Below are 72,089 nucleotides of genomic sequence, written 5' to 3'. Positions count from 1 at the left end.
GCATCTAAAGTTTTTTTAAGAAAAATGTTTTATTATTGAACAACTGAACCTTTAGAACCAATAATGTAAACAACAGAAACTTTGAGAGTATAATTAAGTATATATTTTATTGTTAATGAAATGTTAATATATAGTTAAATTATATGTTTTAATAAATATTTATTTGTACTACAAAACATGGCATTTTGTGCAAGCTATGTCTTATTTAGTCTCCTGATGAGGGAAGACGATTCCTGTTAGGGGCTGAGTAGCATATGGGGCATATAGGAATCAGGCTGAAATGGTTATTACTTTTATTATTATATCCCATCATAATTTCTCCTTTCTGTTCCTCAGTGTGAACAATCAACATATATAATGAAGTTCTAAGACAGTAACTCTAATATTTCTAAACTTCACCAAAAGAAACTTATTTGAAGTAAAGAATAAAACTGGTATGGATATATTGAATAAAGAGTTCAAATATTTTTCATTCAGTTTAAACTTCCTTATATATTAAATGTTTCAATGTTTCTACAAATATACAAATAAAAATAATAATGAGAACTTCTATTTCCAGCAATGTGAGTTAAGATTAAAAAATTAATTTTTTGGAGAGAAACTCTCTGAGGCCAGAGATGAAGCAGGGCCCCAGAGCCGCTTGAATGAGCACTGGTTACCCATACCTACCCTGCCTGGAGGAATTCTGCAGTCAGGTGTCCCAGGATTTCAGAGTCCAGGTAGGAAAGTACAGTGGATAGACGCAGTCATATCCCCAATTTGTTCATCTTCATTTTCTTTCTCATTTTATAAGACTTTGTGACGTATAACCTCATTTTAATGATTCCCCAGTTACTAAACAACATGCATTTATTGAACAAATGAACATTTAAAAATTTCTGTTTTCTCCAACTCGTTTTGCATGTGTTAACTGAACAAACAATTAGCACTGCATTTTTACAAATCTAATTTCCATGGCTTTAGTGTAACCTCCAAATCAGCTAGGACCTTAAATTTAAGTAAAATGTTTTACTTTTATTTTGTGTATTGTGTGAAAATTAACACAGTTGTGGATTGTAATTAGCTATAAAAGAGGATGCTGGAGTAGAAACAGAAAACCTAAGCTCTAGTTTTAATTCCATCACTTACAAGCTGTATTATCTTCAGCAAACTAGTTACGCTCTATAAAACTGTATTTCCTTACCCCTCCCCAATGGGGATATAGAGATCCACCCTGCCTACATCACACATTTACTTTATAGATCAAATAAGATGATGCATGAGTCAGTGTTATTAATAGAGAACACCTATTGACCAATTGTTGTGATACCTATTCAAAAAAAACGGATTGGAGCAGGACAGAAGCAGGACACAGGTGTGCAGAGAATGTCACATTGTCACAACAGCCCACAAAAAGTAATCACAATTACATCGAATGTGCTGAAGGACACTGGCAGGTTGGAGGGCAGAGAAAAATGATGTTTTGTTTGTTCCCCAGATATAGGAGGCGTAAATTAGTTTGCTTAATCCTGAGACTATAAGAAATTGTCCAGGTGCCCGTTTCACTCACAATATAGAAGAGTGGACTGAGATGTGACCCCAGTGGAAAATGCTGTCCTAATGATTGTGTAACATGTTCTGAGTTAGCCATCAGATACGATTACTTGTTACGGAGGGAAAACAGAATGAGCTATGGGAAGGAATGTTCAAAATGTAGAACAGACATATATGAAATGCTTTCTACAATAATTCGTATTCTCTGGATAATTTCTATCTTCTTTATGTTCTGTGAAAATTATATTGCTCCTTTTTCCCCCCCAATACCAAAGACAATAAGTCGTGTCTGTTCTGACTGGTACCTTGTATACCTATGGCTACCAAGAAAGAGAATCCTTTGGGAAACATATAGGAATCTTCTGTGATTTGCTTAAGTTTCCTTCCTGTGAAGTTGAAGTGACTAGTCGTAAAACTGCTGAGCTAGAGTCACCCATTTTACACAAGTACTCTGCCCTGAGATAAAACAGTACTATCGTCCAGGGAATGTGGTGGATGTTTCTTGCAGACCCATTATTATAGCATCAGAGCCTTTTCCAAAGAAAAAACTCTTCAAAGCTCCATCACTTTTAGTGCTATTTTTTTTAATTTGCTACTGCCAAACATGTTGCTAATTACTGTTTCTGTGCCCCGCTCCTCATGTTCTAGGCCAGGCCTGACCCCATTCCTGACTTATGAGTGATTGACAAGGACTCTTCTGCTTTTGGAACTTTTTGCTTTAACTTTAGCTAATGTACATATCGCTTATACACCCTCTGTTAAGTGACGCCATATTTTCTGTTTACTGTTCTGCTATAGCGGCTGTACCATATAAGAGTTAAGTCCCTATCTAGACATGGCAAATAAGCATGGACATCTCTTTTCTTCTATACCTTTCTTTGAAATCATACTGGGAAACCTTGACCTGCTAAATTTGGGCCTTTTTCACTCTGATAAATCTCTCTCACTGCCCTTTCATATTACTATGCCAACTGCACATTTTCGAATCCGTAGAAATACTCCTTAGGATGCCCCGAAGGTGTTGGCACTGCAGGTATAAATCTGTGCTTTGTCTCCGCCCCATCTCTCTGTTCCTCCTGCTGCAACCCACTTTGCAAATGAGCTTGTTTACAGAACTGGAACATTTGGACAGCTTTTCACTGGGCATGACTAGAAAAAGAGCAGGTGATATGCAAGGTATGTGGCAAGGGCAATACAAGGTCACATCAAAGGAATTAATGGAACAGTTAATGGAACAAAGGAATTAATCCTAGAAAGTGATATCAAAATATGATCTACTTATGATACTCTTGATAAAATAATAATCACTGCTTTATTATGACTACCATACGTCGTTTACCTGACATCTAATAGGCATTGTAGGTAGGTTCTTACATATTTTTTGAGCATTCACAACACTGTGGGTCGGCATTATTGCCTTAGCTGTATAAATAGTAAACTGAGGCTTAGTCCTGTTTACTCAGCAGGAATTATGCTACCAGCTGTGAGGCAGGGTCTGGTATTTAGCCCAGAGTTCTCTGACTCCAATACTTTTGCTGCTCTTTTTTTCTAAGCAGAAATAAATATGCTCTAGGAGTAAGTAAATAAATGATATATGTATGTGTGTATATATGTGTATTCATATATATTTAGAAAGAGAGTAAGAAATAGAGAGTGTGTGTGTGTGTGTGTGTAAATTGTCATAACCTGAAGATGAGATTGTGATACTGGTTAGTAGGGACAGCAAAATGTAGTTGGAATGAGAGATTATGGATTACTTCTTTTATATATGTGTTGACTTCTGTGCATATTGTATTTAACCCAGATGTTGGAGTTAATATACAACGAGAATTAAGGAATATGTCCTCATAATGTATTTCAGTGTTTCAGCAACTATATTAGATGCAAGGGTAGGACCATAAGGCTCTCCAAATAATGACTTTCATGCTTACAAGTGCTCTCAAATGTAGAGCCCTCTAATAAATGGCAATCACTTCAGTACAATGCTGACATTTCTAGGGAAAAAACTTTACAAACATGCTACTGATATGTTGGAAACATCTGATTGAAGAAAGTTTTGTGAAATTGAACTTTACAGTAGAAAAGTAGTACAACATTTGAACTGTACCATTTTCAATTGTGGCAGGATGAAGTGAGTACTCCCCTCAGAATGTGAAAACCTGAGTTTTAAGTCTTGACTTGGAGCAAGCTGCCTTCATTATTAGCACCACAGTGATTTCACTCATAAAATAGCATAATACTTAGTTCTCAGTATGATTGTGAGGATTAAATGAAATAATGTTTATATTGCACTCTACTGATATTTCTATACTATTATGATCATTATGCCATTTAAAATATATTACATTGTAATTTTCTCATTGGTTCTATACACAGTTTTAAAATATAACTTATTGTGAATTATAATGAACAAAGTTGAGTAATTGCAAGTATAAATATGAATAATACATTTTTCAGAGAAATACTGGAAACATAGTTCAAATTTCTGTGAAAGCTCACTGATACTTTAATTATAGGGAGTGTTTAACCAATGTTGTTATTTGGCCTTTGTATATATTAAATAACCAAAAACTGAAGTAGAAAATTCCATTTCACGAAAAAGTCGCTTCATAAGTTATCCACTTTGAATGGTTTAAGCTGACTTAAGATTGGCACGCAGGGTGTCTCATTTGTGACTCCAGGTTAAGGATAGGTTCAGTGTAGGGACCAAAATACGAACAGTTTTGTCACTTGTGGCGGGCAAGATTCTGAAACTGACTTTTGGAAAAGCAAATAAAATTATGCAAAAAACTGGCAGAGCTAACTTGATATCAGTTTTTACTCATTTGCATTTTCTAATGTGCCTGATTTCTAACACACAAGCAAAAATTTACGTGAAAGAAAGAGCTGGCTAAGTAATTATTGGTATTGAAATGCTGATTAATAGAGACCAAAATCTTATTAATATTAGTCTAGGATGAATTTATATTTAGGATAAATGGGAACGATATTCTCAAAAATAAACTGTGTGAGGGGAGTTTACGAGAGGAGAATTTTTCATTGAATACTAATAAAGGATTAAAAATTGACTTAATAACTAAAGCCTCTCATATTAAGTATGCATTCTTTTATCTGTAAAGAAAATAATAAAAACAAATTCCCTGTTTTTTAATTTGGATGTAAAAGAAAATCTTTTTGTCTACCACTGCTGCCTCATGCTATGATTTACTATTTTGATTTGTAATCTCCAACAATCAAGATTGACCATATTTGGATATTATAAACAGCTGCAAAACAACAACTATATCATGTAGAAAATCATTTCAGGAATTGTATTCTTCAGAATAATCTTGGTAAGAATATATTGTATTAACTGTATAAAACACTGCCTCAAGTTCTACCTCACTAGTTTGAATAAAGTCTACATAGTTTTTAAATTACAGATAAATTCTTTAAATTATATTGTTAATACATAAACATTTTGGGAAAAGTTTCAGTTTATACTCATTTGTTCTTTGTATTTTTCTCATAAAAAGATAAGCAGTGCCAGCAATATAAGCATTTCATTGCATTTAAGCAATAGCTTCCTACCATGGAGCTCAAGTTGAATATTCATTTGAGCCATATTCAGAGGAATGGACCTTTAAAATAAAATAAGGCTAAAATAATCTGAAGATGATAACGTCATTTTGCGCTACCACCATATTTGTCCCTTTGAAACCTCAAATGTAGTTATGTGACACCCACTGGTAAAATCATTCAGTGGCACCTTGTGGCAAACAGAATTAAGCCCCATTTCAGATAATGCTTGATTTTATGCTTGATTTTATAATGCTTAAACTTGATTTAATGCTTGATTTTATAATGCTTAAACTTTAGCGCATGTCAGAATTCCCGGGGGGCTTGTTCAAACGCAGATTGCTAACACCTACTCGGTAGGAGTGAGATATGGCCTAAGAATTTGTGTTTCTAGCAATTTCTCAGGATGCTGACTGCGCAGGTCCGGAGACCATGTTTTAAGAATTGTTCTCGCTACTCGTAGTTACTTGCAAGCTGCGTTATGTTACTTGTCTCTCCGATCATTGCTTATGCCATTCTCTCTGCCTGGAACAAACAAATACCATTTTGTTTTCCACATGCTTAATTCTGAATTTGTTATTCAAAACAGAACTCAGGAAAACCTTTTTTTTTTTTAAACTTAGTCCTTCAGGCTGAGTTAGAGGCCTTTCTTCTGTGCTTTCACAGAATCCTGTGAGCGTCTATTAATTCATATGGCACAATGTACTGAAGTCACATTTTTGGTAGCTCTTCCATCAGCTTGTGAGTTTCTCGAGGGCAAGGACCATGTATAATTAATATTTGCAGCCCCAAATCTACCATGCTATGGGGCACCCCACGAACATCCACTCATTTGTAGTGTTCTTTCTGTGTTTCTATATACAAACTTTGAAAATGACCAACAACTATACAAATAGTCATAAAGGATTGAGAGTAAAGACTATCCCAGGAAAAATCAGTAGCAAGAGGATAGTAGAGATGGAATGTAAAGTGCAAGCTCAAGTCTGCTGACGGGTGCTACCTAGAGGAAGGTTAGTTTAAAAGAAGGTTAATGATTCACTGGAATTAGCTGAAGATGATTGCTTTGTCTAGGAATTGATTTGTAGGTATGGCTGTCAAGGTCAGGTTCTGAAGTACATCTTTTTTTGAGAATATAAACTTCTGTACAGAGTGTAATAAATTCAAATGAACTTAACTGCAAAAATAAGTTTTTACCCTTCATCTCATTCAAGGTTTGGATATTGTTGTAGTTTAATAGTCTCTAATTGTATTTGAAACAGACAAAAGACTCTTTGTTCCTAGATTGATGTTATTTGTCTCATACCTGGATTAATGTTAAGTGCTCCCAGACTTCAGAAGTGCTCAGATTAACATGATTTCATTTCTGGAATAATGGAAAGATCACAATCTTACATTATTTATATTTTAAACTGCAGTTTTATCGTTCCACATTGGAGGGGGTGGCAGGAGGTTGCAGAGAATGCTGTAGGCAATTCTGCACAACTCATACTTCTGTAAGAAAAAAATATATCATAGAAGGCCACAGAGACAGGAAAAAGGGTCAGGAAAATAAAAAGCTAGGGACTTATTAAGATTGGTCATGTTCAATTTATGAGACATAAGTAGTAACTGCTGAACAAATAGAAGGTAGGAAAATCATATTTCAATTAAGTATCCTTGAAGCTTCAGATTCAAAAATACCACCCAATCTCTCTGGGGAATTTGATTGCCAGACTGCACTTTTATCAGAGATAATTAGGGCTCACAAGAAAGCAATGTGATGATCAATAAGACTTTATGGGTCGTACTTACTCTATAATGATATCTTGTGAAATCTTAGGGCAAAATAATGGTCCTCAGCTCTGATGGGGTTCATGAGCCCTTTAGCATCTCACTGCATCCTTCTCTGCATTTATTTCTAGCGACTGTCTTCAGGCTATGGTATGCATGATCCATATCACCCAGGACGTCTGCTTCTCACAGAGAATCAGGACAGCAGTCAGAGGGACTGCTGCAGAAACGTGGACATGAAGAAGCAATGCACACCAGACACTTTGTTCCTTCTGTCAGAGGATTAAAAATGTACAGATGGATCCTGAGGCCAAAGGTATCAATGCATGTGGATAAGGACTTGTTCTTAGTTGTGCCTCATCTGCAGTCACAGATCCTGAAGAAAGGGACTGTTGCTTTCAAATATACTTTTCAAGCTGAGAAAGCAAGTGGTGGGAACTAGGCAATGAGGGGTGTGTGTGTGTGTGTGTGTGTGTGTTTAGGGGGTTGGTTTTAGAAAATTAGGAAGAGTATACAAAGGAGAAGGGATGCAAACATCATAGCAGAAAAAAGCAAGGTCTTTTGGCTTCCTTATGCCTTCAGATAGGAGGGTTCTTTGTGCTGCCCATCATTAAAATGGTACCATATTAATAATTCAGAAAGATCACAACTTTACATTTTTAGAAATACAGTTCTACTTTTATTGAAACAAATCTGCTATTTTTAGTCAGCTGCTAATATATTCCTTTAATATTTCACCCTACAATTTGAAACTAATTTCAATTCATTCAACCAGAATGAATCAAAGGAAAGGGAAAAACACGTTTAAAAAGATTAAATCGTTGTAACTGAAAAAGGACATTATGATTGAAAATGTCAGAGTAGATGGGAATATTTTAAATGTGTCATATTGAAACATGTTTTTAGTCATATACATAATTATATACATATGTTTATATACATATATGTATGTATGGTGTCCTGGTTACTCTTAGTATCTGTCCCTTTTTTAATTTTTTTTGAGCAGCAGGCTATTAGAAGGACTGTTTTTAAAATGCAGTGTTTTATTTCTTTGTTAATGGAAACATAGTTTTTAATCAAACTACCTAATGTTCCTTTCATGAGCTATAGGACAAAAAGGTGAGAGAAAGGTGGAAAAGGATTATATGTCAAAAAATAGAACATATTCACATAAAACTCAGAGAAAAATTTTTCCTCGAGTCTTAATTCTAGAAAGTTCTAAGTTTAACATTTAGTTCAACCTTTGAGAGGATGTCTGCCTTATTCCTCATTTGTGCTGAATTTATACCAATGCCTTTGCTAGTAACAGACAGATAGATTGATGACATCCTCGCTACTAACTTCAATTCAGAAATTGGTCCAAGAAACCCACTATACCATTACTGACAAAAAATCAGGGTCAAACTTTAAAAGCAAAAGCCATGCCTCCATAATCTTTTCTATTTCTTCCCTTAAGGTCAGAAAATTTGACTCCCTTCTATCACCATTTATTGCTTCTTCAAGCTAAAAATCTGTTGATTGACAAGAAATGATGATATAAGCTAAATGGTCTATTTTGGTTTTCCATCTTATTTTTTTGTTGTTCTATGCTCACTCATCTTCCCCCTCCCTCTGCAGCTTTTACATGTCTCATCTTTCTGCCATAATTGTCTAATGCCTCAATTTAGTTACTGCTTTTCATACTGTGCTCAAAAGCTGACATGGCTCATTTTGAAAAAGCAGCAGTTATTGTGCAGAACACAGTTGCATAGCCTGGAACATTTTCAGTTCAAATCAAATAAAAATATTTATGAGCACACATAATAGGAAAGCCACTGTGGTGGGTGCATTTGAAGATACAAAGAAACATAAGCAATTCCTGCTCTTAAAATGCTTAAGATCTATCCATTTGGAATTCAAGACATTAGTACAAAACCTAAATATCAATAATAGATTGAAATGAGAATGAAGGCACCATTAAGAGAGGAAGCAACCAGAGGTAAGTGATTAATTGCTGAAAATGTGGTAAGCACATTAGGCATTCAGAAGACAGAAACATCACTTTATATTGGGATGCTGAGAGCAGAATTCAGGTCTTCAGTGGTCTGAAATTATGTAACAGATTTGGGTGGGTGGTGACTGGTAAGCCACAGAGAGGGTAAAGGCTAAGGATGAGGTTAGCAAGAATATTGGAAGGTAACTCAAGCAAGACACATGGTGAGAGAAAATCTCCAGAGAGAGCAGATCAGTTGCAGTGTTTTGTGGATAGTGACTCTTCCGTCTGGTGAGAGAGGAGAGGTTACACACCAACATATCAAGAAACGGAACTGTCTTCTAGTCAATGGGGAGTCATTGATTCAGAGACATGGTATTTGAGCAAGAAAGTGGCATGATCCCAGCAGTGTCTTCTGAAGATTAACAAAATTCTGCTATGTGTTGGACTATTTGGATGAGGAAGTTAGAGCAGATCAAGATAGGAGTCTCACACAATTAACGTCAGGTTGAAATAGAAATGGGGAAGTCAGTTCTTCCACACACTATCTGTCTCACAACAGAAGCAATGGGAGAGCTGTGTGATGTCGACTAAGTGACTGCCGTGTGCCATACCCTGGAAGTACAGCCCAGAGCAAATGTAGACATGGCTTTCGCTCTTCTTGAAGGGAAGAGCAGAATCGAAAAATATAATAACTAATTACACAATCCGGAAGGGAAAAATATAATAATTAACTAATTACACAAATAAGTGTGTAATTTAAGATAAGATAAACGGTATAAAGAAAATAAAAGGCAGCCTTAACAATGTGTATATATGTGTGCACATAAACCATGAAAGAGTGATATGTCTGGAAAATTTCCCTGAAAATGGACATTTTGGTGAGATTTAAGAATGAGTAGGTATTATCTAGGTAAAAGGGACTGGAGAAGAGACTTTTAGGAATAGTAGAGAAACATATGCAAAATTAAATGGGAAATAGCACTGATATATTTCGATACAGAAAGAAAGCAGATTTGACCAGAAAAAATAAGAACAGAAAAATGGAATGAGATGAGGCTAACAAGATAGGCGTTTCAAAGGATTGAAGGATATCAAAGGATTCATATATTTTATCTTTTATAAAAATTGGTAGCCAGTGAAGGATTTTTAAGAGGAAGCATTTAGAAAAGATTACCATAACTAGTACTTGGGTCAGAGACTAGAGGTAAGCAAGTTGTCCCTGCAGGCAGATCAGTTAAGAAGCTACTGCAGAGAGAAGATTCTGGGAAGATGGCAGAGTAGAAAGCACAAAGAATCTGTCTCCCCACGTAGACAACAATTGCACTAGCATAATCTATCTGATTTAATTATTTTGGAACTCTGAAGTCTGTTGAAGGCTTGTAACTTCCAGGGCAAGGCTTGGACAGTCAAATGTGGTTATTTTTGGTCAATTTCAGCTTGTAACACAGTAGCAGCTGACCATCCCCCATCCCCAGCCCCATGGCAGGCAGCTGTGTGTCTGTCCCTAGATCAGCCTGCACATAGCTTGTGGGAGCAAGGTGGATAAGAAGATTCAGCCTTCCACATATTGGGTCTGGGCGCTCCGATTGTCGATTGTTGCTTCCACATATTGGGTCTGGGCGCTCCGATTGTTGATTGTTGCTTCCACATATTGGGTCTGGGCGCTCCGATTGTTGATTGTTGCTTCCACATATTGGGTCTGGGCGCTCCGGTTGTTGATTGTTGCTTCCACATATTGGGTCTGGGCGCTCCGGTTGTTGATTGTTGCTTCCACATATTGGGTCTGGGCGCTCCGGTTGTTGATTGTTGCTTCCACATATTGGGTCTGGGCGCTCCGATTGTTGATTGTTGCTTCCACATATTGGGTCTGGGCGCTCCGGTTGTTGATTGTTGCTTCCACATATTGGGTCTGGGCGCCCCGATTGTTGATTGTTGCTTCCAAATATTGGGTCTGGGCGCTCTGATTGTTGATTGTTGCTTCCAAATATTGGGTCTGGGTGCTCCGATTGTTGATTGTTGCTTCTACATATTGGGTCTGGGCGCTCTGATTGTTGATTGTTGCTTCCAAATATTGGGTCTGGGCGCTCTGATTGTTGATTGTTGCTTCCAAATATTGGGTCTGGGTGCTCCGATTGTTGATTGTTGCTTCCAAATATTGGGTCTGGGTACTCTGATTGTTGATTGTTGCTTCTGGCTACAGAGGTGCAGACAAAGAGGTGGGCAGCCATTATTGTTGTGCCTCCCCACACCGTGGCAAGCCCCTCTCCCCCAACTGCAGTGATTTCCAGGGGGTTTAAAGGGCAGTGCTCTTCCTCCTCCCTTCACTTTCTCTTTTTCCCCATTTGGGAAGTAGACATTAAAGACTAGGATATTAAAATGCATGTGTATATATATGGGAAAAATTAGAAAGTGACCACATATGTTCAAGGAAGGTGCAGGCAGGATCAGAAAAGATCTGAGAATACAAGTAAATCAAATTCAGCAACTTATTATTTATACACAATGACAAAGTAGGATCATGCTTGGAATGAAAGGATGGTTCAACATATCAAAATAGATCAATGTAATACACCAAATTAACAGAATGAAGGAAAAAATGATCATCTCAATTGATACAGAAAAAGCATTTGAAAAATTCAGTATTCTTTCATGACAAAAAATGACTCCATGTTCATGGATTGGTAGACCTGATATTGTTAAGATGTCAGTACTACCCAAAGTGATCTACAGATTTAATGCAATCCCTGTTAAAATCCCAGTGGTGGTTTATTGTAGAAATAGAAAACCCTACCATAAAAAAAAAAAAAAAGGGGGGGGTGGGCACAGTGAGAAATCACACCTATTGGAATGGCAAAAATAAAAAATCTGACTGTATACCAAGTATTGATAGAATGTGGAGGATCTGGAACTCTCATATACTGTTGGTGGGAATGTAAAATCATACAAGTACTCTGGAAAACAGTTTTGTAGTTTCTTAAAAATTGAAATATATTTACAAGACAGAAACAGACTCACAGACTTAGAAAACAAACTTATGGTTACCAAAGGGGAAAGGCGGGTGAGAGGGATAAATTAGGAGAGATAAATTAGGAGGTTGGGATTAACATATATATACTACTATATATAAAATAGATAATCAGCAAGGTCCTACTGTATAGCACAGGAAAATCTACTCAGTACTCTGAAATAACCTATATGGGAAAAGAATCTGAAAAAGAATAGATATATGTATATGTATAACTAAATCACTTTGCTGTACACCTGAAAGTAACACAACATTGTAAATCAACTATACTCCAACATAAAATTTTTTAAAATATGAAGTTGCACAGATCCTGGATTATCCCCCCAATATATCAATTTTTTATTTGAAAAAAATTTTTAATGTAAACCTGCATATGATCCAGCCATTATTCCATTGTGGGCTTTTACTCACGTTAAATGGAGGCATATGTCTGTACAAAGACTTGTACATTAATGTTCAAAGTAGCTTTATTTGTAATAGCCCCAAACTGTAAATAACCTATGTGTCCATCAACAGGTGAATGGATAAACAAACTGTGGTATAAATAATGCTAAGCAATAAGAAGGAATCAACAATTTGCACATGCTGGAAGAAGAAGGAGAAGCAGGGGGAGGGGGAAGAGGAGGAGAAGCAGCTTACTGAATTTGTCTAGGTGACAGATGATGGTGTTGCTGGAGATAAGTGGAGGCTCTCAGAAGCTATTTAGGAAAGATATTCAGCAGTACTTATTGGTTCATTAGATATGAGAGGTAAGGTAAAAAGAGATTGCAAGGCTGAATCCTAAATTCTGACTTGCACAACAGAATTGGAAGGATGATTCATTGAGATAGGAAATCATGGAATAGAAAGAATAAGATTTTTGAAGAAAGAGTTGAGGGAATTTATGATTTCCGTTTGAACATGCTATATGTAATCGTTCCTGTGAAACAACCCAATAGTTGAATAGGTATGTAAAGCATGGAGGATCTGTCTGGGCTTAAAATACAAAATTGAAAATACTGTTATTTTTGATAGTATACAAAGGCATAGGTGGTTATGGTATCATGTAGTGAAAGGAAAATAAAAATAGTACTGAACCCTGAAAAACTCTGGCATTTAATGTGGTGGAAGTGAATCATGGATCTACAAAGTATGTTAGAGAAAAGATGAGAGGGAAACCAGAACAGTGTGATGTAACCCATGGGAATAGAAAGTGTGAAGATGGAAGGACTAGTCATAAAGGCAACTTTAGCTGAAAAAACCAGATAAAAGAAGAAATGAGAAGGGAATTAGGGAATTAGTCCAAATAATATTTTGTGACTTTTTTTTTATGATTACAATAAAACTGACAGTTTAGTATCAATAGTATAAAGTTTTATGCATTTGAGTACATGTATAAATTCATATAACCACCTCCACAGTCAGGATACAGAACAATTTTATTATCCCCCAAAATGTTCTTTATTCTATCTCTCTATAGTCATACCCTCCCCTCAAACCCAAACACCAGCAAACACTGATCTTTTCTCCATTACTATAGTTTTGTCTTTGAGAGAATGTCATAAATAGAATCATAGAGTATGGAAGCTTTTGAAACTTGCTCCTTACACTCAGCATAAGGCATTTTAGAGTAATCCAAGCTTTTTTGTTGTTTATATTAACTGCATCTTTTCATTACTGATTAGTGTTCTATTGTATGATATACCACAGTTATTTTATCCATTCATCTGTTGAAAGACAGCTTGTTTCTAGTTTTTAGTGATTATAAAAAGAGCTGCTATAAACGTTCATATATAGGTTTTTGTGCCAACAAAATATTTTACTTCTCTCAGGTAATGCCAAGAATGTGATTACAGTGTAATAATGCAAGTACTAGCTTAACCACACAAGAAACAGCAAACGTTTTCTTGAGTGGCTGTACCATTTTGCCTTCCACCACCAACATATGAGAATACCAGTCGCTCCACATCCTTGCCTGCACTTTGTAGTATCAGCATTTTTTAAATTTTATTCTTTCTTATAGGTGTATAGTGATTTGTTATCATGGATTTAATTTGTACTTCTCTAATGACTAACAATATGGAACATATTTTCACCATCTTATTTACCAACTATATATACTCTTTGGTGAAGTATCTGTTCAATTATTTGACCTTTTTTTAATTGGGACTTGTTTTCTTAATATTGAGTTTTGAGGATTCTTTATATATTAGGGATGCAATTCATTGTAATATATGTGATTTGCAAATATTTCTACCAGTTTTTATCTTGTCTTTTCATGTTTGTAGCAGGATTTTTAGCAGAGCTAAAGTTTTAATTTTGATGATTTATCCTTTTCTTTTGTGAATTGTGATTTTGGTGACAATTCTAAGAACTCTTTGCCTAATTCCGGGTCACAAAGATTTTCTGTTATGTTTTCTTCTAAAGTTTTATAATTTCATAGTTTACATTTAATATATGATCCATTTTGAGTTAATTTTCATATAAGGTGTGAGCTTTAGGTTGAGGTATATTTTTTTATTTTGTCTATGGTCGTTCAAATGTAATTTATAATATTGTTGAAAATATTATCCTTTCTCCATTGAATCTTGAAAATAAGTACCAATAAGTACTATTATTTTGCATTAGAATAGCATCATATATTATGTTTTGCAATACCCAATTTTATATTTAAATGAATTTTACAATTATTGATAATATGTTTCAAAAGGCAAAACTTTGTTTTCCTTTGTTTCATTTTAAATAATTTTACTAAATATTGAATACACATAAAATGATATTTATAGTATGGGTAATATATCAAGAATAAATGTAAAATGAGGCAAAACCTAGAAACATTCCAAATTGTTCTTTACCTGGGAGGCAGATAAAACAGCAGTGGTACATACATATATTGGAATACTATTTTTTTTTTTAACATCTTTATTGAAGTATAATTGCTTTACAATGGTGTGTTAGTTTCTGCTTTATAACAAAGTGAATCAGTTATACATATACATATGTTCCCATATCTCTTTCCTCTTGCATCTCCCTCCCTCCCACCCTCCCTATCCCACCCCTCTAGGTGGTCACAAAGGACTGAGCTGATCTCCCTGTGCTATGCGGCTGCTTCCCACTAGCTATCTATTTTACATTTGGTAGTGTATATATGTCCATGCCACTCTCTCACCCTGTCACATCTCACCCCTCCCCCTTGCCATATCCCCAAGTCCATTCTCTAGTAGGTCTGTGTCTTTATTCCCGTCTTGCCACTAGGTTCTTCATGACCTTTTTTTTTTTCCCTTAGATTCCATATATATGTGTTAGCATACTGTATTTGTTTTTCTCTTTCTGACTTACTTCACTGTGTATGACAGACTCTAACTCCATCCACCTCATTACAAATACCTCCATTTCATTTCTTTTTATGGCTGAGTAATATTCCATTGTATATATGTGCCACATCTTCTTTATCCATTCATCCGATGATGGACACTTAGGTTGCTTCCATGTCCTGGCTATTGTAAATAGAGCTGCAATGAACATTTTGGTACATGACTCTTTTTGAATTATGGTTTTCTCAGGGTATATGCCCAGTAGTGGGATTGCTGAGTTGTATGGTAGTTCTATTTGTAGTTTCTTAGGGAACCTCCATACTGTTCTCCATAGTGGCTGTATCAATTTACATTCCCACCAACAGTGCAAGAGTGTTCCCTTTTCTCCACACCCTCTCCAGCATTTATTGTTTCTAGATTTTTTGATGATGGCCATTCTGACCGGTGTGAGATGATACCTCATTGTAGTTTTCATTTGCATTTCTCTAATGATTAAGGATGTTGAGCATTCTTTCATGTGTCTGTTGGCCATCTGTATATCTTCTTTGGAGAAATGTCTACTTAGGTCTTCTGCCCATTTTTGGATTGGGTTGTTTGTTTTTTTATTATTGAGCTGCATGAGCTGCTTGTAAATCTTGGAGATTAATCCTTTGTCAGTTGCTTCATTTGCAAATATTTTCTCCCATTCTGAGGGTTGTCTTTTGGCCTTGTTTATGGTTTCCTTTGCTGTGCAAAAGCTTTTAAGTTTCATTAGGTCCCATTTGTTTATTTGTGTTCTTATTTCCATTTCTCTAGGAGCTGGGTCAAAAAGAATCTTGCTGCGATTTATGTCATAGAGTGTTCTGCCTATGTTTTCCTCTAAGAGTTTGATAGTGTCTGGCTTTACACTTAGGTCTTTAATCCATTTTGAGTTTATTTTTGTGTATGGTGTCAGGGAGTGTTCTAATTTCATACTTTTACATGTATCTGTCCAATTTTCCCAGCACCACTTATTGAAGAGGCTGTCTTTTCTCCACTGTATATGCTTGCCTCCTTTATCAAAGATAAGGTGACCATATGTGCGTGGGTTTATCTCTGGGTTTTCTATCCTGTTCCATTGATCTATATTTCTGGTTTTGTGCCAGTACCAAACTGCCTTGATTACTGTAGCTTTGTAATATAGTCTGAAGTCAGGGAGCCTGATTCCTCCAGCTCCATTTTTCGTTCTCAAGAGTGCTTTGGCTATTCAGAGTCTTTTGTGTCTCCATACAAATTGTGAAATTTTTTGTTCTAGTTCTGTGAAAAATGCCTGTGGTAGTTTGATAGGGATTGCATTGAATCTGTAGATTGCTTTGGGTAGTAGAGTCATTTTCACAATGTTGATTCTTCCAATCCAAGAACATGGTATATCTCTCCATCTATTTGTATCATCTTTAATTTCTTTCATCAGTGTCCTATAATTTTCTGCATGCAGGTCTTTTGTCTCCTTAGGTAGGTTTATTCCTAGATATTTTATTCTTTTTGTTTCAATGGTAAACGGGAGTGTTTTCTTAATTTCACTTTAAGATTTTTCATCATTAGTATATAGGAATGCAAGAGATTTCTGTGCATTAATTTTGTATCCTGCTACTTTACCAAATTCATTGATTAGCTCTAATAGTTTTCTGGTGGCAGGTTTAGGATTCTCTATGTATAGTATCATGTCATCTGCAAACAGTGACAGCTTTACTTCTTCTTTTCCGATTTGGATTCCTTTTATTTCTTTGTCTTCTCTGATTGCTGTGGCTAACACTTCCAAAACTATGTTGAATAATAGTGGTGAGAGTGGGCAACCTTGTCTTGTTCCTGATCTTAGTGGGAATGGTTTCAGTTTTTCACCATTGAGGACAATGTTGGCTGTGGGTTTGTCATATATGGCCTTTATTATGTTGAGGAAAGTTCCCTCTATGCCTACTTTCTGCAGGGCTTTTATCATAAATGGGTGTTGAATTTTGTTAAAAGCTTTCTCTGCATCTATTGAGATGATCATATGGTTTTTTTCCTTCAATTTGATAATATGATGTATCACTTTGATTGATTTGCGTATATTGAAGAATCCTTGCATTCTTGGAATAAACCCCACTTGATCATGGTGTATGATCCTTTTAATGTGCTATTGGATTCTGTTTGCTAGTATTTTGTTGAGGATTTTTGCATCTATGTTCATCAGTGATATTGGCCTGTAGTTTTCTTTCTTTGTGACATCTTTGTCTGGTTTTGGTATCAGGGTGATGGTGGCCTCATAGAATGAGTTGGGGTGTGTTCCTCCCTCTGCAATATTTTGGAAGAGTTTGAGAAGGATAGGTGTTAGCTCTTCTCTAAATGTTTGATAGAATTCACCAGTGAAGCGATCTGGTCCTGGGCTTTTGTTTGTTGGAAGATTTTTAATCACAGTTTCTATTTCAGTGCTTGTGATTGGTCTGTTCATATTTTCTATTTCTTCCTGGTTCAGTCTCGGTAGGTTGTGCATTTCTAAGAATCTGTCCATTTCTTCCAAGTTGTCCATTTTATTGGCATAGAGTTGCTTGTAGTAATCTCTCATGATCGTTTGTATTTCTGCAGTGTCAGTGGTTACTTCTCCTTTTTCATTTCTAATTCTATTGATTTGAGTCTTCTCTCTTTTTCTCTTGATGAGTCTGGCTAATGGTTCATCAATTTTGTTTATCTTCTCAAAGAACCAGCTTTTAGTTTCATTGATTTTTGCTATTGTTTCCTTCATTTCTTTTTCATTTATTTCTGATCTGATCTTTATGATTTCTTTCCTTGTGCTAGCTTTGGGGTTTTTTTGCTCTTCTTTCTCTAATTGCTTTAGGTGCAAGGTTAGGTTGTTTATTCGAGATGTTTCCTGTTTCTTGATGTAGGCTTGTATTGCTATAAACTTCCCTCTTAGAACTGCTTTTGCTGCATCCCATAGGTTTTGGGTTGTCGTGTCTTGCTTATCTTACTGTGTTTGGGGTCTCCTTTTTACAGGCTGCAGGTTCGTAGTTCCCGTTGTTTTTCGTATCTGTCCCCAGTGGCTAAGGTTGGTTCAGTGGGTTGTGTAGGCTTCCTGGTGGAGGGGACTAGTGCCTGTGTTCTGGTGGATGAGGTTGGATCTTGTCTTTCTGGTGGGCACGTCCACGTCTGGTGGTGTGTTTTGGGGTGTCTGTGGACTTATTATGATTTTAGGCAGCCTCTCTGCTAATGGATGGGGCTGCGTTCCTGTCTTGCTAGTTGTTTGGCATAGGGTGTCCAGCACTGTAGCTTGCTGGTCGTTGAGTGAAGCTGGGTCTTGATGTTGAGATGGAGATCTCTGAGAGATTTTCGCCATTTGGTATTACGTGGAGCTGGGAGGTCTCTTGTGGACCAGTGTCCTGAAGTTGGCTCTCCCACCTCAGAGGCACAGCCCTGATGCCTGGCTGGAGCACCAAGAGCCTTTCATCCACATGGCTCAGAATAAAAGGGAGAAAAAAATAGAAAGAAAGAAAGAAAGAAAGAAAGAGGATAAAATAAAATAAAATAAAGCTATTATAATAAAAAATAAGAAAAAAAATTATTAAGAATAAATGTATTCAGAAAAAAATTTTTTTTAAATTTTTAACAATAGATTTATTAATTTTTTCTAATAAAAAATAGGAAAAAAATTATTAAGAAAAGACTATATTAAGAAAAATTTTTTTTAAATTTTTTAAAATAAAAAATATGAAACGAATTATTAAATTTTTTTTTAATTTCTAAAAATAGAATATAAGGACAAAATTATTAAGAAAACATTTATTAGGGAAAAAAATTTTTTTAAGTAGAAAAAAAAAACAAAACGGACGGACCTAACCCTATGACTAATGGTGAAAGCAAAGCTATACAGACAAAATCTCACCCAGAAGCATACACATACACACTCACAAAAAAAGGAAAAGGGGAAAAATTAATATATCCTGCTCCCAAAGTCCACCTCTTGAATTTGGGATAATTCGTTGTCTCTTCAGGTATTCAACAGAAACAGGCACATCAGGTTGTTTGTGGAGCTTTAATCCGCTGCTTCTGAGGCTGCTGGGAGAGATTTCCCTTTCTCTTCTTTGTTCGCACAGCTCCCGGGGTTCAGCTTTGGATTTGGACCCGCCTCTGCGTGTAGGTCGCCTGAGGGCGTCTGTTCCCCGCCCAGACAGGACGGGGTTAAAGGAGCAGCTGATTCGGGGGCTCTGGCTCACTCAGGCCCGGGGGAGGGAGCGGTACGGAGGAGGCGGGGCGAGCCTGTGGCGTCAGAGGCGTCGTGACGTTGCAGCAGCCCGAGGCGCGCCGTGCGTTCTCCCGGGGAACTTGTCCCAGGATCATGGGAGCCTGGCCGTGGCGGGCTGCACGGGCTCCCGGGAGGGGCGGTGTGGAGAGTGACCTGGGCTCGCACACAGGCTTCTTGGTGGCGGCAGCAGCAGCCCCAGCGTCTCAGGCCCGTCTCTGGGGTCCGTGCTGATCGCCGCGGCTCACGCCTGTCTCTGGAGCTCCTTTAAGCGGCGCTCTGAATCCCCTCTCCTCGCGAGCCACCAAACAAAGAGGCAAGAAAAAGTCTCTTGCCTCTTTGGCAGCTGCAGACTTTTTCCCGGACTCCCTCCCGGCTAGCCGTGGCGCACTAGCCCCTTCAGGCTGTGTTCACGCCGCCAACCCCAGTCCTCTCCCTGCGATCCGACCAAAGCCCAAGCCTTGGCTACCAGCCCCCGCCCGCCCCGGCGGGGGAGCAGACAAGCCTCTCGGGCTGGTGAGTGCTGCTCGGCGCCGAGCCTCTGTGCGGGAATCTCTCCGTTTTTCCCTGTGCGCCCCTGTTGCTGTGGGATCCGCACTGACAGCCGCGGCTCGCACCCGCCTCTGGGGTCCACGCTGATGGCCGTGGCTCGCGCCCGTCTCTGGAGTTTGTTTAGGCAGTGCTCTGAATCCCCTCTCCTTGCGCGCCGCGAAACAAAGAGGCAAGAAAAAGTCTCTTGCCTCTTCAGCAGCTGCAGACTTTTTCCCGGACTCCCTCCCAGCTAATACGGAATCCCGAGCCTCAGCTCCCAGTCCCCGCCCGCCCCGGCGGGGGAGCAGACAAGCCTCTCGGGCTGGTGAGTGCTGCTCGGCGCTGATCCTCCGTGCGGGAATCTCTCCGCTTTGCCCTCCGCACCCCTGTGGCTGCGCTCTCCTCCGTGGCTCCGAAGCTCCCCCCATCCGCCACCCTCAGTCTCTGCCCACGAAGGGGCTTCCTAGTGTGTGGAAACCTTTCCTCCTTCACAGCTCCCTCCCACTGGTGCAGGTCCTGTCCCTCTTCTTTTGTGTCTGTTTTTTCTTTTTTCTTTTGCCCTACCCAGGTACGTGGGGAGTTTCTTGCCTTTTGGGAGGTCTGACGTCTTCTGCCAGCGTTCAGTGGGTGTTCTGTAGGAGCAGTTCCACGTGTAGATGTATTTCTACTGTATCTGTGGGAAGGAAGGTGATCTCTGCGTCTTACTCTTCCACCATCTTGCCCCCCCCGATCTGGAATACTATTTAACAATTAAAAGGAACACATTATTGATCCATGCAAAAATATGGGTAATTCCCAAATACATTATGCTAACTGAAGGAAGTCAGAATCAAAAGGATACAAACATTATGACTCTACTTACAATTTATTTTATAAAAGGCAAAACGCTAGGGATGGATTATAAATCAGTAGGTACCAAAGGTTAATGGTTGGGGGATTCTCTGGCTCCAAAGGAGGTAGCATGGAGGAATTGGCAGGGCCAAGCAGGGGAGGGGTGTGTGTTGAACTGTACTGTATCTTGATTTTCTTATTGGTTACATAACTCTATGCCTTTTTCAAAACAAAATAGAATTTTACACCAAAAAGAGTAAATTTTACTATATATAAAATCAAAATGCATTTTTAAATAATAAAATAAGCACTAGTGTACTTTCTCCCAAATTTAAATAATAGCATGCTGCTAGTGTATTGAAAGAACACTATGTACTCTTCCATATTCTAAACACTATCCTGACTTCTGAGATTAGGATTTCCTTACTTTTCCTTAGTGTTTCTTCTCTTATGAGGATATCCCTAGACAATATAGTGTTTGGATTTGTATATCTTTAAACTTCATATAAGTATAAACATATTTTATATTCTTTAACTTATTTTTTGTTCAGTGTTGTTTGTGAATTTAATCCAATTTATGTGGACAGTTGTAGCCCATTAATGTTTTCACCGCTATATAGTATTCCAATTCAATGAATATAGCACAGTTGATTTGCCTATCCTCTTTTGTACAGACAGTGGTTTATTTTATTTTTTTCTAGTTAAATGATGCTTCTGGAATAAATATTACATATATATGTATGTATGCATATGATATATATATATATATCACCTGATAAACACTTGCAAGTATTTCTCCAGGATATATACTAAAGAGTTGAACTACAGTAGAGTTATAGAGTATGCATATTCTCTACTAGATAACTTCTTCCAATTTTTCAAAGTAGTGGTAAAATTATATATTCCCATATTCCCATTAGCAGTGCATGGAATACACAATTGTTCTTTCTGGATAGCACTTTATCTTATAAGATTTAAACATTTTGCAAATATAGTCGTTATGATGGAATCTCACATCTGGCAAAGAAATTGTCTAAAAAGATACGCAAACTGTTGAAAATTCTCTCACTTTATACATTCTATAATTCTGTATAGCTTGAAATCTTTATCCAATGAGCTGATACTGATTTTTAAATAACAACAAAAGTAAAGACAAAAATATAGATAAAAGACAGTAATAAAATTCAGCTATTTTAAAAAAACTTGTTTATCACATAATTAGCAAATACTCTGACAAATTGGGGAACGAAGAGTGCACAGCAAAATCTTGTCCTGGGGACAAAAGTAGATAAAGATATGTATTACTTTTCACTTAAGCAGCATAGACAAAACAATGAAGTTTTTTAATAATTGGCAATCTTCCAAATACTGGGTTCCTTGTAAGTAGCAATATGTAGTAGTGAACAATGCCCAAGTAAACTAACAAAATTCTGTGACTTAGGACTTTATGGTAATTTTATCCATTTGTGGAATGTCTTGCTGTCTGCGATGATTCTATGATCTTTTGTTCAGCTGTTTCTAGGGGTTCTAACCTACACTGAATTTTAATTTATCAATGTATGTGCATGTCTACCTTCCCCACTGGATGTTTTTGCAAGAACACTGGCTTTGAAATCATACAGAGTGAGTTTAAATCCCAATTCTGTAACATATTAGTGGTTTACATGTGGATGCTTAGTCCTTGAGCTAAAACAACGTTTTCTCTGAAATGCTACTTTTGTAAGAGGGGGAAGGGTACAATATTTATAATGAAAAAGTAGCTGTTCTGTAGACTTTTAGCAAAAGGAACATACATATGTAAACATGAGAAGTCATGGAGTCTGTCTTCAGCTCCCGCCTAATTATTGCAACAACCTCTTGAGAGACATTTCTTCCCTCTCTTGCCTCCACACACTGTGAAGCCAGTGATTTTTCTAAAACACGGTATTGTTCATGGATTAACCCAACTGAAAAACTTCAATAGTGGCCCTTAAGGTTAAGTTTAAAATCCTTTAACATGACTTACAAGGCTGTTCATGACTGACTTTTCTTCCTCTCTCCAGTCTCGTCTCTTGTTACTACCTGCTCACACTGTTCCTTCCAGCCATCCTATTTTTCTTGCAGTTTCTCTATTTCTAGAGAAATATACTTGTTTTCCTCTACTTTGCTGTCTTTTAAAGAGAACTTTATTTTTTTGCTATTTATTTATTTATTTATTTATTTAGGCTGCACCAGGTTGTAGTTGCGGCATTCAGGATCTTTAGTTGCGGCATGCAGGCTTTTAGTTGCATCATGCGAATTCTTAGTTGCGGCATGCGGGATCCAGTTCCCCAACCAAGGATCAAACCCGGGCCCCCTGCATTGGGACCACTTAGTCTTACCCACTAGACCACCAGGGCAGTCCCACCTCTACTTTGCTTTGAAGCCATAGGTATGAGCTGGCGGTTGGCATCAGTGCACTGGGAGTGGGTGTCTTTGGAATCTGGACCACCTCTGTGCAGTTTACTTTGGCCTTCCAGCCTGATCCCTGATACATCACTTCTGTTTTATAATGTATTCCTGCTGGGCCCGTCACACTTTTCAAGTTGGTGAGTTGTACGCAAAGTAGCTCACGATGAGCAGTTTTACCAGAGTCGCTACTGATGTCCCGTTGTTAAAGCCTGGGTCCTAAGATCTAATAACTAGCGAAGAGCTACTTTTCAAATAATAATCTGTGCTACACACAGACTGAGCTTCTCTAGAACCCTAAGGATCTATTCTGTGAATCTCTTAATGGTGACTTTTCACAGGCTCAGCAAAATATGTTTTTCTACACAGATACTCAAGTTCCCTGCTATCTGCTCGGTCCATGGCCCAAGTTGGATGACTGTTTATACTACTTCCTGGCAAAGTTAAAGTAATGGTACATTCAATTAGAAGGTAAGACTGCCCCCTGACCATTCTAAAGACCTTATGTCACTCAACCAACAAGGAACAGAAGAAAAAAAGTCTCCTAGTTGGAGTGTTTTCAGTTATCAAGGGGAAATTATGTTGCTGTTACACAAATTTAGGCAAAGAAAACTGTATCTGAAACCCAAGGGATTCCCTGAGGGTGGGAGCCACGCTTAGTACTTCACTGACCGCTGAGGTTCTGAGTGAGGGCAAGGGAAATGCATTATGCAGAGCAGAAGAAGGAAGCCATAAACGCTACAGCTTTGTGACCCGCTGCGGAAAGGACGATAGCATGTTTGCATATTTTTTCTCTGCTTGTTATAGGTGTATGTTTGATTGTACATACAACCATGTTATTTTTCTCTTTCCTTCTACCCTTTCCTTTTTATTTTATATAAAATTTGTAGGAGAATAATTTAACATGTGGTGTTTAGCTAATGAAATTTTCAGAGATTCTGTGGTAAAATTTTATGGTCATAGCGAATGTGCATATTTCTGTTTCGGGAAATGGTGAAAACTTCTAAGAAGGACAGCTGTATCTTGTTAAGTGGAAAAGCAGAGTTGTCTCACTGTCATACGGAAGTTCAAATGTGTGTAACAGAAGTATATGGAAGTGTCCAAAGGAGTGAACTTTCCCAGTTATCAGTGTATGTCCTGTCAGCTCCTAATCCACCCTCAATACCCGTACAGTGATAATGGGGCTTGTGCTTGTATGAATTTCTTTTTTGCTCCAAATACGACTTTAAATTTTGATTGTAGGAGGCACCAGAGGAACATTACAAGAGGAAAGAGTTTTTCTTCCTGGTTACTGTGTCCTTCCTTTTGCTTCCTTTTGTTCCCGTTGCATGGTTTACAGTAGCGTGGGAGAGGAACATCCAGTGATGGTCAGTGCTGGCTGTGCACCTAGAGAATACAGTCAGTGTCGCAGCCAGCTTGAGTCCTCAGCCTCAGTAGATGGGTGGCCAGCTCACAGTGGTCCACTCTTGCAGACAGTGTACAGCCTAGACCTTGTACTATCCAGCCACAGAGAAGGCTGCTAGAACCCTGAATAAATCTGTACCTTAGTCTGCTGTTCTCAGACCCTCTGCACCCTGGAAAGTTGTTTCCTGCTTGCCAGTCCCAGCTCCTATTTCCCACATATCTGTACCCCTCTTAGCTGTGCCAGTCTCAGCCCCTTCGTACTCTGGAGAGGTGTACCTGACTTGCCACCTTTAGCCCACATACCATAAAAGGTACCTCCTGTTTGCCCAGGGACTCTGGGCAACACAGGGAGCCTCTCCACCATCCAGGGTGCTGCACCCACACCTTCTCCAGCGAGATCTAAATTCCAGCCTTGGGATGGGAGCTCCCTTCCAAATTTGTTCTTTCCTTGGTTATGTGCCTTTCAGCCTTAGGACATTCTTTAGAGTTCTTGTTACCCTTTGTATTTGCTCCCTAGTCATAGTTAATAATTCTTTATATTAAACTCTCCCTGTTCAAATTGTGGTTTTTGTCTCCTGATGTATCTCTACAGTTATAGGATCAACTGAATTTGAAAATTGTGGATTTGTAGTGTTCTTAATACAATGATATCTCTTTTTTAAAAATAAATTTATTTATTTATTTATTTTTGGCTGCATTGGGTCTTCGTTGCTGCACACAGGCTTTCTCTAGTTGTGGCGAGCGGGGGCTACTCTTCGTAGTGGTGCGCAGGCTTCTCATTGCGGTGGCTTCTCTTGTTGTGGAGCACTGGGCCCTAGGCGCACGGGCTTCAGTAGTTGCAGCATTCAGGCTCAGTAGTTGTGGCTCGCAGGCTCTAGAGCACAGGCTCAGTGGTTTTGATGCACAGGCTTAGTTGCTCCGCGGCATGTGGGATCTTCCTGGACCAGAGATCGAACCCGTGTCCCCTGCATTGGCAGGCAAATTCTTAACCACTGCGCCACCAGGGAAGTACCTATACGATGATCTCTTGAAACATACAATACCCTGGGAAGACGAAAGAGTATGATGGAAAATCAGGGAGTGAATAGTGATAAAAGTGCTGGTGGAAAAATATTTCTGTTGTAATACAGTAGAGTTTAGTCTTTGGCATTTTCTTTCATATGTAACATCCAGATCATCGTTAGGTCCTGTCAATTCTATCCGCAACATATATTTTGAATTCTTGTTACTTCTTTCAATCTCCATTGCTTCCAGCTTAATTCATCCAGTTGTCATCTTTCATTTATATGCCAATTAAGCCTTCTAACTAATCAAACCACTTCCCTCGTGCACTTCTTCAACCTCTTCTTTACATAGGAAGTTATTTAGTTTCCATAACGCATTTCAAGCATTAAAAAATTTTACTGAAATTTTTATGTATCTGTATTTTGTTTGTCTTGTCAGTGTTTGTAGTTTGTTTTTTCATTTCTAAAATCTGTGAAACATTGAGTCAATGTCGTTCATCATTATATCTGTAGCTCTAAGCAGAATGTTGGTATACACACTTGGATGTCAGCACATACTTGCTGAATGAGTGAATGAATGGCAAGAATTAGAAATCTATTTTTTTTCAGGTGTATAACAGGATTCCATATTTGTATATATTGCAAATTGATCACCACAATGATCTAGTTAACATCCATCGCCACACAAGTTACAATTTTTTTCCTCATGATGAGAACTTTGAAGATCTACTTTCTTAGCAACTTTCAAATAATACGATACATTATTATTAACTATAGTCACCATGCTGTACTTTACATCCCCATGACTTATTTATTTTATAACTGGAAGTTTGTACCTCTTGACCACCTTCATCCATTTCACCCACCCCCCAACTCCTGCCTCTGGAAACCAACAATCTGTTGTCTGTATCTATGAGTTTGGTTTTTCAGCCATTTTTTTTTTTTTTTTTAGATTCTACATGTAAGTGAGATCATATGGTGTTTGTCTTTCTCTGTCTGATTTATTTCACTTAGCATAATGCTCTCAAGGTTCATCCATGTTGTTGCAAATGGCAAGATTCTTTTTACAGCTGAATAATATGCCATTTTATATATACCACATTTCTTTATTCATTCATCTGTCAGTGGACACTTTGGTTGCTTCCATATCTTGGCAATTGTAAATAATGCTGCAGTGAACATAGGGGTGCATTTATCTTTTTGAATCAGTGTTTTAATTTCTTTCTGATAAATACCCAGAAGTGAAATTGCTGGTGCATATGGTAGTTCTATTTTTAATTTTTTGAGAAACCTTTATACTATTTTCCAAAGTGCCTGCACCAATTTACATTCCCACCAACACTGCCAAAGGGTTCCCTTTTCTCCACATCTTTGACAACACTTGTTATTTCTTGCCTTTTTGATAATAGCCATTCTAGAAGGTATGAGGTGATATTGTGGTTTTGATTTGCATTTCCCTGATGATTAGTAATGTTGAGCACCTTTTCATGTACCTGTTGGCCATCTGTATGTCTTCTTTGGAAAATACCTATTCAGATCCTCTGCCCATTTTTCAACTGGATTGTTTGTGGGTTTTTTTGCTGTTGAATTTTATGAGTTCTTTATATATTTTGATTATTAACTTCTTTCCAGATATATGACTTGCAGAGATTTAGGTTGCCTTTTCATTTTGTTTCCTGCGCTGTGCAGAAGCTTTTTAGTTTGATATAGACCCACTTGTTTATTTTTGCTTTTGTTGCCTTTGCTTTTGGTTTCAAATCCAAAAAAAATCATTGGAAAGACCAATGTCAAATAGTTTACTGCATATGTTTTCTTCTAGGGGTTTTATGGTTTTAGATCTTACACTCAAGTCGTTAATCCATTTTGAGTTAATTTTTATATTGATATATTGTGTAAGACAGTGGTCCAGTTTCAGTCTTTTGCATGTGACTGTCTTTTTCCCACCACCACTACTTGAAGAGATTGTCCTTTCTCCATCATATATTCTTGGTGCCTTTGTCATAAATTAATTGACCTAGAAATCTATTTTTGATGAGTTCTTTAAATTGATATCTAAGTCTTCAGAATATTTTAATGCATTGAGAAACAAAATGGCATTGTCCTTATAAAATTGGTGCTTACAGAGTAATAGGATAAGATGACACATATTAGAACAATTTCTGGACAAGGCAAAATGCAATGGGTATTATTGTTTGGTGGAATCAAATTGTATGACAGTTGAGAGAAGAGGAATTCATAGGGGAGGATCAAAGGCAAGATGTTTGAAGTAGAACATTTTTAAATGGGTTAGGAATGCCAAAAAGATAAACAGACCAGGCAGAAAGCATGAAATAAGCAAAAAGGAGGGATGCAAAAAATTCAAGGTTTATATTAGCAATGACACGTCTAGATGGGCTGACCGTAGGCTATATTAAGAATAAAACAAATAGCTTTGTAAAAAGTGAGGGAATATTAGAAACGGGATTAATAGCAACTTTAGTAGATCTCTGTCATTATTCATGGTGTTCAGCTTTTGAAACCCTTCCTGTGTGTGGGGAATCCACTGACTTGTGAAGCAAAACTCACATCCAACTATACAAGTGAAAAGTGCTAGAGAATTTTTTTCTTTGTTTCTCTTGAATGTAGGGCTCAGGTGCAGGATGTAGGGCAATCAGATGGGCACGTCTCAGTTTTTTAGTCTGAAGTAAATGACCAGCTAGGTATGGTAAGAGGGGTCAGCTAACACTTATTTTCCCAAGTTGTCCATGGGTGTGGCTCCATTGACAGCATCCATCTTTTCAGTATTGATGCTATCAGAGCAACATCACTGGTATCTTTGATGAGAGATTTTAGTAGCATAATTTCAAATACTTTTTTTCCCAAAATGCATGACATCCAAATACGGTTCTCAAGCCCTGCCATAGATGGCGAGTTTCTCAGTATCCTCCTAAGGAAATGCACTGCAGCTAAAACCATTCAGATTTCTGCTTCTTAATGCTTGTACGTAAGAACGTCGGTAAACTGGTTTAGGAGATTTGAATTTTAAACAGTTGAAAAACCTATAATAATTTGAAGTATTTTAACTGAGAATTATTCTGGAAATGTGAATTAGTTAAGATTAATCTAGAAACAATTTGTAATCATCATAGAAGCCAAAAGAGGCTTGCGGCAGTGATCCAAGAAGGAAAAAAAAAAAAAGACAATATGTACAGGCATTTCACAGAAAAAGCGATACAAATTACTTATAAGCATATGAATAGATGTTCAATCTTATTCATAAATAATAAAATGCAAATTAAAACAACAATAAGAGAACAGATTGGCAAATATTAAGGAATGATAACGCAAGGGTGAGAAGGGTGTGGGGAAATCTCATCTTCATACATTGCTAGTTAAAGAGCACATTGTTTCAGCTACTTTGGAGATGATTTGGAAATATATTTGCGTGCATGAATGATAATTTTTTGGACTGATACACATAAAACTGTGGTAATAGAAGGAATGGAGTATTTGTGCCAGAAGAGAACTTCAAATTTAATTTCATTATAGTTTTATTGTTTTTATTGTGAATAACAATTATTTTAATAACCAGACAAACTGAAAAAGAAAAAAGGAAAGAGTTAAGGCCAAACATGAAGAGAAAAACAACTTGAATAGGGAAAAAGCCTATTGAAAGAAAAGGACAAAATCAAAATATAATTCAAAGAGAAAAAACTTCCCTGGAAAATGATTAGATATAGGAAGTGAAGAGCAGAGAGAAATGAAATGTTATTTAAGTATGTGGAGACTAGGCAATTGAGAAAAATGGGATTATCATAAACCTAATAGGAGAAATTAGAAAAAAATAATTGTTTTAATGAATAAAATGAATATCATTTAAAAAATGTGTTGAAGAGTCTTTCAGGATATTCAGCTAGATATCACAACAGATAGTTATAGATTGTAGACTAGATCAGTTAAGAGATATCAAGGTTCAGAGATTTAGGAAGTACTCACAAAGGTGGGATGGCAATAACTGCAGGAGTGCCAAAGAAGAGAGACCAATAAAGATGAAAAGAAGCATGACCTTGAATCTTGTAACACAACTACATTCGGGCAGTAGTAAAACAGGAAGAGTCAGTAAAGAATAAAAGAGAGTAACAGGCTCTATGTCAAGAGAAGCAGCAGAATGGTATATGTTCATTGGACCCAAGGGATAATACAATTTTAAGAAGATAGTCAGCTGTGTGGATAGTTATAGAGATAGAGGTTCAGACTGAGAAAGGGTCACTTGATTTTGTGATTAGATGGTCGGTTTCAAGTTAAGCACTGGTAGATACCTGACTGCAAGCATCCCAATGCACAAGACAGTGGAAACAGCAAGAAAAATAGTAGTTTCAAAACTACTCTTTTTTTTTTTTTTTAACATCTTCATTGGAGTATAATTACTTTACAATGGTGTGTTAGTTGAAAGGTTAGTCACAAAAGGAAAGAAAAAGATAATTCAGGGAATTAGAAGAGCTTTAACATATGTACACATCTCTTGTGAAGATATATTGTTTTGTATCCAAATGTTGGTCTTTTTTAAGAATAAAGGAAGACACAGGAAGCCAACATTCAGAAGACAGACTTTAATAGGTGGGAAATATAACTATTGTTTTTTGTGCAATTGAATCTCGGGGTTCTGAAATGTAAAATCTAGGTATGCTTGAGAGTGTGTCCTGGGTGATGCAGTTTAAATGGCTTCCCCCACTTTGGGTAAAACCAAAAGTCAAGGGGTGGCAGGGTGTAGGGTCTTCCAGGGGGAGTCATTAGCAAGGAATTATTAAATCTAAAAAATCTCTAGCTTTATAATACATGGACCCTTAAGCTGTGATTGTATCTTCTAGCTTGGTTTCAATTGTGCAATAAGGAATTAAGAGAAAGGTTCTGTGTTTTCTTTTGGGTTAAAACATTACAAGAGCATTACTCTACTGACTTCTGTGTATCAGGTATCCACCAGAGATTAACCGTATATAGCCCTCTTGCCTCCAATTGCCTTGCCCAGCAGTATTTAATATCGTGGCAGGGTGTAGGGTCTTCCAGTGGGAGTCATTAGCAAGGAATTATTAAATCTAAAAAATCTCTAGCTTTATAATACATGGACCCTTACTTAAGCTGTGATTGTATCTTCTAGCTTGGTTTCAATTGTGCAATAAGGAATTAAGAGAAGGGTTCTGTGTTTTCTTTTGGGTTAAAACATTACAAGAGCATTACTCTACTGAGTTCTGTGTATCAGGTATCCACCAGAGATTAACTGTATATAGCCCTCTTGCCTCCAATTGCCTTGCCCAGCAGTATTTAATATCTCAGATATCCCTAAAAGGGAGAAGAATCTGAGGAACAATGGTTGGGACTCTGAAGCCTAGACAGCTCTTCTCCACATGAAAAGTCCTCCCTCCATTGCTTTGGAATACCTGGATTTGATTTCATTTATATTGTTGGCTGGTACATTATAAGATAATAGAAAATCTGAGAAGTTTTATGAGTATAGGGAGATCAAACATGTTTATTAAAATAGCTAAAAAGTCACTAGTAAAAAATTGGAATGTATATGCTGAATATAAGATGACAGGTTTCATTTTTTTTAGTCGAAATGATATTTTTCTGTAATTTTTATCTCCAAATGGGTAGGAGAATATTTTTAACCATTTTGAAGACATCAAGAGGTAGTTACCTCATGACCAGAATTGCAGTATATGAGGGTAGCTACTAAAACATTTGGTACTCAGATTTATTGAGAGCGCATTGACATGTTCCTAATTCAATACGATACCACCTGCAGAGTTGACAGATTTGGTCAACTTCATCCAAAACTGGGCAGTTCCTTGAAGGAAAAAGTAATCTATCAGATCAGTTACTTGTAGTACAGTCAATCAAAAAACTGGCTATATGCCTGAAATGTTAAATTTTTAATGTTTTCTTTTGGCATTATGCAGGCATAACCACTTTCAATAGCATTTAATACTTATTCAAGGTAAAAATTTTACAGTTAATTTTACACTTTATACTTCCTCATCCACTCTCTCCTCACAAAATACAATAACAATCAAATCACATAAGAAGAAAGATCATTTCATTTTTTTAAAGCATTTCATTTCTAACCAATAAGATGACTCTGTATATATGGAAGAGCTATTTAAAATGCCATCTTTATGAATATTCAACTAAATTCAGATTAAGCTTTACCATTAGGACAAGTGAAGCAGAATGCTGACTCTACCATGAAAACACTTTTAAAAACTACTTTTTTGGGAATGCCATATGTAAAGAGTGAATGTTAACAAGCAGTTGGGCAACTAGTACTTTTTCCTGTCAAAAGTGGTATACTTTTTATATCTATATTATTCCTGTGTAGTCCTTAAAATGACTGCAGAGAGAAAGCTTTCAATGCTAATTTACCAGAGACAGGAATACACATTTATATCTATGGCACTTAAAAAGTACATCTTTTTTCCCCTTACAGTGACACATTATAATGATGTCAAGGTCCTGAAAAAAGAGCATGACATTAACAAGATGGAAGGCTAACTTAATGGAAGTTCCATTGATAAAATGCCATCCTCACAAAGCTAGTAATTGTTCGTTGGCTATTATACTCTTACCAAAGAAGAAATATATCAGATGCCTGCTCATCTAGGCGTAACTCTAAAAGATTCTGAGGCACTGTAAATTGTATATCACTAAACTGTAGAACATTAAAAGCAACTAACTTATTCATTAATTACTGACTAGAGTCAAGAATTATGACAGACAATTTAATCGTTAAAAACCTCACGCATAGTTACTTGAAAGTGTTGTTTTCTTTTAAAATAAAACACATCCCTAGGAAAAAAGTCAAAGATTCTGCTTCTCATGCACACATTAATAACCATATAGCACTGGATTGTGAAGTTCTTAGTAGTCAAATTATGTTTGTGTTTTATTGTAAGTTTCTAGATCCTCATAAGAAGCTTAATGTTATTACGCAGCAAAAAAGTGGTAGGGCTCATCATAATAGCAGATAAATTAGCTTTAATATGACTGTGGTTCAAGTTGAAATTAAAACTTTAAAATATGTGATTTGGGTATTTTTATCTTCATCATATGCATTACCATTATGCAAGTTCTTGTAAACCATCTTTTTGCTGCTCTCTTTTCTGTGGTCACTGAGTTACTAAAGTTAGCTTTTGTGCTATCACCTACCCTGAGACTTTTCTGTGATTATTACATGCAGTCACGGAGAACACTTACAACTGACTGTGCACTTGTAGAATCATAGAAACAGAGATTTGCTCAATGCGGTAAAATTTCTTTATGTACCTCATGCCCCTCTCCCTACCCACATTGAAAATTCACCACTGAGTATCAAACAGTAGGTTACATACAAGAATTTCTAATCATGCACCATAACAAATCATTCCCCCAAGGAAAGGAGCAAAAAAGGCATCAAGAATGATCAAATTTACTTAAACCTCTAAACCAAGGATCTCTTCCTTATCCACTTTACTCACATTGCTAGTATTCATTCATTCCACAATTATTGATCAACCCCCTATCATGCACAGCACAATGTGAAAGGCACAGATACAACTTGTCTTCAATTGTTTCTCTGATAAGCAGACTTTGAGTCAAGGGTTTGAGGGAAAGAATATGGGCAAAGCAAGACAGAGAAGGAAGAGAGTCAAGCAAAGCTGTAATTTTAGGTGAAGTCCCAGCCTCAGCCTGTTCCCACGGGTAGGGGCTCTGGAGTGGTCGGTCACCTCTCAGATGAAGGAACTAGGATTTCCTCCCTCGCTCCCTCAATGTTACCAGGAGGATTAGTCAGTCATTGCCTTCTGGCCTGGCTGCATCAGCAGAAAATAAACTCCAGGCACTTGTTGCCTCTAGCTGGGCTTGGCAGCTTCAAGCACCCTGACCACCTTCTGAAGGTCACAGCAACACACAAAGATGCTGGGAAATGGGTGCACAGGCTCTCAGGGATCTGGGGAGAGTCACCGTGGTGTCAGCTGCACAATTCTAACAAGAAACAGTATTTGTACTAAAATGATTTTATAGTGGGTTTGAGTTTAAGAAGCAAGCCACAGATAAAAAGTTCCGTTCTTTGGTATTTAGAACTGCTGCTGATAGACAAGAACTAGTATAAACTGATCACACAAAAGGCAAGCCTATGCCCAGTGTTTTACGAATGTATGCTATCTGGCCTGTGGCAAACTCAGTTGCGTAGTTGCGAACGCTTGTCCTCAACATCACCCAAATATATTTTCTTTTTTTCTCTTATTTCTCTGTAAATGTATATGGAAAAGAGCCATTTTGGAACTGTACATGCAAAACCCATATGGCTAAAGGCTGCTAAATGCCTGGAAGATTATCCCGAGAAGTTCTGCGGTTAGTTTTATATTAACTGCACTCAGTGCTAGTTTGGTAATTGTAAAATTAAGAAAGAGTAAGTGGAAAGAGATAAAAGGTATTGTAACTACCCCTTAATTAGTGTGTTTTAAATGAATCTGAATCTTTGCAATTAGATACTACGTTATTTCAGTTATTTTGTGGGAAATAGATGACAAAAGAAAAAAATGTTCTCCAATACTGAGGCATTTTTGTGTGTGTGAAATCTGTTCAAATAGAAGTTTTATCCAACTGGCTAAGCACCCATCTGCTGGGCAGATAATAATAATTCTGATTAGGTGCAACCACAGCAGATATCCATTGTAAGACATCAAGTTATTTATTAGTCTATATGTGTTGGCTTCTGTCCTGATTACATTAAAAATACTGCGGTGTAAAAGACACTTTAATAAAAGCCCAGCGATATTTGTACTCATGCCAAATAATTCTCTTAAGACAGTAAAGTCTTTAAAGAAACGTCTTTCAGGAATTGATATAAGGACATTTACTTTTCTCTTTACATATGGAAAGATAGAAGAGGCTAAGAGTGACCTTACCAGATGCAAAAACATGCCCTCATTTTCAGAATAAAGAGGTAAATTCATTTACCCTATGGAATTTTCTTATATGGGCTTAAATAAATAAAGTACCACTTGAATTCAGGTTTCGTCGCTATTTACGTACGTGTTTATAGCTATTAGAAAGCAAAAGTTGGCCGGTTCCCTAGCTGCAGCCGCCGTCGCCGTCGCCCGTGCAGGTGCAGCGCGGCCGCCTCCGGCCAGCTCGCTGCGGGGAAGGAGAGCGCGCGCCAGCGCCGGCGTCCTAGCCCCTGCCTTTCCCCGAGCCCCGAATCCCAGCCGCGCCCGGGGCGGCGAGATCTTGTACCCCACGGAGAAGGTGAACTGTCTGCGGAAGTTCTGGCCTAAAGCATGCTTCCACTGCGAGACCTGCAAGGTGACACTCAACATGAAGAACTACACGGGCTCGGAGAGGAAGCCCCGGTGCAATGCACACTACCGCACGCAGCCCTTCGCCACGGCGGCCGGCAGCCCGGAAAAGCAACGGAGTGAGCTCCAGAGTCAGGTGCGCTGCCCTGTGCGCCCCCCCCCCCCGCCCCGGCATCCTGCCCAGGCTCGCTCCTCATCTACTTAAAGCCTCCTTGAAGCAGAGAGAGAGGGTCCCAGGGCTGCAGAACTGGAAGCACAGACCCGGGATGAGGAAGGGAAGGATGGTGCCGTCTCCGAGTCCCTTCTCTTGCTCGTTGGGGGCTGTGACGACCCTTGCCTGGCTTTATTCATCTCTGGGCTTTCTTGTCACCCTTCTGGGTCTCCCCCTCCCATCTTCACCCCGAGGCCACTGACTCGGGGCCCACGGTTGACATCTTTGCGTCCTTGTGCCCTGCCGGAGAGGGAGGGGCCTGCAGGCATATTTAGCATCAGGTCCTCGCTGCTTGTGAGTTGACTTGGGAATATTTACCCCAACTCAGAGGCTTGAGCCCCTGGCTGACCAATCCCTTTCCCTCCTTGGCCAGAGCCAAGGTGAAGGCAGGTGGAGTGTCTTATATCGGGCAGTTTGGGGGATGAGGGAGGCAGTGAGGGAACAATTGTGGGAGCCTTGGGGCAGGCGCTGGTCCATTTTTTTTCCTCTTGATCTCAAAGCATAATGTGGATTCTGGGACCAAAGGTCAGAGACACATCCTGTTGGAGGACCTGCGGTTGGCGGGGTAGTGAGAGGGCGGGAGGAGGACCTGGGGGAACAAGAAGTAGCCTGTTTTCACTCGGCTTAAATGTCCTTCCAAAACAAGGCAAGCCAGCTGCTGGAATCCTGCTGCCAGCCCTCTGCGCCTCCCATCCTAAAAATAGGGGACCTTTTCTTCCACACCCCCAGAGAGAGGAGGGACTGTCACAGTGGTGCTGAGGGACCCAGGGGCTGCTGGGAGTCCTTATGCCTTTCCAGAACCATCCATCCCTAGAAGAGCACAGAACCTGAGGGCTGGGCTGAGTCTCTGGTCTTTTCTTACAGTTCACAGAGGTTTTTTAGTCAGTCTAATCCCAGGAAAGAGGATGCAGCAAAGCTAGAATGTGAATATAACTTTAGTGGACCAATAATAAAATGCAAGAAGCCCAATGGTGAGAAAACTGAATTCTCTCAATATTGCTTCCTGTTTTCTTCCTCATATCCCTCCAGGGAAAATTACTATATTGCTTAATTTCTGCCTCTTTCCCCTCACATATGCACTTTTGGGCCTTTTTTTTTTAATAGCTGGAAAAAAAAATACCACCTCACAGACCTGTATTTAAAAAGAAACAGAAATGACCATGTGAAATTTACCTCTGTCCAAACATTTCATCTGTCTGTGTGTGTGTGTGTGTGTGTGTGAAGCCGTCCGTTCATCTTTTTACATGGGGTGGTTGTCTTTCCTTGGTCTGTTTTGGTCCCCTCCCTCCTGGGCTTGTGCTTGGGATCAAATCTTTCTAGCCTGTTATGATTTTGAACATTTGACTTGGACCACAAGTAAATCTTTCTCCTGGTGACAAAAAAAAAAAGTTTTCTTACAAAGATGAGTGGCAAGACAAAGTATTCATTATATCCTAGCTGTGTATTAAAAAGCTGGATTGATTTGATCCCTCTGGCAATTCTTATCATTAATACAGTGAATGATGATGTCTGGGAAAAGTTACCTACAGTCAACCTCTAACGCTTATTTCGTTTCAGAGCCAGTAAACTCCATTTTCATGTTTAGCTCACCTGGACAGTAGGATAAAAATCATAGCTTGTTAATGGTGCTATATCACCCATAAACTAAAATTTAAACAGTTGTTTAAGATAAAATGTTCAGGCCTCCACCCCACCCAATTTGCCTAAGTGTGTGAAAGTGGAGTGAATAATAAAGAGAGTAATTAGACATACAACCTGAACAATGCCATTAGGCTTATCGTAGAGTTATTTTACCACGTTCCTCATTTACATAAAAACAGATCTAAAAGCATCATCACCAAATAATATGAGTGATTATATGCAAATTATAGAGTAAGCAGTAACTGGGCTTACCTCATACTGGGATAGTACAGAAAGCAAGCAAACTAGACCTGGAGGTGAGAGTTCTCCAAGCAGCTCTCGAGCTTAGCAGAAAGCAAATTAACTCACGCTCTCAAAGTTACAAATACTTAATTCTTTTATGCAGTACATTCTCTGTAAATGCACTTTGCAGAATACCACAGCAGGAAAGTGATTGAGTTTCAGACGTTTTATTCCTTCAGAGATGATATAATTTTTAGGAACATTAAGGTGGTGTAAATAACCTGTCCTTATGTTTATTGATTTATTCCCTTTTAAAACAATTGTTCTGTGCCAGTCATTCTATGCAATTATCACTCAGTCTGTAGTTATGTGTATTTTTCCTTTAAAAAGTAGACATCATCTGAATGAAATAAGTGGCTAAGGCAATATAAAAGAAAGGATATTATTGATAAAGACTTTAAGGTAAACATATGGGCCACCATGTATTTTTTAATATTACCAGAATTTTTAATAATTACCAGAATAATTTTGGTAATGGAGCCATTAAAAATTATAGATATTTAAACAGTTTTGACCTACAAAAATGACAGTTTCCTATGAGTCAATATAACTCTTATTTGACATGCTCTCTAGTCAACATGAAGGTAACAAAACTTCCCAGGCTTGCTGTTTCTAGGTTTCTTAGTTTTCTAAAATGTTTAGAATATAAACTTAATGATAGTAATTACCATTATCGTTATTAATATTAGCAATGGTTTCCAGAATGCTTTACTATGCTAGACACTGACCAAGAGCTTTAAATGAATTGTCTGATTTTACTCATAAAAAAATCCACGTTAAGAGATTAAATATAAATGGGACAGACCATACGATCAGACCATATGTGCACATACTCTGACCCACCAATGCTGCAGCAACCAGCCCAGGAGGCCAAACAACAACTTCTGTAGCAACTGGCTCAGAACCATAAGGACTTGGTCCATAACTGCCAGTTTCCCTATATTTTGCCCTGCTTCCAATTCAGGACCTATCAGAGAAGGTCAAATAATGTCCCCAGACCAATCACATAATATGCCCTGCTTCTAATTAGTTCCCCCCCCCCCACCAGCTTCCCCAGGCCAAAGCTTCCCATCAGCATCTCTGAAGCCTTCTTTTTTTTTCACTATAAGGCTTTCCCAGCTGGTCCAGTTGCTCCTATGCAGGACAAATTGAAGAAGGGAGGGACTTCTAGAGCAGGGAGACCCCTTTGGAGGCTATTATAATAATATAGAAGAGAGACGATGAACGCCAAACATAGTAGGGTGATACAGAAGGAAATGACGGTATATAAAGAGAAAGTAAAAGTTGACCCTCAGTTTAGAGCCTAGATAATTTGAAGAATAATGACATTACTTACAGGATTTAGAGAGACATAAAAAGGAGTCACTTTTTCTGGGAAAATAATAACTTTTTAAAAAGCATAGTGACCATTGAAATTTCAGGAGTGACCCATCTGAGCTGCAGTGTTCTATAGGCAGTAGGGGGCATGGAGAGAGTGGAAGAGAGACCAGAGTTGAAGTTAAAAATTATAGTTGATTGTTAAAATTTTTTGATTAGGATGACTGATTTCTGCTGAAGAGTAAAGAGCTGAGGATAACAGACTAAATCCTTCGTGCTCACACAAATGGGAAGCAAAAAAGGAGTCAATTAAATGACACAGAGATGATGCAGTCAGGTCTGTGTGTGTGTGTGTGTGTGTGTGTGGTCTGTGCAGAAATATAGGGCCCCACTTGGCATGGTGTCACCAGCCTAGGGCTGCAAAATTGCTCTTACGATGCCACAGCCCAAGAGAACAATGACAGACACAACACACCCCAGGTGTGTCTGACCTTTGCCCAGGAACCCCAAACATCTCCAGCCACTGACCCTAATAAAGTCATGGGCCCCAGGTTATTTCTCCTTTGCCTACACCCTGCTTTGACCCCTCCGTGTGTCACCTTGAGGCTTGTGGTGTACTTCTCTAGGACCTGTGAGTAGTAAACTTTTCGATTTCAATTTCTCTTGTGGGCTGTTGAACCCTGGCTCACCATGGGGCTTCCTGTGCTCCACTTAACAAATGTTAATTTAACAAAGTCATAACACCTGTGTAAAACCAAGATTGGTAAAGCTAACTTTTCTTTTTCGATAGGAAAAATAAAAAACTAACCTGTAGACAAATAGGATTGGAAAATATGACTGTAATTACAGATCTAGGTGCAATTGTGAGGAAAAAGACAAGACAAGGCCAAACAAAACAAAACAAAATGGAAACAACACTTTGTCCTCATATTTCTGTACTTACATGGGCCAAAATTCAAATTATGTATCTCTAACCCTCTGCTCCTCCCAAATACCAAAGTTTAATTTAAACTTTTTACTTATTTTATTTTTTTACTCCCAAGTCTCCTACATAAGCATAGAAATCCTAGGAAAAGGCATTTTGCAGCCAGATGATGAATAGTTTCTACAGATAAAGTTCAAAACAGAAGGGCTCACACTAAAATTGTAAGACACATAAATAAAAAGCTAAAAAAGTAAGAGTCAATAAAAGTAAACTATATAGTGAAGTTTACCAAAACAGTGGAAATGAATGCATTGGAATTATAAGATTTAGACAGAAACATTCTATTGTTAAAATGTTTATATAAATGAAAACAAAAAATTTATGTCCAATAAAAAGACTGACATCGAATTTTCAAAATGTAAAAAAAAAAATTCATTTAGTCCTCAGTGGATAAGGTAGAAAGCACATTAGACACAGATGAAGAGAAGATTAGTGAATTGGTATATCTGAATAAATTAACCTGAATGCAGCTCAAATAGGGATGACAAATATGCAAAAGAGATTAAGAGAAGGAAAGAGAAGCACTGGCATATGTTTAAATTGAGTTTGACATATATAAATGTTCAGTTAATAGTTGTTGAGTACCGAAATAAAGGAATAGAGAAAATGGGAGAGAAGAAATAGTCAAAATAATAATGACTCAGATTTGTATTAGAATAGAAGACACACATTCTCTGATTCCAGAAACTAGCTTATCCTAAATAGAGGAAGAAAAAAACCAAAACAACAAAATCATCAATGAGAAGTTTTTATGACCTCAGTAGAAATAGATTTCTTAGTATATTACAAACAACACATTATAGTGACATATTAACAATTTAAACTGTATTAAAAGTAAGTCCATTAAGACTGTGTTCTTCAAAAGATGTCATGCAGATATTGAAAAGACTAATCCCCAAACTGGAAGATATATGCACAAATAAAATTGACCAAGTAATAAGTAAAGAGTACTTATTAATTAATAAGAAAAATATACCTAAGTAGAAAAATGGGCCAAAGAGTGAACAGGATTATCTGAGAAGCAAAAACATAAAAAAAAAATGATCAACTTAATTGGTATTAAGAGATAAAAAATAAAACTAAATTAAGATACGATTTTACACCCATGAAACTGCTAAAATTAGAAGTTTGGCAATATAAAAGACTACTGAGGATGAAATGGAATGAAAATGATTATACACTGCTGGTGAAAACACAGCCCAACAACCCTGCTCCTAGGAATATATCCTTAAAAACTCTTGCACGTATGAACCAGCACACATGTAAAAGAATGTCTTCAGCAGTATTTTTTTTTTTTTAATTTTATTTATTTATTTATTTTTGGCTGTGTCGGGTCTTCGTTTCTATGCAAGGGCTTTCTCTAGTTGCCGCGAGCGGGGGCCACTCTTCATCGCGGTGCACGGGCCTCTCACTGTTGCGGCCTCTCTTGTTGCGGAGCACAGGCTCCAGACGCACAGGCTCAGCAATTGTGGCTCACGGGCCTAGTTGCTCCGCGGCATGTGGGATCTTCCCAGACCAGAGCTCGAACCTGTGTCCCCTGCATTGGCAGGCAGATTCTCAACCACTGCACCACCAGGGAAGCCCCAGCAGTATTTTTAATAGTACAAAGATCTGGAAACTATCCAAACATCTAACAAGTGTAGAATAAATTATTTGTGCTATACCAACTCCCGAGGGACAATTTTTCATAGGATTTTTATGCTTCTGCAAATCGTATGAGGGAGGCATTTACTACTCTTTGTTCTAGACTATCTTTTCAAGAATGTTTACATAGCCAGAAACCTTGGCATATATAGCATTTCCCTCTGGAACAAAGGGCATGTTTGCTTATAGCCATGAAAGAGAGAGAGAGAGAGTGCTTCCTTCCAGAGCAAAAGGCAGGCCTACTTACTGTCCAGGAAGATATCTCCCTGCACAGCTAAGGGCAAAAACGCTAATCACTCATGATAAAAGATTTGTGTTCATAATCTCAGCATTTCTTTCCTGTAACACAATCCACTGTGCATGTAGGTGTCACCTGGCCCTCTTCTTGTTGCCCTGTGGAAACTGGAGTTTGGGGTGTTGGGCAAAGATTCTGATGCTCCTATTGCTTGTCATTCATGAGTAATAAATTTCTTTGTCTCTGACCCAAGGAGTTTCATGTCTTCTAGCAACATTCATGAAACTATGACAGGCTAACTGGTTAGCCTACAAGTTGGATAAAATCTTGGGCCTTTCAGAATTCTTGATATTCATATGATGGATTAAGTAGTAGATTTAATCTATCCTATCTTTATATGAATTAACATGGATGAATCATAAAAGCACTTTATTGAGGCAAAAACCATAGATTATCTAAAAGTATGATTCATTTCATAGAAAATGGAATAGGTAATTATTATTCAGTTTTACATATACATGGGGTAAACCTAAACTAAAATCAGAATAGTAGGTTCTTCTATTGGAGGTGTCAGGGAAGGGGATGTGGTATAGAGTAGGTGCAGTCTATGAAGGGTACATAGGTGTTTCAAAGGTGTTGGTAAAATTATGTTACTCCTATTGAGTAACAGGTAGACAGGTATTCATTTAATTTGCTTCTTTAAACACTACATATATATTTTTACATTCTTTGATACGTTTGATATCATAGTTCACATTTAAAAATATAGAGAGAAGGGAAAGAAAAGAAATAGGGTAAGGAGGAAGGACCCCCTTCTAAGGGGGTTCGAAGGGGCAGCAAAGTCTTTCCTGATAAGGTAACATTTAAAGACATATGTTAAGAAATTTGGGAGAAAATCCTGTGGCTCTCTTGGAGAAGTTGTATCTTGGCAAAGGAAGAACAGCTGAAACTGTCATACACCAAGTAGGCCGGCATGGTTCGAGTAGGGTGAGCAATTGGGAGAGATGTAGAAAGTGAGTTTGGAGGGGTGCAGATCTCGGAGGGCCTGAGGGGTCATTGAAATCTAGGAGACAGATGTTTGACATGATAACACAATATTTTATTTTATTTATTTTTTAGCTTAAAAATGAACGCAGAGATTTTTATTTTGCATCTTTTTATAGTTTTATATCTGTTTTACTCTGGGTAGATGTGGAATATGGTATTCCTTCTGTAGTTTCTTTGTTTTTTTTCACATTTTTTTTACTGAATAAAAGATTCTTTAAATTCTATAGTGCTTTACAATTTTCAAAAGTTTCACACACGAGTTTATATAATTCCATAATAACCTTTTTCCCCCTACCTTTATGTTGCCCCTCCCCCTCTCTTTCCCCATCGATAACTACTAATTTGTTTTCTATATCTGCTTCTTTTTTTGTGTTATTCACTAGTTTGTTGTATTTTTTAGATTCCACATATAAATGAAATCATACAGTATTTGTCTTTCTCTGTCAGATTTATTTCACTTAGCATAATGCCCTACAAGTCCATCCATGTTGTTGCTTCAAATGGCAAAATTTCATTCTTTTTGATGGCTGAGTAGTATCCCATTGTGTATATATGTACCACAGCTTCTTTATCCATTCATCTGTTGATGAACACTTAAGTTGCTTTCATATCTTGGCTACTGTAAATAATGCTGCTATGAACATTGGGGTGCATGTAACTTTTTGAATTAGTGTTTTAGTTTTCTCAGATAAACACCCAGGAGTGGAATTGCTGAATCATATGGTAGTTCTATTTTTAGTTTTTTGAGAAACCTCCGTACTGTTTTCCACAGCGGCTGCACCAAATTTACGTTCTCACCAACAGTGCAGGAGGGTTCCCTTTTTTCCCACATCCTTGCCAACATTTGTTAGTTGTGATCTTTTTGATGATAGCCATTCTGACCAGTGTAAGGTGATATCTCATTGGCATGATAACACTAAAATAATTTCCCTGGCTGTTGTGTGGAGAATAGACTGTTTGGAATCAAGGAGAGAAGGAGACCATTTCTGAGATTATTGCAGTATTTCAGGCAAGAGAAAATGGTAGTTTGGACTAAGGAAATCGAGGAGGAGATGGTGAGAAGGGGTCATAGTCAGGATACATTCTGGAGGTAGAGCTAAGGGGATTTCCTGATTATTTTGATATGGGAAGTTAATGAAAGAGTAGAATCAAAGATGCAAATTCAAAGGAAATACACAGCCCAAGCAGTTTGAAGGTTAGCATATTAGAAAAGTTTTCTGGCCTCTTCATGACAACCACATCAGTGAATTTGTTTTATCATTAAAATTATCTGAAATTATTAGATATTTTTAATGTCTCCTCCTCAGTATAGTTTTTGTTGGGGTGGTATGGTCTGTTCATTTTGTTTTGGTTTTGTCCTTTTCTTTAAAGCAAATTCTTACAGACAGTATTCGATTATCATTATACGTGATTACCTAGCTGGAACAATTTACAGAATTTAACCAAATTTTATTAAGAAATAAAAGAAGACAAATTGCCACTGGGAAGTATATGAGTTTAATGCAAAATTACATGCCCTTCTGATCAATTTTTAAAATATGAATAGGGTTACTTCAGCTCCCAAGGAAACTGATATGAACTCAGCATGACAATCTAACCTCCTTTCTTTAGTCCCCCAGGTTAGCTAGTGTTGAGTGAACAGTTGGATGACAGTGGGGTCTTTTGCTTCCCTCCTGTACCCACTTCACCTTGGACTTTTCTTGGTGTCCTTTTTCTCTTCCTTTTTTCCTTTATTTCTGCCTCCATACTTTAGCAATCATCAAATGTCAAAGAAGTTAAGAAGTACCAGGATTTTGCACAAATGAAATAAAGGCAGACACAAACTATGACTCTGGGGCCAAAGTGATCAGAAATATATAAAAAATAGGGACCTAAACTATAAATGTGGATCAACAGCTACTCAAATGATGGCAGGTCAGATAACATAGGTCAGGAAAGGTAAGTGAGACAGAAAACAGAGAAACAAAAGTAGAGCCCAAGCAGAGGTCATGTCTCAATTGCCTTACCTTATATTCATCACCCAGCACAAGGTCAGCACTGAAACAAAAGTCCTTAGAATTCTTTTTCATTTCCAACAATATTATAAATTTCTGTAACAGTATGAAGAAGTAATGATGATCACATTGTTAAAATTCCTGCAGTTGGCTTAGGGCTATTAGAGACACAAACATTTAAAAATCCATTGCAGAAATAATACACAAAGATTCCCTGCATCTGTTTACTGAAGTGTACCTTGAACTTTGATAATGTGTCTGTCTTGAGGATATTATTCACGATGTCATAGATGTCCTCAAAATGCTTTCACTCCAAGGGAGAAATTGTGCTCATATCTTATCAGCAAAAAAAACAACAACAGGTATTTATCTAAAAAACTAAGAATGTTACATTGACTATGTTTCTTGCTGTCCTTTGACATTTTGGAAATTTAAAGCCAAATTGTTTTGTCATTTGATAGCACATGAGATATCTTAATGGTATTAATTTCAGTGTGTTTATCTTTCCTTTATTATTATAATACATTATTCTTTGATTATTTATTTTTAGCCTTCCAATTATATATATTTTTGAGCTTCAATTTCTTCATATTCTTTCCAGAATAAGCTGAAAATAAATTAGCAAATCACAGAGTTTTACCAATAAGATATAATCACCTATTCCTTTCATCCTTTTAGCTCATAAACAATGAGTGATTTTTCCTTCAAAGACATAGAATATTTATTGGTATAAATAATTGAGGATAATATGTAATTCTGAACTGTGAGTCTAATTTATAAATTTTCCCATCTTAAATTACCAAGTACAGTGAAAACTCCAACTCCAGTGCTCACTGTTCTATCTAAATGCTTCTCTTTCTGCCCCATTCCAACTCCACTCTCACCATAAATCTCATTCTCTAAGTGCATTTCCAGATTGAGTGTTCTCATGTCCAAGCCTTAGATGACCTTATTTATCATAATCTCATCCCACAGCATCTCTGCTAACAAATATAGGTCTGTCCAGTTGTCAATGATGTAGAGTCATTATCTTCCTGAAGCATCTATCAAGTGCCACATCTGTTTTAGCGCAAACTGCTTTAAAATAACAGCGTCAAAAGGGACTCACGGAAAGTTAAGAAAAAAATAAAGATCTTTAAGTTTATTATAACTGGTTGAAGTTTGTGCAGGTGATATTCCAAGAACAGTGACCAGGATCTGGAAGAGTTGTAGGGAGTTCAAGTTAACTGATTTTATGCCTCAGAGCACTCTTAGTAAAAAAGAAAAGGAAAAGAAGGAGTTAGAGGGCGAACCATCTACTTAACTAAGCTTGTATCAAATGCTACCCTGCTGGCCATGCTGGCCATTTCTGGAGGTTTGATGTGGTTAATAAATTCACAAGTCACTTCTGACTCCTGGAAACCAAAGCATTCCTCAAATGATCTAATCAAGTCTTACTGATTTTTCTTTCCTTCAAAGAGAGGTTTACAGTAAATTAGGGGTTGGTGGTATGGGAGGAGGATAGAATAAACTGAAGAATTGGGGGAGGGCTGACAGATGTAGAGAGAGAAATCTGTAATCATCAAATAAATTTTTTAAAATATTCAATCAGAATTATGATGTTAATAATGATATTCATACCTTGGCCTCACATAATTAGCTTTAAAGGTAGATCTCTGATTTAATAGCATTAGTCATTTCCTTTCTTCTGAAGTTGCGGGAATCAGCTACAAATTTAATTTTTTTTTATAAAAGTGAATAGTAAAAGTGGTTGTTTTTCTGAATATAGCATTTTATACTGTCCATTAAAGATATAAGATTAACTATAAAGAAATGCCGTTGGCACAGGCAATGAAAAGATAAAGAGGAGTCCTATTAACGGATTGCAATTATTTTAAACCTTTTCATGAAGATTTCACACGTTGACAAAGCAGTAATTATTGAAGCTGTGTGTACAAGGTGAAGTGCATATGGAGTGGACCAGTTAGAAAGAAGTTACAGGTGTGCACGTTATCAGGCCTTGAATTGTTCTGTATCAGGCAGGTCATGGTGCTACATGCATATGTTTCCAAAGAACAGCTGCCTCTCATTTGGATGCTGAACTGAATGCCTTCTGTCTCCTGGTTTGCTTTGTCCCTTGCAATGTAACATTAATTCTATTCTTCACTATATTAAGTAGGATTTGCATCTAGTCATAAAAACAAAATGGAATTTCAGTTTTCTTTTTTTTTTAAACATCTTTATTGAAGTATAATAGCCTTACAATGGTATGTTAGCTTCTGCTTTATAACAAAGTGAATCAGTTATACATATACAATATGTTCCCATATCTCTTCCCTCTTGCATCTCCCTCCTTCCCACCCTCCCCATCCCACCCCTCTAGGTGGTCACAAAGCACCGAGCTGATCTCCCTGTGCTATGCGGCTGCTTCCCACTAGCTATCTATTTTACATTTGGTAGTGTATATATGTCCATGACACTTTCTCACCCTGTCACATCTCACCCCACCCCCTCCCCATATCCTCAAGTCCATTCTCTAGTAGGTCTGTGTCTTTATTCCCGTCTTGCCACTAGGTTCTTCATGGCCTTTTTTTTTTTTTTCCCTTAGATTCCGTATATATGTGTTAGCATACTGTATTTGTTTTTCTCTTTCTGACTTACTTCACTCTGTATGACAGACTCTAACTCCATCCACCTCATTACAAATACCTCCATTTCATTTCATTTTATGGCTGAGTAATATTCCATTGTATATATGTGCCACATCTTCTTTATCCATTCATCCGATGATGGACACTTAGGTTGCTTCCATGTCCTGGCTATTGTAAATAGAGCTGCAATGAACATTCTGGTACATGACTCTTTTTGAACTATGGTTTTCTCAGGGTATATGCCCAGTAGTGGGATTGCTGGGTCGTATGGTAGTTCTATTTGTAGTTTTTTAAGGAACCTCCATACTGTTCTCCATAGTGGCTGTATCAATTTACATTCCCACCAACAGTGCAAGAGTGTTCCCTTTCCTCCACACCCTCTCCAGCATTTATTGTTTGCAGATTTTTTGATGATGGCCATTCTGACCGGTGTGAGATGATATCTCATTGTAGTTTTGATTTGCATTTCTCTAATGATTAATGATGTTGAGCATTCTTTCATGTGTCTGTTGGCCATCTGTATATCTTCTTTGGAGAAATGTCTATTTAGGTCTTCTGCCCATTTTTGGATTGGGTTGTTCGTTTTTTTGTTATTGAGCTGCATGAGCTGCTTGTAAATCTTGGAGATTAATCCTTTGTCAGTTGCTTCATTTGCAAATATTTTCTCCCATTCTGAGGGTTGTCTTTTGGTCTTGTTTATGGTTTCCTTTGCTGTGCAAAAGCTTTTAAGTTTCATTAGGTCCCATTTGTTTATTTGTGTTCTTATTTCCATTTCTCTGGGAGATGGGTCAAAAAGAATCTTGCTGTGATGTATGTCATAGAGTGTTCTGCCTATGTTTTCCTCTAAGAGTTTGATAGTGTCTGGCTTTACACTTAGGTCTTTAATCCATTTGGAGTTTATTTTTGTGCATGGTGTCAGGGAGTGTTCTAATTTCATACTTTTACATGTATCTGTCCAATTTTCCCAGCACCACTTATTGAAGAGGCTGTCTTTTCTCCACTGTATATGCTTGCCTCCTTTATCAAAGATAAGGTGACCATATGTGCGTGGGTTTATCTCTGGGCTTTCTATCCTGTTCCATTGATCTATATTTCTGGTTTTGTGCCAGTACCAAACTGTCTTGATTACTGAAGCTTTGTAATATAGTCTGAAGTCAGGGAGCCTGATTCCCCCAGCTCCATTTTTCATTCTCAAGATTGCTTTGGCTATTCTGGGTCTTTTGTGTTTCCATACAAATTGTGAAATTTTTTGTTCTAGTTCTGTGAAAAATGCCAGTGGTAGTTTGATAGGGATTGCATTGAATCTGTAGATTGCTTTGGGTAGTAGAGTCATTTTCACAATGTTGATTCTTCCAATCCAGGAACATGGTATATCTCTCCATCTATTTGTATCATCTTTAATTTCTTTCATCAGTGTCTTATAATTTTCTGCATACAGGTCTTTTGTCTCCTTAGGTAGGTTTATTCCTAGATATTTTATTCTTTTTGTTGCAATGGTAAACGGGAGTGTTTTCTTAATTTCACTTTCAGATTTTTCGTCATTAGTGTATAGGAATGCAAGAGATTTCTGTGCATTAATTTTGTATCCTGCTACTTTACCAAATTCATTGATTAGCTCTAGGAGTTTTCTGGTAGCATCTTTAGGATTCTCTATGTATAGTATCATGTCATCTGCAAATAGTGACAGCTTTACTTCTTCTTTTCCAATTTGGATCCCTTTTATTTCTTTCTCTTCTCTGATTGCTGTGGCTAACACTTCCAAAACTATGTTGAATAATAGTGGTGAGAGTGGGCAACCTTGTCTTGTTCCTGATCTTAGTGGGAATGGTTTCAGTTTTTCACCATTGAGGACAATGTTGGCTGTGGGTTTGTCATATATGGCCTTTATTATGTTGAGGAAAGTTCCCTCTATGCCTACTTTCTGCAGGGCTTTTATCATAAATGGGTGTTGAATTTTGTCGAAAGCTTTCTCTGCATCTATTGAGATGATCATATGGTTTTTCTCCTTCAATTTGTTAATATGGTGTATCACATTGATTGATTAGCGCATATTAAAGAATCCTTGCATTCCTGGGATAAACCCCACTTGATCATGGTGTATGATCCTTTTAATGTGCTGTTGGATTCTGTTTGCTAGTATTTTGTTGAGGATTTTTGCATCTATGTTCATCAGTGATATTGGCCTGTAGTTTTCTTTCTTTGTGACATCTTTGTCTGGTTTTGGTATCAGGGTGATGGTGGCCTTGTAGAATGAGTTGGGGAGTGTTCCTCCCTCTGCAATATTTTGAAAGAGTTTGAGAAGGATAGGTGTTAGCTCTTCTCTAAATGTTTCATAGAATTCGCCTGTGAAGCCGTCTGGTCCTGGGCTTTTGTTTGTTGGAAGGTTTTTAATCACAGTTTCAATTTCAGTGCTTGTGATTGGTCTGTTCATATTTTCTATTTCTTCCTGGTTCAGTCTCGGCAGGTTGTGCATTTCTAAGAATCTGTCCATTTCTTCCAGGTTGTCCATTTTATTGGCATAGAGTTGCTTGTAGTAATCTCTCATGATCTGTTGTATTTCTGCAGTGTCAGTGGTTACTTCTCCTTTTTCATTTCTAATTCTATTGACTTGAGTCTTCTCCCTTTTTCTCTTGATGAGTCTGGCTAATGGTTTATCAATTTTGTTTATCTTCTCAAAGAACCAGCTTTTAGTTTCATTGATTTTTGCTATTGTTTCCTTCATTTCTTTTTCATTTACTTCTGACCTGATCTTTATGATTTCTTTCCTTCTGCTAGCTTTTGGGTTTTTTTGTTCTTCTTTCTCTAATTGCTTTAGGTGCAAGGTAGGTTGTTTATTCGAGATGTTTCCTGTTTCTTGAGGTAGGCTTGTATTGCTATAAACTTCCCTCTTATCACTGCTTTTGCTGCGTCCCATAGGTTTTGGGTCTTCGTATCTCCATTGTCATTTGTTTCTAGGTATTTTTTGATTTCCCCTTTGATTTCTTCAGTGATCACTTCATTATTAAGTAGTGTATTGTGTAGCCTCCATGTGTTTGTATTTTTTACAGATCTTTTCCTGTAATTGATATCTAGTCTCATAGCGTTGTGGTCGGAGAAGATACTTGATACGATTTCAATTTTCTTAAATTTACCAAGGCTTGATTTGTGACCCAGGATATGATCTATCCTGGAGAATGTTCCATGAGCACTTGAGAAAAATGTGTATTCTGTTGTTTTGGGGTGGAATGTCCTATAAATATCAATTAAGTCCATCTTGTTTAATGTATCATTTAAAGCTTGTGTTTCCTTATTTATTTTCATTTTGGATGATCTGTCCATTGGTGAAAGTGGGGTGTTAAAGTCCCCTACTATGATTGTGTTGCTGTCGATTTCCCCTTTTATGGCTGTTAGTATTTGCCTTATGTATTGAGGTGCTCCTATGTTGGGTGCATAAATATTTACAATTGTTATACCTTCCTCTTGGATCGATTCCTTGATCATTATATAGTGTCCTTCTTTGTCTCTTATAATATTCTTTATTTTAAAATCTATTTTGTCTGATATGAGAATTGCTACTCCAGCTTTCTTTTGATTTCCATTTGCATGAAATATCTTTTTCCATCCCCTCACTTTCAGTCTGTATGTGTCTCTAGGTCTGAAGTGGGTCTTTTGTAGACAGCATATATATTGGTCTTGTTTTTGTATCCATTCAGCCAGCCTGTGTCTTTTGGTGGGAGCATTTAATCCATTTACATTCAAGGTAATTATCGATATGTATGTTCCTATTCCCATTTTCTTAAATGTTTTGGGTTTGTTATTGTAGGTGTTTTCCTTCTCTTGTGTTTCTTACCTAGAGAAGTTCCGTTAGCATTTGTTGTAAAGCTGGTTTGGTGGTGCTGAACTCTCTCAGCTTTTGCTTGTCTGTAAAGGTTTTAATTTCTCCATCACATCTGAATGAGATCCTTGCTGGGTAGAGTAATCTTGGTTGTAGGTTTTTCTCCTTCATCACTTTACGTATATCCTGCCACTCCCTTCTGGCTTGCAGAGTTTCTGCTGAAAGATCAGATGTTAACCTTATGGGGATTCCCTTGTGTGTTATTTGTTGTTTTTCCCTTGCTGCTTTTAATATGTTTTCCTTATATTTAATATTTGACAGTTTGATTAATATGTGTCTTGGCGTGTTTCTCCTTGGTTTTATCCTGTATGGGACTCTCTGTGCTTCCAGGACTTGATTAACTATTTCCTTTCCCATATTAGGGACGTTTTCAACTATAATCTCTTCAAATATTTTCTCAGTCCCTTTCTTTTTCTCTTCTTCTTCTGGGACCCCTATAATTCGAATGTTGGTGCGTTTAATGTTGTCCCAGAGGTCTCTGAGACTGTCCTCAGTTCTTTTCATTCTTTTTTCTTTATCCTGCTCTGCAGTAGTTATTTCCACCGTTTTATCTTCCAGGTCACTTATCCTTTCTTCTGCCTCAGTTATTCTGCTATTGATCCCATCTAGAGTATTTTTAATTTCATTTATTGTGTTTTTCATTGTTGCTTGGTTTCTCTTTAGTTCTTCTACCTCCTTGTTAAATGTTTCTTGCATTTTGTCTATTCTATTTCCAAGATTTTGGATCATCCTTACTATCATTATTCTGAATTCTTTTTCAGGTAGACTACCTATTTCCTCTTCATTTGTTAGGTCTGGTGTGTTTTGACCCTGCTCCTTCATCTGCTGTGTGTTTTTCTGTCATCTCATTTTGCTTCTCTTACTGTGTTTGGGGTCTCCTTTTCACAGGCTGCAGGTTCGTAGTTCCCGTTGTTTTTGGTATCTGTCCCCAGTGGGTAAGGTTGGTTCAGTGGGTTGTGTAGGCTTCCTGGTGGAGGGGACTAGTGCCTGTGTTCTGGTGGATGAGGCTGGATCTTGTCTTTCTGGTGGGCACGTCCACGTCTGGTGGTGTATTTTGGGGTGTCTGTGGCCTTATTATGATTTTAGGCAGCCTCTCTGCTAATGGATGGGGCTGTGTTCCTGTCTTGCTAGTTGTTTGGCATAGGGTGTCCAGCACTGTAGCTTGCTGGTCATTGAGTGAAGCTGGGTCTTGATGTTGAGATGGAGATCTCTGAGAGATTTTTGCCGTTTGGTATTACGTGGAGCTGGCAGGTCTCTTGTGGACCAGTGTCCTGAAGTTGGCTCTCCCACCTCAGAGGCACGGCCCTGATGCCTGCCTGGAGCACCAAGAGCCTTTCGTCCACACGGCTCAGAGAAAAAGGGAGAAAAAATAGAAAGAAAGAAAGAAAGAGGCTATTATAAAGCAAAGCTATACAGACAAAATCTCACCCAGAAGCATATACATATACACTCACAAAAAAAGGAAAAGGGGAAAAATTAATATATCCTGCTCCCAAAGTCCACCTCCTGAATTTGGGATGATTCGTTGTCTATTCAGGTATTCAGCAGATGCAGGCACATCAAGTTGTTTGTGGAGTTTTAATCCCCTGCTTCTGAGGCTGCTGGGAGAGATTTCCCTTTCTCTTCTTTGTTCGCACAGCTCCCGGGGTTCAGCTTTGGATTTGGACCCGCCTCTGCGTGTAGGTCGCCTGAGGGCGTCTGTTCCCCGCCCAGACAGGACGGGGTTAAAGGAGCAGCTGCTTCGGGGGCTCTGGCTCACTCAGGCTGGGGGGAGGGAGGGGTACGGAGGAGGCGGGGCGAGCCTGCGGCGTCAGAGGCGTCGTGACGTTGCACCAGCCTGAGGCGCGCAGTGCGTTGTCCCGGGGAAGTTGTCTCTGGATCACGGGACCCTGGCAGTGGCGGGCTGCACCGGCTCCCGGGAGGGGCGGTGTGGAGAGTGACCTGTGCTCGCACACAGGCTTCTTGGTGGTGGCAGCAGCAGCCTTAGCGTCTCACGCCTGTCTGTGGGGCCCGTGCTAATAGCCACGGCTCGCGCCCGTCTCTGGAGCTCGTTTAGGTGGCGCTCTGAATCCCCTCTCCTTGCGCACCGCGAAACAAAGAGGCAAGAAAAAGTCTCTTGCCTCTTTGGCAGCTGCAGACTTTTTCCCAGACTCCCTCCCAGCCAGCTGTGGTGCACTAACCCCTTCAGGCTGTGTTCACGCCGCCAACCCCAGTGCTCTCCCTGCGATCCAACTGAAGCCCGAGCCTCAGCTCCCAGCCCCGCCCGCCCCGGTGGGGGAACAGACAAGCCTCTCGGGCTTGTGAGTGCTGCTCGGCACCGAGCCTCTGCGCGGGAGTCTCTCTGCTTTGCCCTCCACACCCCTGTGGCTGCGCTCTCCTCCGTGGCTCCGAAGCTTCCCCCCTCCGCCACCCGCAGTCTCTGCCCGTGAAGGGGCTTCCTAGTGTGTGGAAACCTTTCCTCCACGGCTCTCTCCCACTGGTGCAGATCCTGTCCCTATTCTTTTGTCTCTGTTATTTCTTTTTTCTTTTGCCCTACCCAAGTACGTGGGGAGTTTCTTGCCTTTTGGGAGGTCTGACGTTTTCTGCCAGCGTTCAGTGGGTGTTCTGTAGGAGCAGTTCCACGTGTAGATGTATTTCTACTGTATCTGTGGGAAGGAAGGTGATCTCCGCGTCTTACTCTTCCGCCATCTTCCTAAATTTCTCAGTTTTCTTTTATATAAACAAGATGCCCACTGGCTTCAATTTCTTTTTACCTTAAATCAGTTCAGTTGTTGAATTTTTAAGTTATAGCATAACATCAAAGCTAAAATGATTGCAAGAGAACCTATAAACATTCTAACTGCATTTTAACTGAGGTGTCCATTAAATTCTAACCAACTCATTTCTTACTTTACTTTTCTACCTCAGAGTCAATAGAGTGTAGAGCTTAAGAGCTCAGTCTCTGGAGCCAGATGGTTTGGATTTAAATCCCAGCTCCAACACTTACTAGTTGAGTGAGCTGAGGTAAACTATACACTTCACTTTCCTCCTCTGTAAAAAATAAGGATAAAAAGAGTAGCATATTATGGTATCCCTATTATTATAGGGATCTTGTAAAGATGTCTAAACACTTGGAAAGATGCCTAGCTAATAAGCTACACTATTTAAATATTTACTCTTGTTATTGCTTTCTGCCAAGATTCATATGTATTTTGAATAAAAATAGTTGTTATGTGATCAGACTTCTCACAATCAATCTATAGCATCATATTTAAGAATAAAAATTACTCTGGAGCTCTCTGAATTAAAGGAAACACAACTAAAATATAGTAGGGAGAGAAGCTTTAATTTCTTGAGAAAACCTCAATAGTGCATTAAGTATACCAATCTTTATATAACTAAGTAAATAAAGTAGGTAATATAGAAAATCAAAAGAAAGCAGGCTTTAATAAATATAAAGCTGTTATTTTTATTATAATATGCTACTCATTATTTTAATTAGCTATGAGGGTTTACGATTTTAAATGACTTGAGTTCAGATTATATATTTAGTATTATTTTTCATAAAAAGCCATGTCATATGTCCTGGGAATTCATTTATCTAATTATGATTTATTTTGTTTAATATGGTCATAATGAGATGACACTGTATTTCCCATTTTATTTTTTACATATGATCTACAATAGTATGTAGCCAACATTTTGTTTTTAGCATATTGAGAAATCTCACACATGACTGTAAAAATAGTCCATTAAATTATATTTAATATTTTACAGAAGTAGGTATTTGAGAATATCAATTATGTCTCTAGAGAGTATTCCAATTCTCAAATAATGTGTAATAAATCACCCAGATATAGCAGTATCACCCAAAAATACATTCTGTGAGTCAGGAGTTCAGGAAAGACTCAGTGGGTTGGCTTATCTCTGCTCCACAATGTTTGGGACCTTAGCTGCAAACTGAAACATCTGGGGATGTCTGATGTCTCAGATAACTGGAGACCAGTGTCATCTGGAGGCTTTTTCACTAACATGTCTTATGCCTGTGCTGCCGTAACATGGAGGTGGGCTCAGCTGAGACTGTTGACTGTAATACCTCCCCCTCCCTCCCTGTGACTGAGGTTTCTCAAAGCAGCTGGGGGAATTCTGAGAGGAAGCATCCCCAAAGGGAAAAATGAGGATTCCAAAAGACTGAAGCAGGACTGCAAGACTTCCTCTTACCTAGCCTTGGAAAGCATGCTGCACCCCTTTTTTCACCACTTTCTACTGCTACAACTGAGTTAGGAAAGCCATACCAGATGCAAGGGGAAGGTGATTTGAGTTTACCACTTGATGGGGGAGAGGCAGAGTCACATGGCAAAAGAACCTGTGTGATTGTTGATATTGGGGCAGCCATTTTTGGACAAACCGATCCTGCTACAGGGATCATGTGACTTATAGGATTATTAGGTCAGTTTTAGGTTAAGCAATGTATACAGAAATTTAAAGTGCATACACAAAAATAACAAGCTTAATAAATAAATAAATAAAACAATTTACTCCTTATCTACAAGTAGAAAACATTTTCAGAAGGCTTCTCTTTTTTAAAAAAATATTTATTAATTTATTTTTGTCTGCGTTGGGTCTTAGTTGCCACACGCCGGATATTTCATTGCGGCACGTGGGCTCTTCATTGCAGCATGTGGGTTTCTCTCTAGTTGTGGCACGTGGGCTTAGTTGCCCTGCGGCTTGTGGGATCTTAGTTACCCAACCAGGGATCGAACCCATGTCCCCTGCATTAGAAGATGGATTCTTAACCATTGGACCACCAGGGAAGTCCCCAGAAGGCTTCTCTTAAGAACTCCTCAAAGTTATGAAACTTAAGATTCATTCATGACTTATTAATTATAAGTAAATGATATCTCTAAAACAGAAGCCTCTGTAAAAATATTTTAAGTGCAGTAAAAGTTGCTAAAACTATTAATTAAGCTATCTTTTATAAACCATTTTGATGTGCAAAAAATGTTATCATATATGAATTATGATTATTTCCAAATCACTTCTATTTAAATGAACATGATAGCATCAGTGCTCTCTGGAAACTTAAATTATGTTGGAGGGGTAGATTTATAAACAGATAAGTATAATATAGAACCAGGCATTTTAAAGTATGTTATCTGAGTACTTTGAAAAGAAGGAAAAAATGAAAATTATCAGAAAACTATGACAAAAACACATATATTAATAGCTATGAAGGTCTTCAGTATTTTTTATTAGCCTGTCAGTTATATATAAATGTACATTTATATAGGATATGTACTTATACTTCATTATCACAGAAAAAATGGATGATATTGGGTAAATATTAAAGATTTTTTCTTCTTTAGAAAGACCAATACTGAATATCAAGTTTGTATGAGATTTGAATCATTTTAAATAGTAATAAAGAAAACAATGAAAAAACTGTTTAGAAACAGTTTTTGAGCATCTACTTACTAGTTGCTGAGGATATAAAGATGAATGATGTCTCCTATTTATATGACAGAAATGATTTGCTTCGTTTATCAGAGATTAAAAACAAAATCTAAATGAGCATTGGGCCCAACTCCTTCACCACTTTTGTTTTCTCAGAAGAAAAATGAAAGGTATACATTTTAATTCATAACTGCAGCTAATAGCCAAAGGTTCCTGAAAGAAGGAAAAGAACTGTGCAGGAGAAATTTTTTCTTTTTTGAAGTTCATTTTTCCATGTTTCTGAAGTACACATATTCCTGAGATAATTTCCGAACAGCCATGTTCTGGATATCAACATTTGAGCAACAGAGTCTACGATCTCAATCAAATGTTGATATCTCCACTACTGATCCACTTTTAAAAATAATATAATCTCTCAATTGTTATTTTCCTATCCTATGGCACAATAAAATCGTGTATTCAAGAGAGATTCTGGGGGAAAAAACAAATAAAACCTCAAACCAACTTTGTTATAATTCTTCCCAATGAAGGCACTCTAAGAGCAATGGCATATTTTTCTTAATTGTTTTTTATGTAATCCATTTATAATCATTCATCTGCTCTGGGTATATTTCACAGGATTTTCTCTTAAAAGTAGCAAATGGATCTTGGTGTCCAGAATGGGTGTTAATGACTGACTGATACAATGGAATCCTGGAAAGAACTCTCCCAGTGCTGTCTCATTAACCAGATGACCTCCAGACATTGTCAGTGCAACCCGGCCGAGGTGATTGATCACCAGAGAACAGAGGTTAGTAACTCTCCCCCAGGTATTAATGTATAGCATCTTCACTTACCCTCCTCTCAGGCTTTTCCAGTAAAAGATTGATTTATTATGCAGCTTCAATGGGGATTTGTCAAACTCTTAATCAAGGAATCCTATATTGCCACAAGTAAATCAATGACACTTTCTGGTACCTGAAAACATTACTCTGTGTGCAGGTACTGTTCGGTAACAGCAAAATATGTTCAGATATCAGTGAAGCAGAGATGGCCCAATGGAAGGCAAAAAACAACACATCGATTCTTTGACAGATGCTATTGTAAAGTAAAATGCTTTTTTGTTGTGTGCTGGAAAAATCAACACAGTTCAAAACTCTGGGACTTGGTAAAAGGAAGCACAGAAGGCAGAGGTGAAATGAGTAAGGAAGAAACATACTTTAAAGACTGAATGTTTGAGATATATATAAAGAAAATGATAGGGAAAGAAATCTTAAAGCCTGACTGTTTTGACTACCTGTCCTATTTAAATGTCCCCAGGGATCTAGCCAGTAGCAGGTGCTTTGTTGATTTCATGACATATATTATGATGGGAATTCAATAATCAGTGGTATGTCCTATGATAATGACTAGAATTGTTATTATTTGCCAAACCATATACCAAATAATGTAGACTTAAATGAATGTAAATAGTACAAACTAAAGACACTAAAGTCTCCTAACCAAACAAAACATATAAACAAACAAACCAAAATTTCTTCTTTCTGCTCTTTATGTCTAGGAGTACATTCCTCACCTCTGAAAATAATTTTTTTAAATAAGCAAACTATATTCTCTGGTATGTGTTGAATTGTACTCTTCTTCAAAAGAAGATATGTTGAAGTCCTAACCCGCAATAACTCAAAATAGGTCCTTATCTGGAAATATAGTCTTCTCAGATTTAATCAAGCTAAGATAAGGCAATTAAGGTGGATCCTAATCCAGTATGACTCATGTCTTTACAAAAAAGGGAAATTTAAACAGACCCACACAGAGAGAAGATGGTGTAAAGATGGCCGTGTGATAGCAGAAGCAGAGACTGGACGGATATAACTACAAGCCCAGGAATGCCAAGGACTGTCAGCCAGTATCAGAAGTTAGGAAGTAAGGAAAGATTCTATCCTGAGTCTCAGAGGGAGCTAGGCTCTGCTGGCACCTTGATTTCAGACTTCCAGCCTCCAGCACGGTGAGACACTAAACTTTTTGTTGTTTTAAGCCATCCAGTTTGTGGTACATACAGTTTGTTATGACAGCCCAAGCGACTAATACCCTCTCCTTGCTCTGTGCACAGACCAGTCGTTGCCCCAGTTAGGGAGACAGTTGCCACCTGGACTGACTAGACCCATGCAAGAATCAGCTCGCAAGGATGGAGAAATGGGAGACTCAGTGCACGCAGCTTAGAAGTTTCACGCCCTGGGCAGGGCTATCAGTGTGTGGGAAACAAATGGATGAAACAAAGACCATAACTTCCCTTACCAGAAAAGAACAGTCCCACCTCAGTGATGATGGGCATCTCTGAGGAGTGATAGAGATGACTTCCTCTTTAGATGTGATAGTTTTAAATATAGCATTAAAATCTAGTAATTATTGGAATTGTTTGTTATCTTTAGAAAACAAAACCAAATTTGATGTGATTGCTACAAGTGTTTCTGATACCCAACCCCATGGGCAATGAGGATGGCTTCTTCACAAAGCCAGCAGTCAAATTATTCAAAATCCTATGAGCTTTGTAAGTCGCTAGGGACCACATCAGTTGACATGTGTTTAATACAATGTGTTTACCAATAATTCATTTGTTTGAAGAAACCAAATATGACAACAAAGCAGGGGAAAGCTCAGTTGCACTGTAAACTGGTATCCTCACTGCCGAGCTTGTCCTTATTTTATAACTAAGACCTATGCTTTAAGGGCAAAACACTACATCCTAAGCAGAAACTACTACTTTCATTGCGAGGAACATTTCATTGTAATGTTCCTTTAAAGAAGTCTACTATCTCAGAAGAATAATTTGTCTTTGAAGAACTGCAAGGACGTTTGGGAATTACTTAAAGGTTTTCTTTCCTTAAATGTCTTATAAATATACGTGTTGACCATATGATAAGACTTCTTGTTGAAATAGTATATGTTAATCAAAATCTCCAACATATGAATATAAGCTATATATAGAGAGTGATCAGTATTAGCATTTAATAGCTCCTAATGAGTCTCTCACAATTGCTAAACTTTGTATTATCAAAATCACTTCATATCTACATGACCTTTTACTTAAAATTTACAAGTCTTTTTACATCCAAATAGTCTGAGCCACTGATTTGTATACAACGATGTGAATATTTAAAGATCCATCAGAACCAGAAATCCATCATAAGAGATTTTTGTCATGATGAAAATTGAAAATATCGTATTAATATGAGATGCATTTCTTGGGAAACTATAGCCTACTATGGGGGAAAACAAATCTGTATTTTATAATGCCTTACTCGAAACTTATTGAAAATAAGTTATTTATCACAACATAAACATTTTGGAGATCAATCATTTTAAAGAAATTCTTCCTTAAAGTGGATTTCAGTGGTTCTCATTTAAAGTGAGCCACACAGTGTACTTAAATTAACCACCTAAATTATAGTTACACAAAGCAAGAAAGGAATAATACGGACTTAGACTTTTCACAAAAAAAGTGAAGAGCTTTTGGATGCATGAGAGAATATACTAGAAGAAACTCCCTCTCAAAGTTAGAGCCCCTAAAATGACCTTATTGATTTGCCTTGGGACAATCTCCTTCCAATGCAAGGTTTCATTTCATTGAGTGAATGTTCTTTGAAGTCAGTTAAACTTGGGCATGGCACTCCCAAGACTGCAGCACTTTTATAGCTGAAGGCAACAACTATTTGACAGGGTGACACGGAAATCAGACTCCTGATGCGAAGCACTATTTTCAACCTTCAAGCGTGTGGGAAATATAAAGTAAGGGTATTTATTTGATATTTAAAATTGAGCTGTTTCAGGGCTTTGGAGAATAAATATACAAACTCAACTGAGCTTTTCTTAACTTTTACTCAGTTCAGACCTAAAGAGCTTCCATCTGTTTCCAGCTGCCAGCCCTCTCATGAATGCTTGGCCATGTCCACAAGAGTGAATATGTGAGAGATTTGAGAACAAATGAAAGAAATTTCAACAATCACAGATACTGGAAATGCCTAAATGTGAGTCATTGGGGTCCAGTTATCAAGGTGAGAAACTTCAGTTTGGTTCATTTATTGAAGAAAATCTTTGAGTGGTACCCGATTATTCCCATTTGGCAATTTTGTAAATCAGGAGATGAGATTAAACTACTAATTCAGAATAGCCTTTGCCATGGCATGGTTGTTATTTTATTAACGTATCATTGTTAATATATAATCAAATTTATTCTAGGAAAGAGAAAATGTTTTGAAACATTCATCCAGATTCACTATATGTAATTCACAATCAAATAAGCAATTAAAGATTAAAAAGAGTTAACTTAGTTTATATGTATTGACTTAGTGTAAATTAGTTGAATAAAATATAAAGGACCGAAGGCATTCTTTTAATGTCTATTGCTCTAAATTTCAAAGGAAATAGAAAAATACTTCTGTTTCCATTTATTTATGAAAAATAGTAGTTAGCTATTTCCTGTGGATACTACCTTCCCATTTACTTCATGAAATGAAAAATATAGATAACAAAGTTTATATTCACTTTGGCAAATGGTGTAACTTTGCTCATACTCTGTTGCTCTTCCTGTAGATAATGCTACCTGACATCCTATACTAAAATTAGGTTTAAAAGCAAATTTAAAAAATAATTACCTGGGAATGAGAAATCTTAAAACTCTATTAGAGAATAACCCATTAACACATTTACATATATTGTTATGGGAATAGTTAATTTTTCTTCCTGTTCATATCAAATACTAAAATACAGTAAAATCCTTAGGAACCTTCAAATGCATAAAAATATAAGATTTCATTTTTTGTTAACAACTTTATTGGAGTATAATTGCTTTATAATGGTGTATTAGTTTCTGCTGTATAACAAAGTGAATCAGCTACACATATACATACATCCCCATATCTCCTCCCTCTTGTGTCTCCCTTCCACCCTCCCTATCCCACCCCTCTAGGTGGTCACAAAGCATGGAGCTGATCTCCCTGTGCTATGCGGCTGCTTCCCACTAGCTATCTATTTTACATTTGGTAGTGTATATATGTCCATGCCACTCTCTCACTTCGTCCCAGCTTACCCTTCCCCCTCCCCGTGTCCTCAAGTCCATTCTGTACGTCTGCGTCTTTATTCCTGTCCTGCCCCGAGGTTCTTCAGAACCATTTTTTTTTTTAGATTCCATATATATGTGTTAGCATACGGTATTTGTTTTTCTCTTTCTGACTTACTTCACTCTGTATGACAGACTCTAGGTCCATCCACCTCACTACAAATAACTCAATTTCATTTCTTTTTATGGCTGAGTAATATTAGGAAATAGCTCAGGGACTCAAAGATTTCTGCTAATTTGTGATCCCGTGTTTATTGTTATTACCCCTATTTTTTTTTTCACCATTGAAAAATGTGAACTATTCATCTAACCAAAGTCATTTTAGCAGATTTCCTATACAAGTGCATTTATTTCCACATCCCAGTTGGAAAAAGTAATTAGAATATTGGTAACTCAAGGTAAATACTTGAGAACATTCCCAAGTGATGTCAGAAAAACCTTTATTTAAAGAAATGAGAATTTCATTTACACTAAAGCTCTTCTCCCATTGAGCACCATTTTCCCATGTCCTCCTGATGCTGCAAATGATGTTGCCAATTGTTGCTTTGATTGGCTCATCCTACTTCTGATGTTCCCATAGCTGTTCTCAACAGTTTATCAAGCAGTTCCAAAGTGCTCACCCACTGTTCACGCGGGATCTTCGTTGCCACATGTGGGATCTTTAGTTGTGGCTTGTGAACTCTTAGTTGTGGCATGTGGGATCTAGTTCCCTGACCAGGGATGGAACCCAGGCCCGCTGCATTGGGAGCGCGGAGTCTCAGCCACTGGATCACCAGGGCAGTCCCCCAGAGTCATTCTTGATTTCTTCCTTTTCTACACTTAAAACATTCAGGTCATCAGCAAGTCCTTTGACAAACATTTTGAATCTCCTGATATCTTTTTCTCCACTTTATAGCTCTAATTCAAGACACCATCACCTTGTTGTAAGACTATTTTCACAACTTCCTAGTTGGACTCCCTGCTTCTGCACTTTCACCCTAAAACCTAGTCTTCGTACAATGACCATTATAAAACATATCTTAGCTCATGCTATTTCCCTGCGTGAAAGAGTCCAATGGTTTGCCAAACTCATTACCAGCAGTCATGATATAATCTTATATGTTTCTTGGACTACTGCTTCCATGCTCACTATACTGCAGAAACATATGCTTCCTTTCTCTTCATTCAGTTACCAAGCTCTCTTCTGCCTCATGGTCTTAGCATTCTCAGTTTTTTCCCTGACTCTCTGTGTGGCTGGTTCCTGTCACCATTAAGTTCTCAATCCTGATGCCACTTCCTTAGCTTCCCTTGCTGTTCAAGTACTTTATTTACCCAATCTGCTCTTTTCATATAACTTCTTTATTCCAGAAATTTTTGCTCTCTGAAATTAACTTGTTATTTAATACACAAAACAAGAGAAGTGACCTTTTCTATCTTGTTCAACTTTTCCCCCCATATCTTAGAAAAGCATATAAAAATATTAAATGTTCAATATGTGTTTGATGTATGAATGAAAAGACAGACAGACTGATACCTGTTCATATAGAGCTTAGAACCAAAGAATAGGTCCAGATAAAGTGCTGAGTAAGTCCAGGAAAAGAGGTAATTACATCCAGGGAAGACTATATGAATATAGAAGCACTGCTTCTAAAAATGTAGTCCTCAGATCTTGCACTATTTTATGTTAATAAGGATCAAGAGTGGAAACGGGACAATGAGGTACAATGGAAAGAACCTGAAGAGAAGTCTGAGAAATTGGAATTTTTCCTGTTTAACTACTTTCTAATTGTGGCAACTTGGGTGAGTCTTTTTGCTTATTAGACCTCTGTATTTGTTGCTATAAATTGGGAGAACAATCCTTGCTTAACCAACTAGGGTTTTGATGAAGGATAACTTGAGGTAATGTATGTATGTGTATGGATAGAAGGTGGAGGGGTCCCAGAGGAAAAGGCTGGGATTTGCACATCCCTTGGTGGAATGTCGATACTTTTTGTATTTAATTCATTCATTTTTAAATTTATATTTTTAAATTCACTTCTGATTATAAAAACAATATGTCTTTCTTATTAAGAGGGGAGGAAAAGGTAAGTATAGAAAAGTATACAAAAATAAAATGTGTCATCCATAATTCTACTATTCAAACAAATTACACAATTTGGCTATTTTCTTCTGGTCTTTTTCTGTGTGTATTGCAGTTGAGATCATACAGTATAAGCAGTTTTCTATCATTTTTCTTTACTTAACATATACTCATGCAGAAATTTCAATAGCTGCTTTTTGGCAATAATGTTAATAGTCAGAATCATCAGCTTGTTGGTCTTTATATAGTTATGCAATAGCTATATCACTAGCTAAATTATAAAGACACATTAAATCCATGTTCATAGATGAAGAAATAATCAATTTCCCAAATAAGAGTAACATATCATATCATCAACTCATCAACATTTGAGGACAGAAGTACCTTTCTCAGAGCTGCACACAGACAGACACCAGATATATGATGATGTGATCTGAGTCTGAAAGCATTCAATGAGCCCTTTATAATGTGGCTTCAACGGCCCAGGGCCTAAAAGCAACCACTTCAAGATTTTAACAAATTATTTTAAATGTTACCTATTCAAGTAGTTTGGTCTGCTGTCAGCTTTGAATGAACTATGTCATCTTAGGGGAAAAAAAACCTAGCAAAAAGTTCTGCTACCCAAATAGTATTTAATTTTTAGCAAATCTAAAAACATGAAAAAAACCTAGGTGAAATTGACTTTTTTTCTTGAATGGTTTGATAGTATTTAAGCCGACAAAAGATCTTTAGGAAGCTCTCTGAAAAGGCATTGTGAAATAATGGATCTGTTATATGAGAGATAGCTGTTCCTATGAAAGAGAGGCAGATATTTTCAAAATCATCCAGAGGGTAGATCCAACATTTATTCCTAAAATACAGTGAATATTTCACAATTACTCTGTACCATCACTTCTTTCCTGCTGCCTTTTCTTATTTTTTTCTTTTTCTACTGTCAAAAAACCCAGTAGTGCCAATATACATTAAATTCTGTGTTATTTTATTGTAAATGTGTACTACTGGTTCTGTAGAATTAAAACATTAATATATATATAAATTTTATATAGAATTTTTATAAAATATATAAAATAATTATAAACAATATTATAAAAGATAAAATAATATGAATACACTTATTAAATGTATTATTAAATTTAAATTTAACTTATTAAACAAAAAGCAGGGCATTTATCTTTTTTTTTTTTTAAACATCTTTATTGAAGTATAATTGCTTTACAATGGTGTGTTAGTTTCTGCTTTATAACAAAGTGAATCAGTTATACATATACATATGTTCCCATCTCTCTTCCCTCTTGCATCTCCCTCCCTCCCACCCTCCCCATCCCACATCTCTAGGTGGTCACAAAGCACCGAGCTGCTCTCCCTGTGCTATGCGGCTGCTTCCCACTAGCTATCTATTTTACATTTGGTAGTGTATATATGTCCATGACACTCTCTCACTCTGTCACATCTCACCCCTCCCCCTCCCCATATCCTCAAGTCCATTCTCTAGTAGGTCTGTGTCTTTATTCCCGTCTTGCCACTAGGTTCTTCATGGCCTTTTTTTTTTTTTTCCTTAGATTCCATATATATGTGTCAGCATACTGTATTTGTTTTTCTCTTTCTGACTTACTTCACTCTGTATGACAGACTCTAACTCCATCCACCTCATTACAAATACCTCCATTTCATTTCTTTTTATGGCTGAGTAATATTCCATTGTATATATGTGCCACATCTTCTTTATCCATTCATCCGATGATGGACACTTAGGTTGCTTCCATGTCCTGGCTATTGTAAATACAGCTGCAATGAATATTTTGGTACATGACTCTTTTTGAATTATGGTTTTCTCAGGGTATATGCCCAGTAGTGGGATTGCTGGGTCGTATGGTAGTTCTATTTGTAGTTTTTTAAGGAACCTCCATACTGTTCTCCATAGTGGCTGTATCAATTTACATTCCCACCAACAGTGCAAGAGTGTTCCCTTTCCTCCACACCCTCTCCAGCATTTATTGTTTCTAGATTTTTTGATGGTGGCCATTCTGACCGGTGTGAGATGATATCACATTGTAGTTTTGATTTGCATTTCTCTAATGATTAATGATGTTGAGCATTCTTTCATGTGTCTGTAGGCCATCTGTATATCTTCTTTGGAGAAATGTCTATTTAGGTCTTCTGCCCATTTTTGGATTGGGTTGTTCGGTTTTTTGTTACTGAGCTGCATGAGCTGCTTGTACATCTTGGAGATTAATCCTTTGTCAGTTGCTTCATTTGCAAATATTTTCTCCCATTCTGATGGTTGTCTTTTGGTCTTGTTTATGGTTTCCTTTGCTGTGCAAAAGCTTTTAAGTTTCATTAGGTCCCATTTGTTTATTTGTGTTCTTATTTCCATTTCTCTAGGAGCTGGGTCAAAAAGAATCTTGCCGTGATGTATGTCATAGATTGTTCTGCCTATGTTTTTCTCTAAGAGTTTGATAGTGTCTGGCCTTACACTTAGGTCTTTAATCCATTTTGAGTTTATTTTTGTGCATGGTGTCAGGGAGTGTTCTAATTTCATACTTTTACATGTATCTGTCCAGTTTTCCCAGCACCACTTATTGAAGAGGCTGTCTTTTCTCCACTGTATATGCTTGCCTCCTTTATCAAACATAAGGTGACCATATGTGCGTGAGTGTATCTCTGGGCTTTCTATCCTGTTCCATTGATCTATATTTCTGTTCTTGTGCTAGTAGCAAACTGTCTTGATTACTGAAGCTTTGTATTATAGTCTGAAGTCAGGGAGCCTGATGCCCCCAGCTCCATTTTTCGTTCTCAAGATTGCTTTGGCTATTCGGGGTCTTTTGTGTTTCCATACAAATTGTGAAATTTTTTGTTCTAGTTCTGTGAAAAATGCCAGTGGTAGTTTGATAGGGATTGCATTGAATCTGTAGATTGCTTTGGGTAGTAGAGTCATTTTCACAATGTTGATTCTTCCAATCCAAGAACATGGTATATCTCTCCATCTATTTGTATCATCTTTAATTTCTTTCATCAGTGTCTTATAATTTTCTGCATACAGGTCTTTTGTCTCCTTAGGTAGGTTTATTCCTAGATATTTTATTCTTTTTGTTGCAATGGTAAACGAGAGTGTTTTCTTAATTTCACTTTCAGATTTTTCGTTATTAGTGTATAGAAATACAATAGATTTCTGTGCATTAATTTTCTATCCTGCTACTTTACCAAATTCATTGATTAGATCTAGGAGTTCTCTGGTAGCATCTTTAGGATTCTCTATGTATAGTATCATGTCATCTGCAAACAGTGACAGCTTTACTTCTTCTTTCCAATTTGGATTCCTTTTATTTCTTTCTCTTCTCTGATTGCTGTGGCTAACACTTCCAAAACTATGTTGAATAATAGTGGTGAGAGTGGGCAACCTTGTCTTGTTCCTGATCTTAGTGGGAATGGTTTCAGTTTTTCACCATTGAGGACAATGTTGGCTGTGGGTTTGTCATATATGGCCTTTATTATGTTGAGGAAAGTTCCCTCTATGCCTACTATCTGCAGGGCTTTTATCATAAATGGGAGTTGAATTTTGTCGAAAGCTTTCTCTGCATCTATTGAGATGATCATATGGTTTTTCTCCTTCAATTTGTTAATATGGTGTATCACATTGATTGATTTGCGTATATTGAAGAATCCTTGCATTCCTGGGATAAACCCCACTTGATCATGGTGTATGATCCTTTTAATGTCCTGTTGGATTCTGTTTGCTAGTATTTTGTTGAGGATTTTTGCATCTATGTTCATCAGTGATATTGCCCTGTAGTTTTCTTTCTTTGTGACATCTTTGTCTGGTTTTGGTATCAGGGTGATGGTGGCCTCGTAGAATGAGCTTGGGAGTGTTCCTCCCTCTGCAATATTTTGGAAGAGTTTGAGAAGGATATGTGTTAGCTCTTCTCTTAATGTTTGATAGAATTCAACTGTGAAGCCATCTGGTCCTGGGCTTTTGTTTGTTGGAAGGTTTTTAATCACACTTTCAATTTCAGTGCTTGTGATTGGTCTGTTCATATTTTCTGTTTCTTCCTGGTTCAGTCTTGGCAGGTTGTGCATTTCTAAGAATCTGTCCATTTCTTCCAGGTTGTCCATTTTATTGGCATAGAGTTGCTTGTAGTAATCTCTCATGATCTGTTGTATTTCTGCAGTGTCAGTGGTTACTTCTCCTTTTTCATTTCTAATTCTATTGATTTGAGTCTTCTCCCTTTTTCGCTTGATGAGTCTGGCTAATGGTTTATCAATTTTGTTTATCTTCTCAAAGAACCAGCTTTTAGTTTCATTGATTTTTGCTATTGTTTCCTTCATTTCTTTTTCATTTATTTCTGATCTGATCTTTATGATTTCTTTCCTTCTGCTAGCTTTGGGGCTTTTTTGTTCTTCTTTCTCTAATTGCTTCAGGTGCAAGGTTAGGTTGTTTATTCGAGATGTTTCCTGTTTCTTGAGGTAGGCTTGTATTGCTATAAACTTCCCTCTTATCACTGCTTTTGCTGCGTCCCATAGGTTTTGGGTCGTCGTGCCTCCATTGTCATTTGTTTCTACGTATTTTTTGATTTCCCCTTTGATTTCTTCAGTGATCACTTCGTTATTAAGTAGTGTATTGTGTAGCCTCCATGTGTTTGTATTTTTTACAGATCTTTTCCTGTAATTGATATCTAGTCTCATAGCGTTGTGGTCGGAAAAGATACTTGATACGATTTCAATTTTCTTAAATTTACCAAGGCTTGATTTGTGACCCAAGATATGATCTATCCTGGAGAATGTTCCATGAGCACTTGAGAAAAATGTGTATTCTGTTGTTTTGGGGTGGCATGTCCTATAAATATCAAGTAAGTCCATCTTGTTTAATGTATCATTTAAAGCTTGTGTTTCCTTATTTATTTTCATTTTGGATGATCTGTCCATTGGTGAAAGTGGGGTGTTAAAAGTCCCCTACTATGATTGTGTTGCTGTCAATTTCCCTTTTTATGGCTGTTAGTATTTGCCTTATGTATTGAGGTGCTCCTATGTTGGGTGCATAAATATTTACAATTGTTATACCTTCCTCTTGGATCGATTCCTTGATCATTATATAGTGTCCTTCTTTGTCTCTTGTAATAGTCTTTATTTTAAAGTCTATTTTGTCTGATATGAGAATTGCTACTCCAGCTTTCTTTTGATTTCCATTTGCATGAAATATCTTTTTCCATCCCCTCACTTTCAGTCTGTATGTGTCTCTAGGTCTGAAGTGGGTCTCTTGTAGACAGCATATATATCGGTCTTGTTTTTGTATCCATTGAGACAGCCTGTGTCTTTTGGTGGGAGCATTTAATCCATTTACATTCAAGGTAATTATCGATATGTATGTTCCTATTCCCATTTTCTTAAATGTTTTGGGTTTGTTATTGTAGGTGTTTTCCTTCTCTTGTGTTTCTCACCTAGAGAAGTTCCTTTAGCATTTGTTGTAAAGCTGGTTTGGTGGTGCTGAACTCTCTCAGCTTTTGCTTGTCTGTAAAGGTTTTAATTTCTCCATCACATCTGAATGAGATCCTTGCTGGGTAGAGTAATCTTGGTTGTAGGTTTTTCTCCTTCATCACTTTACGTATATCCTGCCACTCCCTTCTGGCTTGCAGAGTTTCTGCTGAAAGATCAGATGTTAACCTTATGGGGATTCCCTTGTGTGTTATTTGTTGTTTTTCCCTTGCTGCTTTTAATATGTTTTCCTTATATTTAATATTTGACAGTTTGATTAATATGTGTCTTGGCGTGTTTCTCCTTGGGTTTATCTTGTATGGGACTCTCTGTGCTTCCAGGACTTGATTAACTATTTCCTTTCCCATATTAGGGACGTTTTCAACTATAATCTCTTCAAATATTTTCTCAGTCCCTTTCTTTTTCTCTTCTTCTTCTGGGACCCCTATAATTCGAATGTTGGTGCGTTTAATGTTGTCCCAGAGGTCTCTGAGACTGTCCTCAGTTCTTTTCATTCTTTTTTCTTTATCCTGCTCTGCAGTAGTTATTTCCACCGTTTTATCTTCCAGGTCACTTATCCGTTCTTCTGCCTCAGTTATTCTGCTATTGATCCCATCTAGAGTATTTTTAATTTCATTTATTGTGTTTTTCATTGTTGCTTGGTTCCTCTTCAGTTCTTCTACGTCCTTGTTAAATGTTTCTTGCATTTTGTCTATTCTATTTCCAAGATTTTGGATCATCCTTACTATCATTATTCTGAATTCTTTTTCAGGTAGACTACCTATTTCCTCTTCATTTGTTAGGTCTGGTGTGTTTTGACCCTGCTCCTTCATCTGCTGTGTGTTTTTCTGTCATCTCATTTTGCTTCTCTTACTGTGTTTGGGGTCTCCTTTTCACAGGCTGCAGGTTCGTAGTTCCCGTTGTTTTTGGTATCTGTCCCCAGTGGGTAAGGTTGGTTCAGTGGGTTGTGTAGGCTTCCTGGTGGAGGGGACTAGTGCCTGTGTTCTGGTGGATGAGGCTGGATCTTGTCTTTCTGGTGGGCACGTCCACGTCTGGTGGTGTATTTTGGGGTGTCTGTGGCCTTATTATGATTCTAGGCAGCCTCTCTGCTAATGGATGGGGCTGCGTTCCTGTCTTGCTAGTTGTTTGGCATAGGGTGTCCAGCACTGTAGCTTGCTGGTCATTGAGTGAAGCTGGGTCTTGATGTTGAGATGGAGATCTCTGAGAGATTTTTGCCGTTTGGTATTACGTGGAGCTGGCAGGTCTCTTGTGGACCAGTGTCCTGAAGTTGGCTCTCCCACCTCAGAGGCACGGCCCTGATGCCTGCCTGGAGCACCAAGAGCCTTTCGTCCACACGGCTCAGAGAAAAAGGGAGAAAAAATAGAAAGAAAGAAAGAAAGAGGCTATTATAAAGCAAAGCTATACAGACAAAATCTCACCCAGAAGCATATACATATACACTCACAAAAAAAGGAAAAGGGGAAAAATTAATATATCCTGCTCCCAAAGTCCACCTCCTGAATTTGGGATGATTCGTTGTCTATTCAGGTATTCCACAGATGCAGGCACATCAAGTTGTTTGTGGAGTTTTAATCCGCTGCTTCTGAGGCTGCTGGGAGAGATTTCCCTTTCTCTTCTTTGTTCGCACAGCTCCCGGGGTTCAGCTTTGGATTTGGACCCGCCTCTGCGTGTAGGTCGCCTGAGGACGTCTGTTCCCCGCCCAGACAGCACGGGGTTAAAGGAGCAGCTTCTTCGGGGGCTCTGGCTCACTCAGGCCGGGGGGAGTGACGGGTATGGAGGAGGCGGGGCGAGCCTGCGGCAGCAGAGGCCCGCGTGACGTTGCAGCAGCCCGAGGCGCGCCGTGCGTTCTCCCGGGGAAGTTGTCCCCGGATCACGGGACCCTGGCCGTGGCGGGCTGCACAGGCTCCCGGGAGGGGCGGTGTGGAGAGTGACCTGTGCTCGCACACAGGCTTCTTGGTGGCGGCAGCAGCAGCCTTAGCGTCTCATGCCCGTCTCTGGGGCCCGTGCTGATCGCCGCAGCTCGCGACCGTCTCTGGAGCTCGTTTAGGCCGCGCTCTGAATCCCCTCTCCTTGCGCACCCCAAAGCAATGGTCTCTTGCCTCTTCGGCAGCTCCAGACTTTTTCCCGGACTCCCTCCCGGCCAGCTATGGTGCGCTAACCCCTTCAGGCTGTGTTCACGCCGCCAACCCCAGTCCTCTCCCTGCGATCCGACCGAAGCCCGAGCCTCAGCTCCCAGCCCCGCCCGCCCCGGCGGGGGAGCAGACAAGCCTCTCGGGCTGGTGAGTGCTGCTCGGCGCCGAGCCTCCGTGCGGGAGTCTCTCCGCTTTGCCCTCCGCGCCCCTGTGGCTGCGCTCTCCTCTGCGGCTCCGAAGCTTCTCCCCTCCGCCACCTGCAGTCTCCGCCCACGAAGGGGCTTCCTAGTGCGTGGAAACCTTTCCTCCTTCACGGCTCCCTCCCACTGGTGCAGGTCCCGTCCCTATTCTTTTGTCTGTGTTATTTCTTTTTTCTTTTGCCCTACCCAAGTACGTGGGGAGTTTCTTGCCTTTTGGGAGGTCTGACGTCTTCTGCCAGCGTTCAGTGGGTGTTCTGTAGGAGCAGTTCCACGTGTAGATGTATTTCTACTGTATCTGTGGGAAGGAAGGTGATCTCCGCGTCTTACTCTTCCGCCATCGTCTCTCTATCTTAATTATATTTAATTATCATGGCATATTCAAAGCCTTATCATTTTGTAAATTACTGGCCTGACTGAAGCTACAGGAAAAGAGAGGTAAATGGGGAAAAATGTCTTGAAAGTTTCTTAGATTGAATTGTGGAAAAGAATTGCTGGGATATAGTAAAAATGAAAAGATAGAAACCTTCATTACAGCTATTACAATTTTGAAATTGAGATGATACTAAATAAGGGAACAGAATCTAGACTTGTTCATGGGTATGTGGTTTCACACCCTGTGCCTGTACCCACTTTCCATTTCTTGGAAAAACACTAATTGCTGATAGGAAAAGAAAGACCCCTAGATGGTGATCTGAGTTTGAGAGCAGGATTCCTGTCTAGAGTACAGTGATTGGTACTGAGAAGTGTAATTAAAGTTGTGCGAGAATAAAGTAAGATAGAAACCTAGTTACATGAATGGGGCCAACATTAGAGGTTTTAGAAACAAGGATAGAAATGTGACTTGGATTCCACAAGAATTCCATGTTAAACCTTCAAAGCATTGAGTCTAGGAAGATGACTTAATTCTAAATCTTGGGAGGAAGGGAAAGT

At 38.1% G+C, this 72,089-nt stretch overlaps 1 long non-coding RNA gene across 1 annotated transcript; it reads left to right on the top strand.

Annotated features, from left to right (window-relative positions):
* The first annotated feature begins 23,564 nt into the window (after window positions 1-23,564).
* On the top strand, window positions 23,565-63,055 carry LOC132366342 (uncharacterized). Its single transcript, XR_009503425.1, has 4 exons — window positions 23,565-23,645; window positions 56,805-56,976; window positions 60,080-60,217; window positions 62,953-63,055. It is a non-coding gene; the product is annotated as an uncharacterized LOC132366342 (long non-coding RNA).
* Window positions 63,056-72,089: the final 9,034 nt, after the last annotated feature.

Source organism: Balaenoptera ricei, chromosome 5 (assembly GCF_028023285.1).
Source record: "Balaenoptera ricei isolate mBalRic1 chromosome 5, mBalRic1.hap2, whole genome shotgun sequence".
NCBI lineage: Eukaryota > Metazoa > Chordata > Mammalia > Artiodactyla > Balaenopteridae > Balaenoptera > Balaenoptera ricei.
Note: the sequence above shows the minus strand (reverse complement) of the source record. Positions and strands in the feature narration are given on the sequence as shown.